At 39.2% G+C, this 72,089-nt stretch overlaps 1 protein-coding gene across 5 annotated transcripts; it reads left to right on the forward strand.

Annotated features, from left to right (window-relative positions):
* The first annotated feature begins 21,691 nt into the window (after positions 1-21,691).
* LOC121315952 (dual specificity protein phosphatase 10-like) lies at positions 21,692-31,305 on the forward strand. Of its 5 annotated transcripts, none has more exons than XM_041250586.1 (4): positions 21,692-21,768; positions 23,079-23,890; positions 30,009-30,368; positions 30,908-31,305. In XM_041250586.1, the coding sequence occupies exons 2-4, from the start codon at positions 23,101-23,103 to the stop codon at positions 31,171-31,173; spliced, it is 1,416 nt and encodes a 471-aa protein (XP_041106520.1). In that variant the 5' UTR covers positions 21,692-21,768; positions 23,079-23,100; the 3' UTR covers positions 31,174-31,305. The 5 variants fall into 5 exon arrangements, with proteins under 5 accessions (XP_041106520.1, XP_041106519.1, XP_041106518.1 ...); XM_041250585.1 differs by having other exon boundaries at positions 21,700-21,768; positions 23,052-23,890; XM_041250584.1 differs by lacking the exon at positions 21,692-21,768 and adding an exon at positions 21,825-21,891.
* Positions 31,306-72,089: the final 40,784 nt, after the last annotated feature.

Here is a 72,089-nt window from a genome sequence, read left to right on the forward strand (position 1 = left end):
GTGTTTAGGGAGATAGCCACATTAGTTGCACGCTATGACCCAGTTCTTAAGGAGCACCTAGATTCAGCACAGAGGAACCCTAAAGGTATTCCAAACTATCTCTCAGCGCAACGACTGAATAAGATGATCATGTGTGTTGCCAGTCAGGTGAGGAATACAATCATTGAGGAAGTGAAACAGGCCATATACTTTTCATTTTGCTTAGATACAACTCCTGATTCTGCCAGGCAAGATCAGTTGTAATACGGTATGTTACTAAAGAACCAGAAATACAGGAGTCCCTTACTCATGTAGTTCACTCAAAAATTACAACTGGTGCTGGTTTGGCAAATTATCTTTTTGTTACTTTGGTGCACCATGGACTCAACATCTGCAGTGTAAGGGGCCAAGGATACAATGGTTGTGCAGCTATGTCAGGTGCATACAGAGGTCTTCGGGCAGGAATCCGCAAGTCATGAGATAAAGCATATTTTGTACACTGCTGTGCACATAGATTACATCTGGTTGTTGCTGACACATACTGCAAGATTACTTGCAGTTGTAACTTTTTTGGAGTCACTTAAACTAGAAGCCCCGCAGGAATCATTTTGGCGGTTTTTGGTTTTAAAATATAATTTTTTCCAGTCATGTAACACATACAGGGCTGCACGTTCATGTACTTTTCTGTCTGTATGTATTAAATATTCTCACAAAGCATGAAACGAGGGAGTGCAGAAATAGTGGAGATATACTGCATTATACCTAAAAGCCCTGGGAGCAGTAACACTAACGGCCACACAGAAAACAATTGTATTTTGATTATACAGAACGGTACTCTATTATTTTTATTTAGCAGTCCGCAATGTGTTTAGCTGATATCAGATTAGTCTCTCTGCCTGAGTGAATGACTGACAGTCTATTGTTTTCAATCAGCCTTTTGAAGGCTGGCTCCTGCTTGCCAGCTGTGCTGCTTTGGTCAGTCGATTAGCATCGGGACTAGTGAAAATAAATACCAGAGACCGTGGAGTTTTACTGTGCAACAAAATATGGAATTGATGTTTTGGATCAGATGGCACTGGAGATGGCTCCCGACGGTGGTCTGTTCAGGTGTTTTACAACGTATTGGATCTAGCAGCCATCAACTCCTGGGTACTTTACAAAGAATTCACAGATAAGAATTTACCAAGGAGAGAATATATTTTACAGTTAGCAGAGGAACTTCGCAAGAAACATTTGGAACAGAGGGAGACTGCTAAACATGTACCCAGAGCTGAAACTGGCAACCCTGTTGAGAACCACAAGAGTTGCCAATGTCAGATTGGCAAGTGCAATAAAAATAAAACTTCGAACAGCTGTGCCCTTTGCAGAAAGGCGGCGTGGATAAGCGGATTATCTTGTGTTGATTGTGAACAGCATTAGACTCAAGGTAAAGGAATACCCTTTTGTCGAAAAAAATAAAAATAAAAATAAATTAGACTTTTTGTATTATAACTTATTGTGCTGTGCGCTTCTGTAAAATGTTTTTTTTTCCTAAGTTTATTTATCTACGTTGTTCAGTTGCTGATAATAAACCTACTGCTGTTGAAAATTCAAAAATCTATTGTTATCATTTCAGTTTTATGAATATGTACCTGTGGAAGGGGTGTGGGTAATTCACTGACCAGGAGACAGACAGGTGTATTTGGGAAACACCACACAGGTGCCCAGTTTTATTTTAGACCGGTTCTTATTTCTCTCCGGCAGAGGGCACTGTTGACCGTGGGCTGCCTATCAACGATGATAGACAGCACCACGGAAATACCACAGCTGGTACACGAACAGCAAATGCACTCGCAGGTGCTCAAAGAAATAATAAATGAAAACAGAAGGCGAAAAGAACAAGGGAAAATAAAACAGTAATAAAACTACAAATAAAAGGTGCTGCACTCGGCAGCGTTATCCCGGTCGCCGCTACCCGCACGACCCGGATCACCGTCCTACTCTCTCGGCTATCTAGCCTGCTCTTTCACAATACGCCGGGGTCTGCCCAAGGGTTCCCCGCTCTCTCTCTCTCTGTCTCGCTGTGGTTCTTTATTTTTCTCCCGGCTGATTCCCGGTCCCGAATCAAAGCTTCCGCACTCTTAGCGCGTCTAAGTGGGCAGACCTGAGGAAACAACAGAGCGTTATTTTATAGGACCAACAATCACCCAAGACCCGCCTCCCAGCCATTCAGAGAGGGGGAAAGTCCACACACCCCCTTTCCCACCTCCCCGTGTCATTGCCATGACTCACAGGCGGCTGTTGGGCAACTGCCGCCCTCTTCCTGCAGCCCGTGAACACGCCAGCAGAGTCAGCACAGATCTCTCCCTGTTACATATCCTTCCCCTCAGAATGACACCACCGGTTCATTCGAAAATCTTACACCCCCATGCCTTCCCGAGAGAAAAAGTCTGCGTTTTGATGCAGCTTTCCTGCTCGGTGGACTACCCTGAAGGCATAGGGCTGCAAGGCCAAGTACCACCGTGTGATTCTGGCGTTGCTATCTTTCATCCGGTGAAGCCATGCTAAGGGGGCATGATCTGTAACCAGGGTGAAGTGTCGCCCCAGGAGGTAGTACCGGAGTGACTCGACTGCCCATTTTACCGCGAGACACTCCTTCTCGATGGTGCTATAATTTTTCTCGCGGGGAAGGAGCTTCCTGCTGATATACAGGACCGGGTGCTCGCTTCCCCGAACCTCCTGAGACAACACTGCCCCGAGACCTGTCTCTGACGCATCCGTCTGCAGGGTGAACCTCTTACCAAAATCCGGGCTGCATAGTACTGGCTTACTACACAGCCTCCGCTTCAAGGCGAGAAAGGCCCTCTGGCACGACTCCGTCCACTGAACCGTATTTGGGGCAGCCTTCCGGGTGAGGTCTGTCAAGGGAGCAGCGAGCGTAGCGAAACTCGGGATGAACTTTCTATAATAGCCCGCTAGTCCCAAGAAAGAGCGCACCTGGGTTTTGGTTGTAGGAACCGGCCAGTCAGCCAAGGCTTTCACCTTAGCAACTAGCGGTCTGATCTGGCCGCCCCCTACTCGATACCCCAAATACTCCGACTCACTCTTCCCAATGGCACACTTCTTTGGGTTAGCAGTGAGCCCCGCCTCCCGCAAGGATTGCAGCACCGCCGCTACCTTACACAGATGACTCGGCCAATCCTCACTGTGGATAACCACGTCATCTATGTAAGCAGCGGCGTACTGCTGATGGGGCCGCAAGATGCGATCCATCATCCGCTGGAAAGTGGCGGGTGCTCCGTGCAACCCAAAGGGCATGGTCCTGAATTGGTATAACCCGAAGGGAGTCGAAAACGCCGTCCTCTCTCTAGATTCCGGAGTCAGGGGTATCTGCCAGTACCCCTTCGTTAAATCCAGTGTCGTCATAAAATGAGCCGTGCCTAGACGCTCCAGCAACTCATCTACTCGGGGCATCGGATAAGCGTCAAATTTCGATTTCTCATTGATTCGTCTGAAATCAATGCAAAATCGAGTTGACCTGTCTGGCTTATCGACTAAAACGATTGGACTGTTCCAGTCACTTTGGGACTCTTCTATTACCCCCAGTCTCAGCATTTCGTCAATTTCCGCTTTTATTACCTGTCTTTTACGCTCAGGTATACGGTACGGCCTCTGGCGAACTAGCACCCCCGGCTCAATATCAATGTGATGATGGGCTACTCGAGTCTGCCCCGGGACTGAAGAGAACACGTCAGGAAACTCCGCCACCAGACCGTGAGCCTGACATTTCTGCGTTGGTGTCAGATTCTCAGCAATCTGTACCGATCCTTTTCTTGCCAACACAGAAAGATCAGGTCCCAGGTCCGTGACGTCATCTGCATGCACCACTAACAACGCCTCTGGTTGTAACCAAGGCTTTAAGAGATTGATATGATAAATGTGTTTCTCTGTCCGTCGCTCCGGCTGGCAGATCTCATAGTCCACCTTCCCAACCTGGCGTGTAACCTCAAAGGGTCCTTGCCACTTAGCCAAGAGTTTTGACTCAGAACTGGGTAATAACAGAAGTACCTTATCCCCCAGCTGAAATGTGCGCAACCAGGCTCCTCGGTTATATTGTGTCTCCTGTCTGTGCTGCGCCTGCTGCAAATTGTCATGCGCCCATTTCCCAACAGACTCAAGACGTTTGCGCAGGTCCAACACATACCGGACGGTATTGGTCGAATTGTCCTGCTGCTCCTCCCACATCTCTCTGACCAGATCGAGCACGCCCCGGGGTCTCCGCCCATACAGCAGCTCGAATGGTGAAAACCCCGTAGAAGCCTGGGGAACCTCTCTGATCGCAAAGAGAAGGGGAGGAATCAGCTGGTCCCAGTAACGCACATCACTACGAATAAACCTGCGCAACATGTTCTTAAGGGTCTTATTAAAGCGTTCCACCAAACCGTCGGTCTGAGGATGAAACACCGAGGTCCTAATGGTCTTAATTCCCAAAAGCTTACATGTTCCGCGGATTAGCCGGGACATAAAATTGGTGCCTTGATCGGTTAGTATCTCTTTGGGAATCCCCACCCGGGAGAAAACCTTCACAAGCTCGTTGGCAACAGACTTAGCGGACATAGATCGGAGGGGAATTGCCTCTGGATAACGCGTAGCGTAATCCAGAATGACAAGTAGGTGGGTGTATCCTGCCGCACTCCTTTCTAGTGGCCCAACTATGTCCATCCCAATACGCTCAAACGGAGCTTCCACTAGGGGCAAAGGCACCAGAGGGGCTCGTGGAACGGCTCTAGGGCTGGCCTTCTGACATTCCCCACAACGCTCACAAAACCGCTTAACATCGCCATCCAGCCCCAGCCAGAAGAACCGTGACACAAGCCTTGCTTTAGTTTTATCCCTTCCCAAATGACCAGACAGGGGAATAGCGTGAGCCAGCTGCAACAAATCCTCCTTAAAGGGCTGAGGAATGAGCAACTGATGACGCACTTCACCGGTCTGGGGTAATTTATCAACACGGTACAGTAGGTCTCGATCAATTTCAAAGTGGGGGTACGTGGCGGCGCGTCTGGGCTCGACCACCCGACCATTAACCACCGCTGCTTGGTCAAAGAGCCTGCCCAGCACGTCGTCACGCCCTTGCTCGAGTCGGAAGTCACGGGAGCGAGCTAAGAAATCAGCTCCCATGGCTTCCAACTCGGGGTCAGGTCGGTCCCGAGCAGAGGCAGCCGAGCCAGACCCCTGCGCTGGCTCCGCGACCTCCCCCCCGGACTCTTCACCAACCGCCCCCACCTGAAACTTCTCCGACTCCCTCCATTGCCAGCCCTCATTCTTAGCGATCCGACGCTCCCGTTTAGTTTTACGGGGTTTAAATCTATGGCAAAACCATTCTGGATCGCGAAAGGGAAAAATCTCTCCAATTACTTCCTCTTTCTTAGCCAATAAAGAAGACGGGGCTGTCAGAGCAGCCAACCAATCTTTAAACTGCTCACAGTCCCGTCCCAGAACTACTGGTACCGGCAATCGAGGACATAATCCTACCTGCACCTGCGTCACCTGCTGGCCAATAGTCATACACACATTTATCTTGGGATAGGAGCGGACATCCCCATGAATACATTTAATATGCACCCGTCCCAATATACGTTTATGCCCCGGTGAGATTAGGCTCTCCTGTACTAGAGACTGACCACACCCTGAGTCCAGGAGAGCCTGGGTTTTTGTACCATCCACTGTCACAGGAATAACAAAACCCGTGTGCTGAAGTGACTGAGGTAATTGAACGTGCCTACCTGGTCGGCTGAGGTCACACTCCATCACGGGGCAGTCCCGGGAGAGGTGGCCCACCTCCCTGCACGTCCAACACCTCGGTGGGCTGGTTTCTCTCCCCGAAGTTTTGGAAAGAGGGGGAAACACTGGAGCCATAAAAGGGGCCCGCCGATAAGGCGTCCGCGCGAGACCCCGGTCCGACACTGCAGCAGCCCGTGGGTATCCCCACCCTGCCCCAGTTCCCGGGCCGGGAGCTCCCGCCGACACCCCCCGACCAAATCCTGGACTACCCCTTCCCCCCAGTCCCTTCGCCCTTTCCGGGGCCAGTTGAGGGGACGATCCAGTAGCCACACTCCTCCCGGGCAGTTTCGCAGGCGTTGGCTCCGCTGCCTGGTACTGCTCGGCAAGTTCGACCGCCCGGTCCAGCGTGTCCGGCGCCTGCCGCTGGACCCACAGCCGAGGTCCCGAGGCTAGACACTCCAGGAAGCGCTCCACCACGATCATTTCCACCACCCTGGCTTTGGTGTTTAGATCAGGATTCAACCAACCCAGGGCGTAATCCTTCAGCCGGTGGGCGATGGTTCGTGGGTGCTCCCCTGCCGCAAATTGCTCCTCCCGGAATTTCTTCCGGTAGCCCTCCGGTGTGGCCCCCACACGATTTAGGATGGCTGCCTTCAGCCGGGGGTAATCCAGCATGTGCTCCGGGGACAGCGTCCTCGCAGCTGCTTGAGCCTCCCCGGTGAGTTGGGGCAACACATAGCTAGCCCACTGGGCTTGGGGCCATCCGGCCGAGATCGCCATAGCCTCGAACACCTCCAAGTAGGCGTCCGGTCGATCCTCGGCCGTCATTTTGGTGGGTCTCTGGATGGAGTGGTCTGGAGCTGCGGGTCTAGCCGCCCCCTGCACTGCCGCGGTGAGCGTCTGGCGCAGGAGGTCCATCATTGCGGCAAACTGAGTCGCATCCATCGCTAGTCTGCTCCTTCTATAGTTGCACTGCTTGGGGCAGTGCCAGTGAATCCCACTCTAACACCACGTGTGGAAGGGGTGTGGGTAATTCACTGACCAGGAGACAGACAGGTGTAGTTGAAAACACCACACAGGTGCCCAGTTTTATTTTAGACCGGTTCTTATTTCTCTCCGGCAGAGGGCACTGTTGACCGTGGGCTGCCTATCAACGATGATAGACAGCACCACGGAAATACCACAGCTGGTACACGAACAGCAAATGCACTCGCAGGTGCTCAAAGAAATAATAATGAAAACAGAAGGCGAAAAGAACAAGGGAAAATAAAACAGTAATAAAACTACAAATAAAAGGTGCTGCACTCGGCAGCGTTATCCCGGTCGCCGCTACCCGCACGACCCGGATCACCGTCCTACTCTGTCGGCTATCTAGCCTGCTCTTTCACAATACGCCGGGGTCTGCCCAAGGGTTCCCCGCTCTCTCTCTCTCTGTCTCGCTGTGAATCTTTATTTTTCTCCCGGCTGATTCCCGGTCCTGAATCAAAGCTTCCGCACTCTTGGCGTGTCTAAGTGGGCAGACCTGAGGAAACAACAGAGCGTTATTTTATAGGACCAACAATCTCCCAAGACCCGCCTCCCAGCCATTCAGAGAGGGGGAAAGTCCACACACACACTTTCCCACCTCCCCGTGTCACTGCCATGACTCACAGGCGGTTGTTGGGCGACTGCCGCCCTCTTCCTGCAGCCCTGTGAACACGCCAGCAGAGTCAGCACAGATCTCTCCCTGTTACAGTACAACAAAAAAAAACCCAACAAACTGTATGTTGTAAATCAGGTCAGGGCTGCCAACCTGTTCAGATTGTTTTCAGTTATTTAATTTGTCTATTCTATGTTACAAAGCTATATATATTAATATATTAATATATATATATATATATATATATATATATATATATATATATAATATATATATATATAGGGGTGCCAGGTCCAACCCTAAAACTGACTTTCGCTATTGACTCCCAGAATATCTAATCATCACATAAAAAATATTGATATTTAGAGGTATATTTTGTTTTAACCTACAATACAAAATAAGGGACATGTTTATCGTATACTGAATACAATGTTATATATCTCGCAACCCTCTATTGTTAGAAAAACATCTAATGGCTACACCGAATGACGGTCAAATGTCAAACTAAAATAAAAATGCGTTATAAAAGAAGTGTGTATACACTACCGGTCAAAAGTTTTAGAACACCCCCATTTTTCCAGTTTTTATTGACATTTATGCAGTTTAATGTCTCAATGTACTCTGAAATTAAAGCATAGAACAAGTAAACAATTGGAGATAAAAAAAGAAATCATGGAATACCTTTTGCAGATATAACAGCCAAACACACTCATGGCATTCTTTCTACAATGGAAATCAAATATTGCTCGGAAAGTTTTCCCAACACTGTTGCAGAAGTTCCCACAAATGTGTTGCACTTGTAGGTTGCTTTGCTTTCACCTTTCTGTCCAGTTCATCCCAAACCAGCTCGATGGGGTTTAAGTCTGAAGACTGTGCTGGCCATTCCATGATTTGAAGCCTACCGTCTTGTTCTTTTCTTCTAAGGTAGTTCTGACATAGCCTGGAGGTATGTTTTGGGTCATTATCTTGCTGTAGGATGAACCCCTGAACAAATTGGCATATACCCAAGGGTATTGCATGGTGCTGCAAAATGCTGTGGTAGCCGTTTTGGTTCAGGGTGCCACTCACTGTGTGCAAGTCGCCGACTCTGGATCCAGCAAAAGAGCCCCAGACCATCACGCTTCCTCTTCCATGTTTGACAGTTGGTGTCACACACCGAGGAACCATCCTTTCGCCTACTCGACGGCGTACAAAAACCCTACGTGATGAACCGAAGATTTCATATTTTGATTCATCTGTCCATAAGACCTTCTTCCATCCAGTCTTCAGTAGTCCACTGGCGGTGCTTCATGGCCCAGGCAAGCCTCGTTTTCTTATTTTGCCATCTTAGCAATGGCTTTCTTAATGCCACTCGACCTGTCAAACCTGCAGCTCGAAGTCTTCTCTTCACAGTTGAAACTGAGACTTGCTTACTTCGACCAGTGTTAAGCTGTGCTTGAAGCTGTTGTCCTGTGAGCCGCCTATCACGCAAGCTGTTGACTCTCAGAAACTTGTCTTCTGATTCTGTTGTGGCTTTGGGTCTGCCAGACCTCTTCCTGTCAGAGTTTCTTCCAGTTTCCAAGTGCCTTTTGATGGTGTAGGAAACTGTACTCAATGACACCTAGGCTTTCTTTGCAATTTCTCTAAAGGAAAGACCTACACTTTTAAGGTCTATAATGGTCTGTCTGTCTTCCTTTGTTAATTGCCTTTTTCTCGCCATTATGATAGCAATATACTACTTCCTGCAGTACAATACTGTCCAAATAATGCTTAAGAGGGTGTAGTAACACAGTCTGTTCCAACACTGCTTTTATACAGACAGAGGGTTTGTAAGTTATCAACAAAAGTTGGGACACCTGTAGGAATTGTTAGCATCAACTTTCAAGGCTTAATTTACTTCCATTGCTGCAGAACAGCTGTAAGTTGTTAACCCATTACTTGTTCCCTGAAAAAGGCCTTTTTGTATAACCGCTTACCTTTGTACCATTTCAGGTTATTCACTGGACTTAAATTTCAATAAAAAATGGAAAAATGGGGGTGTTCTAAAACTTTTGACCAGTAGTATATATGATTACCCAGGTATACAAAATATAAACTTTCAAATGTAAAAATATATAAGTGAATGTACAGTCAGTTACTTACTGTGTGTTGTCCTTAAGAAATATCCAACTAGATCACAGAATTGTAAAAGTCCAAAAAGAAACAAAAACTATGTATATTCAATCTGTCCATTCAAACATGTGTATTTTAAATGTTGTTTGCAAGGAATACAAGTCTGTCCACTTGCTCTGGATCCAGGGCTGCTCGCTTTTTATTTACAATGTTTCCTGCTGTCGAAAAGACACGTTCAGAGAGCACAGATGTGCCTGGCACACACAGGTATTTTTTGGCTAGTTGAGCAAGGTGTGGATATTTCAGGCCTGACTTTTTCCACCATTCGTGTGGATTGCTATCTGTTGAGAGTGATGTCTCCTTGACATAGCCTGCCATCTCCTGCATCAGTTGTATTTCGCAATTCTTTGTTTCTTCTTGCCTACAGGTGTCCCCAAACAGGTCATCCATTGCATTCAGAGCAGTTTTTCTGCTAGCTTTATTTTCAGAACTGCCATGTTCATTTACCAAATCAGTTTCATTTACAAAATGCTGTATCACTTCTGTTTGAATTTCTTCTGTACCTGATGCTTTTCTTGTTCAGATAAATGTATCAATCGGTGAAAGCGTGGGTCAAAGAATGACGTTTTATTCAACAGCATGAATGCTGATTGTCGTTCTTCTTTGTCGTACCTCAAACTCAGATCACTGTAGATTTTGTTTTTCATCTCCTTTATTACAGGAATTTCAGATGCTGCAAAGATTTTAACTTGATTGATCAGGATATGCTGAAGAGGTAAAACAACTGAAGCTGTGGGGTATTTGTCTGTTGATAATGCAGCGGTTGCCGTTTTGAATGGTTTCAGAGTTTCACGGATATTTTCAACAACCATCCATTCGTTAGTTGTTCTGATGCTTGGCAAATCATGTTGTAGGTGCTGTTCCAGCGTGTAACACAGTCATTGATTAAATTGTCGTTTTTTAAGCCGAGCAACTTTTACTTATCCTGCAGAAGACATTTGTCCGTTGGTGACCTATTGAAATGTGCAGCCGAACTTTTAAGTCGGGTAAGTGTTCTTTCGATCGGTCCAGTATTCAGTCCCTTCCGTACAGCACGGTTAATTGTATGAGCCACACACTGGATGTTGATCAAATTGAGATATCTTTCTACTGCGTTGACGTAGTTCGGTGCATTATCAGAAGTGACAGCAATTACTGACTCGCATTTATTAAAATCATCCAGAATTTCTGAAATACACTCTGCAACATTTTCTGCTGTGTGACTTCCTTGAAGCTCTTTGGTTTGCAGAACAAAATCTTGCATTTCCCAAGAATCAGAAATGCAAAGTGATGTTACGGTAACATAAGCATTTGTGGCTAAGGAGGTCCAACCATCTGTAGTTAAAGCAATGTCCTTACAATCATGCAGTATTTGTTTTACATTTGCACAAGTGGTATCATACAGTTTAACTATGTTCTTTGAAATTGTTGTGCAACTCAGAATTTGGTATCTTGACTCCATTTCACTGCAAAATTCCCTGAAACCATCACCCTCGACAATGCTGATGGGTCTCATATCTTTGTAGATGAATTTTACAAGAGATTTCTCAATTGCTTCACTTTGTTGACCCGGTAATGCAGCAGCAGAAGTTTGTTGAAAAAACGTTGTCATTTGTGGCTGTTTAGGACATGAAGGCCTAGCTGTTTCTGATCCCTCCTCCTTACCGTATATTTCGCTGCACTCAAGTGGGTGGTGTTTTTCCAAATGGCTTCTCATGTTCATTGTATTTGAATTATAGGGGAGTTCGCGTTTGCATAATTTACATACAACATTTTTTTTATTTTCAATCTGTCCTCCAATCGTCCAAAATCCGAAATGACGCCAGCATTTGCTTTTCATACTATGTGGTGTAACAATTATTTGCTCAGGAGCACTTCTGCCCATCGTGTTATCACTTTTGTCTTTCATTTATGAAAACGAACCGGAAGATAATTAATCAGTTTTGCACTGCATTTGAACGTTAGTGCCGGGTATTTGTGTTGGTATTTCAAGTAGACATATTGGTGGCGTCCTGTAATTTAAATGCCAATATAGGAAGTTTTGTGCAACATTTAGTTTATAATTCCAGAAATTTAATAAACTTTGCCATTATCGATGATCCAGTTTTATTATCGATGATCGTAATAAGGAGGAAAATCGATAAAAATATTGATTTTCGATTTTATCGTTGCAGCCCTAATATATATATATATATATATATATATATAATATATATATATATATATATATATATATATATATATATATATATGTGGTTGTTGCAGCTGTTTGTGGAGTACTCCAATAAAAAAAAAAAAATTAAAAAATTACAACTGTTTCTCCTTTGGTTATACTACTTACAGTGTTTTGAATACAGCAGTCAGAAAGACGACTGCTGCGATTCTTCTAGGTATGAGTTTATCTCCGGTCCTTCTAGTGTTAACAGCTATACACATTTATGAAATGATACATGACCTGTTTTTCTTGCAGTACAACAGGAAATACAGTATTACATCTGTTTTTCACAAACTAAACACACACACGCACACACCCCTCGGGTCTTTAATATGCAAATAAGTGATGTGTGATTGGTCAGATGCTTAGAGTGTGCTGTTGTTGTAAATGGCAACATGTGTGAACTCGTTAAACAATACAGTTACTTGCTAAGTTTAAAAAGATATTTGACTTGAGTGCATGGAGTCATGGATGAAACTATTTAATGTGAATATAAACTGTTGGGATTTATGAAATATCTAAAGGATTAGCGTTGCTATCCCAGTATTTAAAGAACAGTATTATTCACTAGTTTACACACAAAACACATCCTAATGTAAAACTTGAAATGTAGGTAACTATAGCTCATTTTTCAATTAACTACACATTTAGTTTTTTTTATTGTTTCACAGGTCATGTATATTATGTTATATACATGTACCTTATTTTATCACTTTTTTTTTCCTTTTGAACAACTTTATTCTGCAGCGGGTCATTTTGCTAAAATATTCCATTAATGAAGGTTGCTGAGGTCGCCTCCTTTAATAACGATATAGGTTGTTTTGAGATTATCCTTCTTCAAACAAAAAAAAAAAAAAATGATTTTTTTAAGTGCAATGATTGTTATTTAAGTTTTGGTCAGGAGGCCGGTGTAGAGTGTTTTTTGTATAGGGCAGTTGGCTAAAGAATGTGGGTTTGTAATCGTTCATGTTTTTCCAAATGCAGATATAGACATTTTGATTAGATTTTTGCATGTATTGTGATATGACTTACTTTATACTAATTCAGCAGGTAAGCATTCTACAGGCCTATGCATGCATTTTACTGCTGTTTTAATATTCTTTGTGCTCCAGGGCCCCAAGAAGTCTTAATCCACCTGTGCATGGACATCAGTACAGCAACAAATGATTGAGGACTGCAAATCTGAATTAGAGACTCTAAGATCAGATGAAACATTTCAGGAGTTGTGGACTGAAACTCAACAGCTTGCTTAAAAAAAAAAAAAAAAAAAAAAAAAAGCATTTCGGGAGAAACGGAGAACAAGATAAGTGTCCAAAAGACCACATGGCAAAATAAAACTGTACTTAGCTCAAAGGATACAATTCACATCATGTTTCACAACTCGAAATCTATGCATTGAAAGCATCACTGAGAGGTTTATAAGTGAAGCACTGCCTGTACTAAAACACATAAATAGTCTAACACCTCCTACAGTTGGAAAAATCTGCAAACTGAGGCTTACTATATAGGAGATGCAGATCCACAGATGGCAGAGCATGAATATAAACTTCTCATCCAAAGACTTGAGACAGTCACGTCCGCCTACGACACTGAAAGACATCTATCTCTTTCTGAGCAAGAGTAACATGCTAGATGCAAACAGCCAAATTGCAAAGCTATACCAGCTAGTCCTGATACTTCAAATGACATTTTGCAGTAATGAGAGAAGCTTTTCAACTCTAAAGTTTGTGAAAAATCGTTTAAGAACCACCATGACAACATTGCTTGAATGACCTAATGGTTATTGCCTTCTATAGGTCTCATATAAGGTCATGCAAAAGCCTGAATAATGTATACCAAAGAGATTTATAACAAGAATAAATAAAAATACAAATGTATTTACAACAATGCTAATGCTAAAGATTCTGTAATGGTGTGTGAAAAACCAGGGAGCACTTGCCACATGCAGGACCGTCTTCACTTGTCTTTTTGTGTAAAAAGAACAGCACTCCACAATCACAGGAAGGTTGTTAAACAGGGCAGGCCTGTATGTTTACTTTTAAACACAAAACAAAATAAACAAAACTTAGCTCTTTCCAGGAGTGCTAACTAAACATTTCAGTTCTAAACTACACTGGACAGCTAAGCTGTTTCCCTCTCACAAAAACCCAACATTTATTCAAGTATGTTTCAACCACTATACCTTTTCTCTGGTTCTAGCTGCCTGATAGCCTCTCTCTAATAGAGCCCTGGGTTGGGCTGTACCAGCTATGCATAAGTTAATACATAAAGCCTTCACTAAGTGCTTATTATTTACTAATTAGTTGATAACTAAGCACTGTCCTATTTTCGGTTGCAGCACACAACTAGCAGAACTTAGCTAGTTTGTTACTACGAGCAGAGACTCTGTGCTGATCCCTTTACAGTAACCAACCAGCACTGAGGATGTTGGAGTGCGGATGCTGCTGATGAAAACAATTCCAACATAATAAACCTGAATGTACAACCGACTAATCATAGTGTCTGGCTTTAAACTGTTATTATTAGTAGTATAGGCAACTGATTACAGGTACAGATAATACACATATCATTTAGTTGGGGATGTTTTTTTTTTTTTTTTTTTTTTTTAAAGATTAACTTATTAAAATTATTAAAATAACATCTGCATTTTCAGTCGGGATACTGGAACTGCAGTCTTTTCCCATTCACAAAGGTAACACTGTAATGAAGAGCTTACAACACCCACTCAGTGTTGTATCTTACTATTATTATTATTATTATTATTATTATTATTATTATTATTATTATTATTGAATAATATAGTTACATGTACTGTATATATTTTTCAAATGTATTCAGTTTTCAATGGAAACTCTTTAAAATACTACGTAATCTAAGGCTAATGAATATATCGGCACCTACATTACAATATATAGAAATGTTTACTATAACGAGTTGTTCATTTCAGTAAATGAAATTGCATCCGCATTACCCCTATTATATGAAGCTTATACTATTTCCGTTCTGAGTCTGTGTTGTTACTTGCAGAAATTGTTTATGTGGTTTTTAAATAAAGTGTTGACTGATATCAGATATCTCTGTCTTGTTTGTTTTTTGATTGCTTCTTAAAATCATGTGTATCGAGTCACCTACAAGGTTTTGAACAGCGCAGGGGTCGGAAAGTGGTGGTCCACGGGCCAATGGCGGCCCATTTGAGGTTTGGTGGCAGCCCCTCTGAGTTTCTTTATCAACGTACATTAAAAAAAAAAAAAAAAAAACATTAATTACACACTTGTTTTGTGGAAACGCAACATGCAACAATTTCAAAGATTTTACTGAGTTACAGTTCATATAAGGAAATCAGTCAATTGAAATAAATTCATTAGGCCCTAATCTATGGATTTCATATGACTGGGAATACAGATATGCATCTGTTGGTCACAGATACCTTTAAAAAAAAAAAGATAGGGGCGTGGATCAGAAAACCAGTCAGTGTGACCACCATTTGCCTCATGCAGAGTGACACATCTCCTTCACATAGAGTTGATCAAGCTGTTGATTGTGGCCTATGGAATATTGTCCCACTCCTCTTCAATGGCTGTGCAAAGTTGCTGGATACTGGCGGGAACTGGAACACGCTGTCGGTGAGTTGGTGATGTCTGGTGAGTATGCAGACCATGGAAGAACTGGGACATTTTCAGCTTCCAGGAATTGTGTACAGATCCTTGCGACATGGAGCCGTGCATTATCATGCTGAAACATGAGGTGATGGCGGCGGATGAATAGCACGACAATGAGCCTCAGGCTCTCGTCACGGTATCTCTGTGCATTCAAATTGCCATCGATAAAATGCAATTGTGTTCTTTGTCTGTAGCTTATGCCTGGCCAACCCCTCCACCACCATGGGGCACTCTGTTCACAACGCTGGCATCAGCAAACTGCTCGCCCACATGACGCCATACACGATGTCTGCCATCTGCCTGCTACAGTTGAAACTGGGATTCATCCGTGAAGAGCACACTTCTCCAGCGTGCCAGTGGCCATCAAAGGTGAGCATTTGCCCACTGAAGTTGGTTACGATGCCAAACTGTAATCAGATCAAGACCCTGGTGCCGATGACGAGCACGAAGATGAGCTTCCCTGAGATGGTTTCTGACAGTTTGTGCAGAAATTCTCCGGATGTCCAGGACCAGGTCCTGGGCTGGGTAAACCAAGGCGCGACGCCAACAGCTCCGGTCAACCTACATCACGGTTTAGCGGCAGCAAATTTTGCTGCAACCTCCGTAAAGCCGAAATACCATCTCTTTACTTGTAAGTAAGAGACCTGTGTCGACCAGTCACAACCAATCCGTTTAGGGTTCGTTTTCCCGTGCGTACGTTAACGTGCACAGGAAGAACAGGCAGAAGTAATGGCAAATGTTTGACATCTGTAGACACGGTTGCAGAGGCATTGAGTTGTGTCTGTGTAGATCTGCCGCCTTGGCACTTGCGCAGCCAGCTTCTGTGGTGGTGTTGCTGGAGTGATTTTCTCACACCGCACGCAGTCTGTCAGTGGTTGTTAGGCAACAGTTCCAAGGCACGCAGCAAGCGTCACGTGGAAATACGTAATCAATGCTTATGCAGTAACTGTATGCAAAGTGCTGAGCCAGTGGTGACAGAGGTGAAGTTGGCCAAATTAAATAAATTGTTTGTTTTAATTTAAGAGAAATGTTTTTTTTTGCCCTTGCTGGGAGCAAAATGTTGAATTTAATAACCACATGTAATGTTAAATGGGAATAGATTAAACCTGCATTTGTGTGTTATGGCTGCTTCTGGTGCGAATCCACGTACCTTCAAAATACTATTTGCCCACTTATTTTTAGTTGGAGTTTTTTTTTCTTTGAGAAACACAGAAGTAACAGGCAGTTAGTAAATGCAAATGTTACCCATTTAAATAGTTATTAATCTTCGCTGTTGCAGAGATAAACACTGTTTGAATTCTGCATGGTTTTACATTGTGAATTCTGTGTGGTTTAAGATTGTTGATTGAAAAGTCGATAGCAGCAGCATAGCGGTAATGTCTTTGTTCAAAGATTTCCTTTTTTTAAAAAATAAATACAGTATAATGGTACTCTATGCTTTGCCCAGTGTGTTTCTGTAAGTATGTTGGTATTGTGTAGGTATAACAACCTGACAATTGAGTTATAAATTGTTCCATTTTGTTGGTAGCGGCCCACAAGCGGTCTCTGGTTACGTTGAGGTTGCCGGCCCCTGCTGTAGCGAAATACCTTAAAGCGAGGCAAACTGGGAGAGATGGAGGAAGCGCTTCATTTCTGGAAGATGAGTGTTTTATGTTATTTTCGAGTTCATCAGTGATCTTCAAAATATGCTCACATCTAAATCTAAAATTTGTATGAAGGTCAATATTATCGTAATTGTTAAGGATGTATGCGGTCTCACAAAACACCCTGCCGCCGAAAACTTCAAAAACAATCATCTTTAAACAGAAGTTCACATAGGAACAGTTGCCGTGCCATCTTGGAATGTAATTCTACAAACAGCTTTCACCTACCTGAAGGTATGCATAAAATTTACAACGTAACAGTTCCAACAATGTTTTACATTATAACTATCTTACCTGGTGCAATCCGGTTAAATTTAGTAATGTGTAAAACCAAAGTTAGTAAAGATTTACGCATAGCTGGTGTAACCCAGCCCTGGGCTCTCCTTTTATAGGATGTGGTTGTTTCTAATTAACACCAATTATTCCATTTGGGAACAGCCCCATTCTCACATTTTTTTTTGGCATGGACAGGAATTAACCCCATCCCTGCCAAACCACCACCAAAATGCATTTAAAACACCCACACTATTTACAGGCAGGGCTTTTGCTCTGAAACATGGTTTGTATTGTTTCTTCCTCTTATTGCTATGTAATAAAGAGACCAGATGACCCAAGAACAGAGTGAGAGCGGAGTGGAGCGAGCCAATTGTATATATAACCGATGAATACCTTTCAACAGACAGTGTGGCTCGATACACTGGGTCTGACAGTTGGAAACGTCTCAGTTTTTTCTTCATATCCGACTAGAAGGGAAAGGCCCAGAAAAGCCAGAAGCTTCTTTTTGATACATCCTTCCATACTTTATTTTGACTTTCTGCTGTTCTTTGTCCTTCAAGGTTTGTAAAAACAGATCCCAGGCATCTTTGAGTGATACTGATGTTATTCCAGGCGCAGGACCTGGTGTTTTGCCTTAAGGTGGAGGATTTTTGCTCCAATACATGTCATTGCGGCTGGTTTGAACTGTCTGTTGAGCTTTGTCTTCCTTTTCAGAAGACTCAGATAAATCAGTGTCCTCACTAGCACAAGATTCTGATGTAAATTGAACATCTGAAGTGGAATAACAAACACTAATAATTGCAGCACATGGTGAGAGAATCATTGTGTTTAATGACAAGAAAATCAGAGATGGAAATTATAGTCAAGACAAGCAAGACAACAGTAGAAGTTTAAACAGTAGAATTAGGGTCTGCTGGACCCAATAACTGGACAATTAGGGTAGTAGTAAGAATGTAAGTAAGTTGCTAAATTGTAGAGGAGGGTCATGGCAACGTGGTATCTATAACAAAATTATTGCACTTCAAAAATCATGGTGGGTCTCTAGGAACCAGGGCTGCATCATAGAGTTAAGGCCATTTATACACCAGACATGATGCGATTTTTCACCTGCCGACAAGATACTTTTGCAGTGACATGGCCATACACATCTGAAGCGACACAGACACAAAGAGACAGATTTGAAAACTACCAGATCTATAAAACAATGAAAAATTAGTATTGACAAACCTATGATCAAAACTGGTACATATTTGACAACATGATGTGGATATTATGAGGGTCTTCTCTGACAGTATTTCAACATATATAGCATTAAATCATACATACCAGGCTTCTCCAGTGCCTTCGACATGGACTCCCATGTATTATCTTTCATCTTTATAATTGCGATGATCTTTGTCATAAAGCTCTGGGTACTTTTCAACAGCAAGTATTATTTTTTTCCTCCGTAATATTGATACTGATTCACTCTGGTGGACACAGTGCATTAAAGCTGTATGGTAATTACTCAATTCCCCAGTTGCCATGCAAAGAAATTATAAAAAATAAGATTAAATCCTATTTATTTTGCCTTGCTCCAGTGTCGCCATGGTGTTGCTCCCCATAAAAATTCTAAGTGTTATTAAAATTAACTCTGTAAATCCTTAGCAGGTCATCATTGGCTTCTTGGTGAATGGTACTTTGAAAAAGGAGAAGAAAGGCTATTTTGATCTACTTGTTATTGTACGATTCACTTTAAACACAACAGCTTAATTGTACCAAATGTTATCCAAATAGCAACACCGATTCTTGTTCTATCGTGAGAATATAAAAACAGAGCATTGACTTGGTATTCTGTGACCTTAACCTGTCGGTCAAATATCAAAGGTTTCCAACAGTCCTTGTATATGCTTTACTGTACCTGTGTGACAATAAACTACTTAGTTTGCGAGTGCTGGAGTGTGAAAGGTGGATGGACAGACGAACAGATGGACAGATGGATACTTTACCCAGTATTGTCGATGATCCATGATGCTTTAGCCATATTGTACACACTACAACATTTTGGGGGCAAAATGAACTTCACTGGCTCTCCTTTCAATGAGTTGCCACCATTGAAACACATTTTCATGTTCACTTGCTAGACTGAGTGAATATTTTTAATAGATCTCATTTTGATCCAAAATTGCATTTATTCTGATCCACAATCACTTAAAAGAGTGACAAAGCAAAACTAATTGAGCAAAAGATCTTGTGTATTCATTGTCATTGCATTAGTTGTGGAGACAGAAAGATGAAGAAAGGTGTTGTGCCATCAATGCCTGTAGGCACTGCAAATTGAGAATGAATCCATTCTCAGTCCTTCACAATATTGCTACACTGCATTCCCTCACACACACACACACACACACACACACACACACACACACACACACACACACACACAGCTTCAATTAGGAAAATCTATACTAAAAACAAAAAGACATCTGAAGAAAAACAAAACATTCCCATGGGTGTGGTGGTCACTAGTAAGCTACTTCTGACCAGATTTGGATTGTTATTTGGGTCCCTGTACAGTAATATCATTACAAGATATCTGGATGTATGATGTCATTACAAGATATCTGGATGTATGATGTCATTACAAGATATCTGGATGTATGATGTCATTACAAGATATCTGGATGTATGTTGTTATTTATCCACATTCCCTCACTGGTTTCAAGAAGGGACATTCAATTTTTAAAAAAAAAAAAAAATCGATACTTTAATCTGCTGAATTCTTGGAACTATGCCAGGAATAAATCAGTTCTCTGCATTAGCATTAATAATACTAGCCATAATTACATTACACTGTTTAAGGCAGGCATTCATAAAAATAGAAAGCTCATATGAGTTGTTAATTTATTATATTTTTTGAGACACTCCAAGCAAAGCATGCATCTTCTTAGCTTGGAACACAGGCAGTGCTAGCAAGTTGCACACTTCATAAAAGGGACACTTTCAGATATCAAAAATTCGCACCAGCAATGTTACCTGGCACATTGTGAGAACAGCCAGGGCAATTCAACACATAGTCCAGCAGAACTTTTATATGTAAAAGAACAGAGACTGTCAGACTTAATTGTCACCAAAGCCTATTCTAATCAGAGGTATTTGCTAGAATAATGAATTATTCAAATGTTTAAATGCTTTAAAATAAGTGTAGCTAGTTTGTTGCAAATCAAGAAATGCATTTTTAAAATGTTTCATTTATTAATATGGTTTCTATTCTTCTTACTTGCTTTTATGTCCCTATTAATTGTTTATACAGTACATTTTCCGTACACCAAAATGTACTTCAAACCTCTTGTTAATTATCATATATAGAAGGGGTGTGTGGTATTACTGAATATGTATTATTATTATTATTATTATTATTATTATTATTATTATTATTATTATTATTATAATAATAATAATAATAATAATCTTGAGTCTTGTTAGGATACAGTGGAACAGATATAGTAAAACTGGAACATAACGTCATTGCTTCATGTCAATACTAGCTACTGCCATACACACAAACTATTTTCCTTGTTTAGATATTTCAGTTTTCTCCCCTTGATTTAAAGAATACAAATGCTGCAGTAGTGTAAAATGATACAATGTTTTGAGAACTAGACGCAGGGATGTGTCAAACATACCTTTATTTTCGTGAGGTTTTTTTTTTTTTTGGAGAACATAATGTCCATTGATTTTAAAAAAAAAAAAAAAAAAGAAAGAAAAAAAACCCAGTGTGGACTGGTAAAGTAATACATGTCATGTAGCAGCTGACCAGCAAAAAAAAAAAATAAATAAATAAATAAATAAATAAAAATATATATATATATATATATATATATATATATATATATATATATATATATATATATAATATAAATAAAAAATATTTTATGGAAATACTTTACATTCCAAACGTTAAATATTGATAAACACACTTGCCAGCCTTTCCCACTTGTTCAGGCCCTCTTTCTTTTAACACGTCAGTGTTTTGTCCGGGGGTTAGTTTTTACAAAGCAGAAAAGCACGTTTCACACTGTACAATTACCCAGTACACTTGTATTTAATAGACCAAGCTTGCTATCCCCGCTAGACTTTTCAGCTTATATGTAAATAAAGAGCAGCTGTTTCGCGCTAGCTATGTCGGCATGGAGCCTTTTGATTGGATACCAATGACATCACCCGTGGTCTCTCACATGGGACACAGATCATTGTTCAATAAACTATCCTCAGCAAGCTGATTTTACATCCCACAAACTCCACTCTTTCATTCTTGGTTGGCTTTTATTTTAAGTTTTAATATTAATGAGGGCTCTGATTGGCTTATGTAGTTGTCAATCAGAAAAGGGGACTTCTGTAGGTTGGTTGACCCTCTTGTATATTACATTACGGGGAGCAAAGCAGAAAGTAAAAGAATGTTACAGCTTCCGTCAATGGGGCAAGGTGAGTGAGGTTTGAAACGTATTTAGCAGTTGTGTTAAAAAAAAAAAAAAAAAACCAAAACAACAACAACAAAAAAAAACCAAAAATGGCTACAAACATGAGAGGTGTATGCTTTCAATAAATGTAAGTTCACTTTTTTTTTTAATTTAAATGTACAGTGGGAAACACAAAAGTGCATTTCTTAGTGAGATTACTAGTTCTACACAAATATGTGCGTTCATTACGTGGCTTTACAATGTATTCTCTAGTTGCCTACGGTACCTGTAGGGCTCATGTCGGTTCTTAAGTGATAGTTTACTCAGCAAGGATATCGATTTTTGAGTATATACTAAGACAAAGTGTAAATATCAGAAAGTCATGTTTTCAGCAACATTACAAAGTGAACACACACACACACACACACACACACACACACACACATATATATATATATATATATATATATATATATATATATATATATATATATATATATATATATATATATATATAGTACAGTAATGTTATTCTTGTTGTGCAAGTTATTATTAAGTATGTCTTGAGTCTTGGCTTTGTGGGATGAGGGCTTTTTTTGGCATTTAAAAAACAAAAAAAGAAACTATTTATTCTTTGCACGTTCGTATGCACAGTCTCGAACATCGTAATGTACGTGTTCTTCACGCCTGATTTACCCAAATATTGGTGTATATAATAATCGAGATCGTACACATCTACGTTTATGTTGTGTATTTATTTTAATCAGATGGGTTACTGACATTGAGGTAGACGCTCAAAGGATGCAGTATTTTAGATATGATAGCTATGTAGATTTCTGGCTGTTTTTTTATAACCAATACATAGCCATGCGGCTGCATAGCTGGGACTTGTAGTGTTCATATGATAACTGTTTTGAATATGCTTCCTATTTTAAAAAGTTTATGGATCTGTTTAGAAAATAAATTCATACAGCTGTTGCATTGGTGCCTGCTGTTCAAATTGACAGCCCTCCAAATACATTCTGCTGTGGCTTGTTACGAGTTTACCATCCATTCAAGTCTGCTATCCCTTTAGCTATGCCAATAAGAATACGTATTAAAATAGCACGTTTTTTCTTTATGATGTGAGTGCTGTAATTTTTGTTGCAAGTATTTAAAAATGCAAATACAGTACCTGTTTAGAAAGCCGGGTAAATCATTTTATTTATCATAACCACATGCTATTTGTAATTTGTTGTTGCAGCCCTGTTTCAATTAAAAAAAAAAAAAAAAAAAATAATTGCCACTGAATTCTGTTTTAACTTCTAGATTTGAAACTTGAGTTTTTCTTCATAGATTGACAGCTTTCAGCTTCCCCATGCCTCCATCTCCTCTAGATGACAGAATTGTGGCAGCGCTGCCAAGGCCAGTCAGACCTCAGGAACTCAACCTTTGCTTGGACACGTACTACCTGGATTCTCTCACTGCTACTCGTACAGCTGTTATTAACACAACTGTAGTGGAAATCAGGGCTACTAATCTCATTTTTATGCCCTCATCCAACTGCTCTACGCGCTCATTGTCTTGTGGATGCAGCAGTGCCAGTTGCTGCACTGTGGCAACTTCTGAAAAGGACAGTCAGACCCAAAGCCAAGTCAGCGTGAGTAGCTCAAACTTGACCTCAGGTGTCTGTACTGTTGGTACCACCAACCAAATGGTCAACAGCAATGATGCACTAAGTACACCTAGTGGGAATGGAAGTCCAACTTCTGGCCCTGCTAAACAGCCTTCTGCTGCCCGGATTATCTATCCCAATGAACTGGCTAAGAGGATAACCAAATGTGTCAAAGGTCACCAGCCAGTGCCTGGTCCCGTCATTATTGACTGTAGACCGTTCATGGAGTACAATAAGAGCCACATTCAAGGGGCTGTTCACATCAACTGCTCTGATAAAATCAGCAGGAGAAGGCTCCAGCAAGGAAAAATCACTGTTTTGGACTTGATCTCCTGCAGGGAAGGAAAGGACTCCTTCAAAAGGATTTTTTCCAAAGAAATTGTTGTCTATGATGAGAATACCAATGACCCAACCAGGGTGATGCCATCCCAGCCTCTACATGTAGTGCTGGAGTCACTGAGAAGAGAAGGCAAGGACCCCCTTGTTTTAAAAGGTAAACCTTGTTTTTCACTGGGATTTGTGTAGTAAAAGTAATGCATACAGTTATTAAGTAATCCATACAGAATTTAAGGTTCTTCACAGTTTTTGGGATTGGGTAATTGTAACACAACAATGACAAATGCGTTCAGCACTGCTGTTTCAAAGAGAAAGAATATTATTCAGACCAGACCAAATTATTTCTTAGAATAGTGTAATATTGTACCTGGTGTGAGAGCAAATTACACACAATGTGCCCTTGTTTGCAAAGCCTTTTCTTTTGATACTGTTACTACAGTTAATTAGCAGTCCATATATCAATTTCTGTGCATTTGTTCAGAATACATGTTCTTATCTGAATCTGGAGGTTGAGTTTAAGTAGAAATTGAAAACTAATGCCTTTTAGGGTAATTTCCTTTTTTTCTTGGACATCAGAAACACAATTTAGGAGAGAGTGGACTATGATTTTTCTTTGTTTGGCATTCTCTGTAATATCATCGAACTGTATGATTTATTGCTCCTGTCCATTGCCTGGTTAATGTTTGTAAACAGTGTGTCCTATCTCTGCAGTCTGTGTTGCTACTTTTAATTAGGGTATTTTCTCCATCTTTGGTGCTGAGTGGCAGGCACATTGGAACAGTTTCGTTGGTGCAGTGGCAAGGTGGGAAAATATAATCAGATCTTGTCTGGCCTTGGTGGTAGCATTAAATGACTGTTTTCATGGTCAGTTACTGGCAGATATAATTTGATAATTTTTGCATACACGTTTTTTACCTAATCAGGTTGCTACTAAAATATTATTTAAGGAATAATTAGAGAGTATACTTATTGATTGATCTAACAGACCCTAGCTAATGCTAAGCATAATTATGTCAACATAAATATATTGGTAACTTGAAGATAAAAGGTTGTGTCACAGAAACATCTGTAACAGAAAATTAATTTGTCATCTATTTTCATTTCATTAGCAGAATTTAAATTTAGGTACTATGTGCTCTGCTGGTTATTATAAAGTACTAATTGACTAATTAGGGTGTAAACTTAAAGATGACTTTTAGATGTAGAATTTAAATGTGAATTTCCTCCAATAGCAGTCTGACCCAGTTCACTCAAACAAAATAAAATATTCATTGGATACAGTTTATGGGAAGCTTGGGATACAATGTTGAGTAGTTATTATTGAAGTGTAAATTGAAAGATACAAGACGTTTTCACATAATAATTACATTTTTGGTAGTGACTTCCAACTCAGAATAATTGCATACCATATTAATATCTAACAAGTTAAAACGGGTGGCGTCGTTGTCTTGGAAAGGCAAATAAACAAAGTAATCAAAGAAAACACTTCAGATTAGTAAGCACAAAAAAGTGTTTAGATAAAGCAGAGCAAATACGGAAGCACGGTTTAAATGAAAGACTAAAGGATGTATCACACTCTATTTGTAATCGTTGTGGCTGAACACTAAGGGTATGGTCTGTAAACTGTTTTAGGTTGCATGGCTAACATTTCAAGACGGAATACTTGTTCTGTAATCGTTATTTACAGAATTATAATATCTGTGACGCATAGATTGTTTTAATCCTTTGAAGGTTCCTCAGAAGGGTTCACGCACTGTATGGTTTTTTCTTTTTTTTTTTCTTCCTATTAACAGAAACTGTTTGACAATGTGAGAACTATAAATCACACATTAAATGCAAAATTCGATCTTTTGATTTGTATAATGCATATTACTTAAACAAAAGTTGTTAATAAAATCCGCTACCAAATCGTTATACATTACATACAACTGGAGCAAGGTATAGTATCCGAAGCAGTGGGCTCGTACCTCTAGTGACCGTACTGCTTCAGTAACATATGTAGCGACTGGTATCATGAAGGCATAACCAATCTCTGGGGTCACTTGACAAGCGTAAGTTCATATTAGTATTAGCATTATTAATATTTTAGTAGTAGTAAAATATGACTGATAACCTGCTTGCAAGCAGGCTCAATTACGTGTAAATAAACGTAATTGTATTTTTATTTACATTCTAAAAACATGATTACTGTTCTATATAACACATATTTAAACCAGGTGAGTGTTTTAGTCCATTTATATGGATTACCTGTAAAATAATAGGATTTTCAATCAAATATAAACAAGTAGCTATGGTGACGTCACCAATACATTATGCAAATTAGTACCATCAATAATCCCCCTAAGTGCAAACCCACATTTCCCAGTCCTTCATTAAACTGAGCTGAAAATAACAAGTTTCAATGTGCACATTACTGCTGAGGCAACAGATTGCTAATCACTTTAAGTTATTTTGTTTGCAAGGAATAACAATGTGATCGTCTGCAAAACAAAAAAAAACTTGACGAGTGACATTTCTAAATGACAGTAATAGTTTAAAAAAAAAAAATAAATCAGACCTCTGCCAAGGCTGCTTTGGATGTGTGGGTCGGTGGTTCATATGTAGCATTTGTTCTGTAACATTTACAGATTCTCTAATATTATATCACAGATCCATACTCTTGGAAATGCATTTGATGAAATATGTTTTTTTTTTTTATTATTCTGCAAGAATGCATTGTTTGGCTAAAATGTGGCTATCTAGGTCTGCAGAAGATTACTGTCCTTCAGAAATTCAAACAACTTGGTGGTAATACCCAGTTAGGGCTACATCTAATTAATGAAGGATGGTGCCAGATTGTAGTTTAATGCTTGATTCTACGTATAAATTTTGGTTCTTCCATAAAGTCAATGATATGATATGCAGTAGAACTGTAGAGAAACCTGGTAAGAAAATTAATAAAACAAGGCTTTTTCAGTTGGCTCACTAATATCAGTGGGGTTTTATTAATTAAACAGTAGTGCATCAGTATTTAATTATTTGGTCTTAGCAAAAGGCTACAAATATTTGCATTTATAACAATGAAAGAGATTCATGCTATCATATAATGTACCCAAGGAAAAACAAAACTTCATGCATAATTATGTATCAGATGTTGTAAATTCACCTAGAATTGTTATAGCTTTGCATTTGAGTCTGCAGTTCTGGGTGTGTTGATAGATGCAAAGTAAATGTTGCGGTCTATTTAAACTTTGTTTGCATTAGAAAATAAACCACCTATTTTACAAGCTGTATTTTCAGAGCACATAAATGAAGTCATTGATGCTGACAGACATGTGACTGGCTGAAGCACTAACAAGGAAATGTGGTTCTACACAGACTGTGTTGTTTTGTTGTTAACCCATTTCCACAAAGATAACTTTTTTTAATGTGAATGTTTGGGAGAAATTGAGTCACAGTTCAACTTTTTTCAGCGGGGAATGGTGATTTGGTTAATGTATAAGTTTATGAAATGTATTTAAAAAAATGTTTTGCCCAAAATGTTTTTTCCTAAGAACTAATGAAGTTAAGCACATAATCACTGTGTCATTAACTGGTGTCCACATTATTAGATAATATAATTTACAAACTGGAAAAATGCAAAAGTAATTTGAATTTATATGTCAGTGGCCTAAAAACATTAAGTATAATTTAGATAAAACAGGTAGCTAATCTAGTTCATGAATGAGACCTCATCCCCAGAAGAAAATTTTAAACTCCCGGGGATACAGTAAAGGAAAGGAACTGCTTCAGCTCAGTACAAAAGCTAAATCCAAAATGAATACATAAAAAGATCACAATCCGTATTGTCATTGAAGTAATCAGTTGTTTTTGGATCTGCCACCATCATGGACCAGCCTTGTATAATAACAAACACCAAATGTCTGGTAAAACTGTACTGTTTAGCTTGATTTTTGACATGCATTATTTTAATTTCTAGTAGCCAACCATGTACAAAGTTAATATTATGTAATACCCAGATAAAAAGAGAGATAAATAGTTATGACAAAATTGGTTATTTTGGCCAAGAATAAAAAGACAAGTGAGGAGGTGTTTTCTGTCAAAGAGTTGGAGAGTGGGAGGCACTTGTGCAGGGGCGCCATTTTTAGATTGAGTGGGGGGGGGGGGGGGGGGGGGGGGGTTTGCAGATAAAAATGTAAAAAAAACTCTTTATTACAAGAGCATTTTCTGTGATTATGTCATATATATATATATATATATATATATATATATATATATATATATATATATATATATATATATATATATATTACAAAATTACCAGCACAGGACAAACCTTGTCCATTGAGCTCTGGGCTGCCCATGTGCTGGCTGACCAAGATGAATTATTGCTTGATGATGCTATTGCCAGCGAGCAGGATGTGGCACTCTGGCCACGTTCCACTGCCCCATGTACTGGCTGATTGTAATGAAATGGTTACATTTATGCCGACGTGGTGATGGGGCAGGCATTGTATAACGGCACAGGATATGTCTTCAGAATACCGTTTCAGTGCAGTGTGGTCTCCGCTCCATTTTTAGGTCACAGAATCGACGGCAAGCGCTATTTGCGCTTGCGCTCGCATTTACGCTTTGATCAGAATACAACCTTTGGTGTATATGAACACATATTATCAATCAATTTCTAAAGCAACGTTGATGCTGAAATTGTAATAGAAATGCCTCTCACTATTTGCGTGACTTTTAGATTTTCCTGCAAAATATTTTGCAATTTGTGATTCTGGGAACATGTCTACTATAGATTTTCTGAACTAGTCACAACATGTCAAGGTCTCTGCATATGTAACTTTCTGGATCTCTGTTTTTCCTTTGTCAATGAAAGATGTTATTGAAGCGCTGGTTTTCTGATCATCACTGGCTTTTTGGGTGTTTTTGTGATCTCCTGTGCTCACCACAAACATCATCATACTTGCTGCCATGTCCCACTGTTATAATTAGTTCGGCATAGTTTACAGAAAGTATGTCTTGCTTAGAATTATGTGAGAATATGCTGTGGTCCAAGAAACTTGAAGTGTGTGTGTGTGTGATATTTAAAATAAATAAATAAATAAATCGTTACCGGACGAGGAGGGCTTATCATACGTCCAGTCATTCTAGATGGTCAACTTTGTGCACTTGCCTCAGGCACTGATTGCATGCCTGCCACCGGTCTCCTAAACCCTGCTAGGTACAGATGGGAATTGCACTAACCACAGACAGTACATGCCAAAATTAAAGTTTTGCTGACATAAAGGGGTTCAACAGTAGAGTTTTGAGCAAAATACGGGAGAAGAGCTGTCACGGTAGTTGTCTGGGAGAAGTGACCAAAACACGGGAGAGTCCTGGAAAATAAAGGAGAGTTGACAGGAACACTTGAAGTCATTATAAACTGACTTTGGCAACAACATCACACCCCCTGAGAGATGATAATGTGCAAGATCACAGGAACTTGATGACATAAACCGAAACAAAATCTGTTAACTGATAAGAAGTAGGTACTTTCCAAACTGACTTTTTTTTTTTTTGTCATCAACTGCTAATTTGTTTATATGGAGTGGGTTCCAAAATGGGTTATTGCCTGAGTCTGACTGCGCCATTTGCACCTCCTTTCACAACAGTTACAAGGCTCTCCACCTGCCATGTTACCATGGGGATGCAGTGGAGACACATAATGACATCACTTGGCATGACATCAGATCTTGTGGTGTGAACAATACATGAACTGATACTTTGTTTTCAGCCTCTTTAGTGCAACTGTGTACTTTGGGGGAGGGGGGGGGGGGATAACAGGTGCTTTGGGTCTGCATTTGACTAACTGAAAAAAAAAGAAAAACTGACAACTGAGTAGAGCACATGGAGAACAAGACTATCCTGACACTTCAAGTATTTGTGTCCAATCTACTTTGTTCTTAATTTACTGGATAACACATTTTAAAATACACCTAGTGTCAGTTCCCTAATTTACCTATAAATACGTTTGTTCATTGATTGCAGGTCTTAAAAGTTTTCAAAATAAAGAAATACAAGAACAAAAATGTTAATCTGCATTCGATTATTAAATATGAATAATTGGAATTGGAACCTGGGGCCTAGTTCTGCCTGACTCTTCATTTGGTACCCAAAAGTAGAGGCACCAGAGCAATGGATGGTGTTTTAGGTAGCTGCAATTGCACAAAATTGTATCAATTGACTGTTACACAGGATTTGTTTTACAAAGTTCTGTCTGCTGACTTTTCTATATCTTCTAATTGTTATAGGTGGGCTCAGCAGTTTCAGGCTAAACCATGAAAACCTCTGTGACCACTCCCTCCAGCTCCAAGAGAGCCTGAATTCCGGGGGTGCGTCCGCCACAATACCTCACTCCCTCCCAACTACCCCTGACATAGAGAACGCTGAACTGACCCCCATATTGCCGTTCCTCTATCTTGGAAATGAATACGATGCTCAAGACTTCGAGAAGATGCAGAAGATGAACATCGCATACATTATTAACGTCACCACCCACCTGCCACTTTTCCACTATGAGAAAGGCATTTTCAATTACAAGAGGCTACCTGCCACTGATAGCAACAAACAGAATCTCAGGCAGTACTTTGAGGAGGCCTTTGAATTTATTGGTAAGTGACATTACAAATTTATTGACATTACATTTGTTTTACAGACTTTAAATTTGTACGCTAGCTTTGGCTGAACTCTAAATGTGTGAGGAACAAAAAAAAAAGTTAACTAGGAAGCTGATCTTATTATCAAACTGGAGTACCTTCTTATCAAAAACAAAAACACTTCACTAAGGGTAGTTCTACAGGAATTTCTGCATCAGAAAAAGCCAATTCAGCTTTAAAGTTATATCGTGGCCAAGTCGTTTGTAGATTGTCATGAAAAATTGTTACGGGCAGCAACCTGTAAAAGGGCATATATATAATTTTTAATGAGCAATGTGAATTATTTCAGCTTTTAATCAAACTTTAAAACATAGCTAGTCTGAATGAACCATCACCACAACATCCAGCCACACATGTTTGTACAGTTATCTAGAGTAACTGCTTGGTGATTTGATAGTAAAAACACAGACACACAATTCTGAGCTAATAATGCTTTTTAAAATTTAAAAAAGAGGAATGTAATCGCTTTTTGTTTTGTCTTTTATCTTTTTCAGTGGAAGCCCACCAGAGTGGCAAGGGGCTCCTTATTCATTGTCAAGCTGGTGTGTCTCGTTCCGCCACAATTGTGATCGCGTATTTGATGAAGCACACACGGATGACCATGACGGATGCCTATAAATTTGTTAAAACGAGGAGACCAATTATATCTCCTAACCTTAACTTCATGGGGCAACTTTTGGAGTTTGAAGAAGATCTGAACAATGGCATAACTCCCCGAATCCTCACACCAAAGCTTATTGGGGTAGAGACTGTTGTGTAAAGGGGCCACTTCTCTTATTGATCTGGTTTCAAAGAATCATTGAAAGAAGATTCTGCTATGGCCTTCTTTCATTACTTTAGGGCACGCTATACTTTTGGTGCTTCAGAAAATGATTACAGCAACCGGTACAAACAATATTGAAAAAAGAGCATGTGTTCACTGGATTATAATCCGTGAGGGGGGGGGGGGCCTCCAATTTTTTTTTCGAACTGGCCGCAAAACAGGACTGTAAAATGCATTGAAAAGAAGGTCTGCAGAGTTTTGAGTGAGGCCGTCTGTGCAGGTTCATAGACAGGAAAATCTTCAAACTGAGAAGTCCTGATTTAAAAGAATAAATTAAAATAAACATCGCCATTTATTGAATGGGGGAACCAAGTTGGCGCAAAGAAGGCGGCTAAATAATGCCATAGAACTCTACAGAGATCTTTAAGAAAGACTTGTTTATTTGGTGTGTTTTATGTCCTATTTTTCTATGGGGTAATATTGGGATAACTATTGAGGTCGTGGCCGTTATATGCCCTCAGTGGCTTATTGTGCAATAAATAGAGTGGAAAACAATTGGAGCTGGACCTAAAGTGTAAATGGTGTGTTAATACTGCCAGCTCAGTGATTATTTACAAGAAAAAAAGCAAAAGCCATTTTCTTTCTATTTGTTCTCGTTTTTTTTTTTTTTTTTTTTTTCTGTCAATTTTGGTTAAAGTGCCATTAACCTTGGTGCAAATGTTTATCAGAATGTATATATATATATATATATATATATATATATATATATATATATATATATATATATATATATATATATATATATAATTTATAATATTTTTATACAACCGTGGTGTATAACCAAAATTGTATTATTGTAACATATAATTGCATTATGGCAGTTATTATTTCGTACACATAAAAAAAGAAGTGGAAAACGTATTTGTATGTGTATTTCCAAAAAATGAGTCTTCACAATACATAAAGCATACATTATTTTTGGCTTTCACTCATCTTTCCTTATTGTCTTTAGCCATTTTACTCTGATGGAGAAAATGTCTTTTAGAGCAGAGTAAAGCTTCAATATTCTGCCGATACAGTTTGCTTACAGACATGTCAGACGTCCAAAGAATTATTCTTAATGAAATGCGTTGCTACCAATAGAAATCAAGAAAAAGTTTAGCACAGTTAGAGTCATATTCACAAACCATTTACTATACCACCATGCTATTTATTTTCCGCTAAAAATAAAATATTGATGTTAAAAAGCTTCAAATAAATAGTTAATTTAGGAGCTTCTGCATGCACCATAGTTATTTTATGGCTAGTTCTGCAACACTAGCAGTTTGCAGAGTGGTGAATGCTTTGTGAATAAGACTGTACTGTTTATTTTCCTTTATTTTTTATTTTTTTATCGTCACTTGTGAGCCATTAGTGTAACACCCTTGTGCCTCATAATATAGTCACACCCTCTTTTCAAGATAGGGCTTCAAGTCTTCTCTTATCTTTTAAGAACTGATTCAGTGCATCCAATTACTTTTCTGCAAAATAATACTGTTGCCCTATAAATGTCATTTATTAACTGAATTTTTAAGAGTTTCTATCACTTGTTCTAATAATATACACTTTTTTAAAATTCTATGTATTATTTTTCCACATCTTTTCTATAAAGTTATTTTTAATATTCAAGTATAGTACTTTTTGAAAGTTTGTACCTTGCATATTATTTCTTGGAAGAAGAAAAAATGTCTGGACCGTATGAAACTGATGCAGTTTTTAAGGATGGCACATGTACTGCAGAAACTCAGATCTGTAGTTCATGCCTACAGAGAACACAGTCTTGCTTGTATGCTTGATCTTCTGAGTACTTAATGGAGTCTTTTTTTTTAACCAATCATTAGTTTAACACCATTTTCAGAAGTAAAACTTTGTAGTTGATCTTTTTTCTACATGGACCAGAGAAGCCCATTTATCCTGCCACAGTGCTGTAAATTCACTTTATGTGTTTCAGGTAAGGACCTAACCGGATCCCACACAGCTTCCTACAGGCAGAAGGAAAGGCCAACTGTAGCACAGGAAGTATAGTAGGTCACAATAAAAAAAGATTATAATTTTACCTACAAGTGACAGCCAAATGTGAGCGCCATATTTAAACATCTTCAGTCTTCAGTATGCTGTCATCAGTAATAGAAGATTTTATTTTTTAAAGAAGACCCTCGCATTACAGAATGGATGCAAAGTAGGTACAAATTTCTTCAATTGGCCGTTGGCATATTATCCTATATTTACTGCAGCTTTGCAGCTCTAATTACCTACTGGTGTAGAAGTGGTAAAACTAATAAGCAGAGCAAGTTCTCTGCATAGGAACAGCCCCAAAATAGTTTTTAGTGTTGTTTCTAATTGTGACTGACGAGCAGGCTGCCTCATTAATCCTCCCCTATCAGCAGTATATAACCCGTCTGCACCAGAATAGCCCTGATCTCAGCAGCCCTGCATTTGGCATTGGGTTTGTGTTTTCGACATATTAGGAAAGACAGCCTCTTAGACAACAGGCTTGAAGGGATCTTGATTAGCAGAGGTTTTCTTTATATGGTCGAGAATGTGCAGAACCTCCTAGGTTTTTGTGTCATTTTGTGAAAAAACATAAGCCAGATAAGATGGTTATCAAAAGCGGGGGTTGTGCACCATGCTTTTTGTCTTTGAATAAAGAATGAATGGTTGTCAGATGCCAATACAGTTTAATTGTCTTCTTTCTGAACATTTTCACCAAAAATAGAACACATATGAATTAACTTTTCTCAAGGAATTATATTCACAATAATAAACAATGTTTTTGATTTGTGTGTAATAACTATTTTAGGTGTCTAAAACTATTTAATGATGGGTATTATTCTTAGTACTGTAGATAGTAAGAAAATTGTTAAACAGTCATGCTGCTTGCACTTACAGTAGACTGTAAAATCCAGGGCAACTTTGCTACAGTGTAGACAGTTTCCATATCATTTTCACTAAATGCACAGTTCATGGACTATGCACACTTGATGGCATTCTAAATAATACCATAATGCTACAGTACTTGCCCCTTAAAGAGCAGTGCAGCAGAATGGGACAACATTATATTTTATCAATTGTAAGATGGGGGTTTATTTTACTTTGTCAGGTGTAACTTTACAAGACAGGAGCAAGGGCTGCGTGAAAGAAGAACCTCTGGAATTGAGAATAGGAGAGGTGCTTTGTGACTTAGGAATACAGGCTTGGCTCATGTGGAGCTGCCCTCGTGGAGGTGAGACTGAGCCACTCGGCATCCAAGGCTGGGAAACTATGGTTACTTCACCCAAGGGGAAATTAAGAGAAAGATAGTGGATAGACCGAAGAGAAGTCTCCTCGGCTTACAAGGGTCGCCTACACTTAGGGAGGTTGGCGCAGCCAGGTCTCTCAGGTAGAGTCACACAAGGATACAGGCACCCTGAAAAATAATAAGAAATGCAAAGGAGGGGACTCCAGAGAGAAATTATGAAAAGATAAAAGTAGATCATTAGTAAAGAGTACAGGGTTACCCCTTAACTCACAGAGTGCCACTCTCGTGGAGGTAAGACTAAACTGATCAACCAATACTTTCCCCAAGGGGAACCTAATGCTGAAAGAATGGGAAAACAAAGGAGTTAGGATATATTTTGTCAGGGGTCCCCTTTGGCACATGGAGAACGAGGCCAGTCCATCTAGGCCTCTAAAGCTGGGAAGTGAACTTCACTTACCCCTAAAAGAGGACCCCGGCTCCCCACAACTACGCCACCAATGCAAGAAAATAGAGGTAAAATATCCACATTTTATTGTGTTACAAGATGGAATCAAAATTGATTTAATTAGGAGTTTTTGCCACTGATCAACACAAAAAAGTCCATAATGTCAAGTGAAAAATATAATCTACAAATTGTTCTAAATTAGTTACAGATATAAAACAGAAAATAATTGATTGCATAAGTCTTGATTGCCTTGTGCAGCGTGACACATCTCCTTCGCATAGAGTTGATCAGGCTATTGATTGTAGCCTGTGGAATGTTGTTCAAATCCTCTTCAATGGTTGTACGAAGTTGCTGGATATTGGCGGGAACTGGAACACGCTGTCGTACAGGTCGATCCAGAGCATCCCAAACATGCTCAGTGGGTGACATGTCTGGTGAGTATGCAGGCCATGGAAGAACTGGGACATTTTCAGCTTCCAGGAATTGTGTACAGATCCTTGCGACATGGGGCCGTGCATTATCATGCTGAAACATGAGGTGATGGCGGCGGATGAATGGCACGACAATGGGCCTCAGGATCTCGTCACGTTATCTCTGTGCATTAAAATTGCATCAATAAAATGCAATTGTGTTCGTTGTCCGTAGCTTATCCTGCCTATACTATAACCCCACCGCCACCATGGGGCGCTCTGTTCACAACGTTGACATCAGCAAACCGCTCTCCCACACGACACCACACATGCCGTCTGCCGTCTGCCTGGTACAGTTGAAACCGGGATTCATCTGTAAAGAGCACACTTCTCCAGTGTGCTAGTGGCCATCAAAGGTAAGCGTTTGCCCACTGAAGTCGGTTATGATGCCGAACTGCAGTCAGGTCAAGACCCTGGTGAGGATGACAAGCACATAGATGAGCATCCCTGGGACGATTTCTGACAGTTTGTGGAGAAATTTTTCGGTTGTGCAAACCCACAGTTTCATCATCTGTCCCAGTGGCTGGTTTTAGACGATCCCGCAGATGAAGAAGTTGGATGTGGAGGTCCTGGGCTGGCGTGGTTACACGTGGTCTGCGGTTGTGAGGCCGGTTGGACGTACTGTCAAATTCTCCAACGACGTTGGAGGCTACTTATGGTAGAGAAATGAACATTCAATTCTCTGGCAACAGCTCTGGTGGACATTCATGCTGTTAGCATACCAATTGCACGCTCCCTCAAAACTTGAGACATCTGTGGCATTGTGTTGTGTGACAAAACTGCACATTTTAGCCTTTTATTGTCCCCAGCACAGGGTCACCTGTGTAATGATCATGCTGTTTAATCAGCTTCTTGATATGCCACACCTGTCAAGAGGATGGATTATCTTGGCCATTAGCCATTTTCTATACTTTTGAGGCATAAACAATTAGGAAATAACACTTACTACCCAGGAACCAAAAAAAAAAAAAAAATTGTTACAGGGTGTAATAGGTGCACAGGCGATGATTCCGTGAGTGCTGTGGGGCTCAAACACCAATGGGAGAAAATAAGGTCCTGCACAGTACAAATAAATCACCTGTTCTGTCAAATTATAGAGTGGATGCGTCACAGCAGAACTGTTATTGCAATGTTTAAAAATATAAAATCCATTTATACAAAGTCTCCCATCTTTCTTGAAAAGATCTGCGTTTCCCTTGTTTGTTTTTTGTATTTGTTTTGCTCTCATTAGTATTGATTGTAGATACAGCGTCCGTCAGTTCTGGCAGATTCTACTGTACTTGCTGTAGTGGCTTTCTACCACTGTCTTTAAATTGAGACTTTAGTGAAGAACTCGTGTGTATGTGAGTACATTAATTATTATAGATAGAAATTCATAGCCAGCCAGCATTTTTGTGAACAGCAACAGGAGCTTCATGGTTGGCAAGGTTACCCAGCTGAGAGAAGTTTTTTCCTCTGTCATCCCGTCTGGTGCTGTCAGTGTCAGTTTCTAAGTACACAGTACAGTAGTTGCTTAGTAATGAGGTACAAACAGGTGATTGATCTATCTGTCTGAGAGTTTATGAGTGTGCTTTGTTTAAAAAAAAATGTAAATCTAAGTGTTTTGTTTGTTTGGTTTTTTTTAGCAAAATAAATCTAAGCCTATTTTTAGGGACCCCAACTGTTGTTGTTGATTCCAACTTAGGCACTTCACTTAAGGAATAGCACGTTTCGAAATGCACAGTATTGTTAGTTTCTAACACTGATATTACTGTATTTTGATTAATTTTAAGCAATTTGTGAACTCTCGTCAGTGTGACTCTTGTAATACTAAAAGTCACTGACTTTTCTTTCAAGAGTTTGTTCATGTCTGTATCAATATGACAGTTAATATACCATGTAAAAGCAGAAAACTTGACATGTATTTTTTTTTTAAATTGTCTAAAAGCAATTTTTGTATTCAGAATGATATAATTTGATGTCAAATTTGTGAATGTTTGCTAGTTATGCCTGGTTATTCATTACAGTATTTTTCAGTAGGCCTACTGGGGTTTTAGAAAACAATACGTCATATGTTTGAAGTAGACTGTAATTCCGAGTGCTTTGAAGTTGTGAATTATATAAAATGTTAAAGTCTAACAAACAAACTGAAACAAGTATTCATTAACATTTTAATATCATTAATATTATTTACCATATCTTAACGGCAGTATATGTAGGTGCATATGGTTATATGCTAACTAAGATACGTTTGCTATTGTAGCATTCATTTGATGTGATGGACCCCGCACATAATCATCACCATCTAGGGCCCCACACAACATAAGGCCGGCCCTGCAGCTTGTTAATTGTAAGTTTAAATCTAAATGGATAATTTCCTGTTTAAGGTGAATTGGGGTTTTGGTAGCCTCAGCATTATGGTGCTACACATCTTTTATATAGGAAAATGTGAGACCTAAGAAATTATTGTAATTCATTTTAATGAATTCCTATCAAAAGTATAAACACTGGCAGATCTGCCACCACATTTTAATTTTTAAGGGACCTTAATTTAAAAAAAAAAAAAAAATTAACCAACATAACCAGTTATTCAACCAGTAAACTAATTAGTAACTCTTATTAGTCATGAAGGGAGGGGATACAGATAAGATTAAAAAAAAAAAAAAAAAAAAAAAAAAACTTTCATCAAGCTCATTTGTTTACTGATTGCATTAAATAAAGTGTATTTTTAGGGCAATGGGTGTGTTGCATTAATACAACAAAAGATTACAATAACGTGTTTGCAATTAAAGATCTCATCATTTCAGAATTTCCCTAACAAAAAAAATTCAATACAATGCAACAGTAGATTTTTAAAAATCTTTACATACATCCAAGGTCAAACACAGCTAATGAAGCATGGCCCATATTCAACCTCTGGCTATTATTGGCTCTCTCCAGTACATGGAAGTATCATATATAATGTAACCCAATAGGTCTATCTACTTGGTTTCCTTGGACACTTCCAAAAACAACAGGTGCAAAGTTAAACATCAGCTCCTGTACTGTAACACAGCATTCAGAGCCAAATCTCATGTTTGAAAAATGCAATAACTGTAAAAAATACATAATCTTTTTTGTCACTGAAAGATATATTAAACCGTGACAGACCAAACTGACCGTGAAAATACTAGTCAATAGTGATGCATTCAACCAAACACAAGGTTCCTGTAGTAAGAGCTGCTTGTCAGCTGTTGTAACGCTTTTAAAAGAAACTTAAAAGCTCTGTGAAAGTGTTTTGTGCAAAGCAGTAATATATCCTAGGAGTTAAATATATCCTTTTGGAATTAAAGCAAATACAGTACAGTCCAAAGATTTGAAAAACACCACACATCACCCATATTCTTTGGCATGTACACCTAAATAGGACGCCCATGCACATGTTTAAAACTTGTTTGAATTACAGAACATTATGACGATATGTTTATGTTTCAGACATCTCTTACCACTAAATGTATTCTGACTGGAATACATATACAGCATTACATTACATGCACTATTTATTCAGGGTTGTAGCTGAAAATATGACTTGTCTCACTTCTTTTTTACCTGATCAGCAATATTGTATATCAGTAAATAAGTGAAGGCAAAAACAGATTTTCATTCATTTTTTATACTCAAATGTATGTAGATTGTGGTTTAGGCCCAAATAAAATCGAATCAGCTTCAGTAGAGCTCATGTTAAGTTGAATGTTTTCTGGCAGTGAATGGTCCTGACATAAATTTTCCAAACAGGAATTATACCACTTACGACATGATGACTAAACATACAAATAGTTCATAAAGCTAAATAACTACTGTATTGACCACATTTTGAAAAGCCTCTACTGTGTTGCTTCTGTTTTTGTAGAACAAAAAACATTAAGTAAAGTAAAAATAACCCAGTTCGTCATACCTCAGGGCTCGGGACTTTCCTCACACATATTTATTTTTCTTTACCCACTTAAACATGGGCTTATATCCTACTTTCACACCCCTTTGTAACTCAGAAAGGAAATAATGTGGTACAGTTGGTTAGTTTTAGTATGTAATGTTTAAAGAGTAAATAGCAGGGTTCCAAAAAATACAGTGTTACATTTCCCCACTTGTTGCTACAACTGTTTAAAAGACATAATAGTCTTTTTTTTCTTTTCATTGTTGACATTCTGAAAACTTTTTACACTTTGAAAGTCTGTTTCAAAGTTCTTTTCAAATGTCCATTTATAAGGGTTGTACTCAATGCTCCAGATAAGATTTTAGGTCTGGGAGTAACACAGACAGTAAAATGTACTTTCAGGGGTAAAATGTAACATTATCTTGAAGTCACGAGTCAGCTTGATAAATACTGCACAATCTTTAATGGTAATGGGGTAGTGTGGCAAAGTGCCCACCCTTGTGTGTATTTTGTGTTGTATGTTGTGTGTTAATCTTGGTGTGTAGTCATTGGTACACGGGATATAAACGGGTCTGTGCAACACAAGTGTTTAAAATGTATATTTGTATTTAGGCATGAGGATTGCACAGCACTTCATGTGCAAGTAAAAAGTAATAATATGTGAGCACGGGGAATTGCACTTTATTAATTCACGTGCAGCTGCATAAAAGCAGCATGTTTTCACTCACTCGGGGTTGTGTGTTCGGTGAGTGGAAAATGGGATTGGAGACGGAGGTAATAATAATAATAATAATAGTAGTTAAAAATATCAGCTCACCGTGTTTGTTTAGTGTTAGTCCATTTTGTTTGTCTCTTTAATTTGGCAAATGTGTTGTGTCCTGTGTTTTTGTTTGTCTTGCAACCTTTTATTTTCTGTCCGTCTGTTCATTATTAAATGCTGAGCAAGACCATTCGCTCAGCTTCACCAAACTCCACCTCTCTTTGTTTATTTCGTGGTTCCTGTTTCTGGTCTGATGTCCCCCACTCCAGCCGTCTTTATGACAGGTAGACATTAAAAAGAGCATTCTATCTTAATTGCAATGTTACTTTGAACTACTGTACAACCATACATGTGTTCTATAAGGTTCTTTATCTGTGCAGCACTTTCTTTTAAGTGTCACATTGACTCTGCAAATTAATTTACTTATATTTTAACATTAAATTCTTAAACTCAGTGAACATGTTCAATATAAAGCCATACAGATAAATCAAATAAGGAAATGCATTAACAAGTTATTAAACAGTTTGTTTACTATTATAGGCATTTTTTTTCTGCGGTTGCTTCTGACGATGGTCCCAGTTAGATTAGTAGCTGGACTGTGGTGTTTACTCGTCACTTATGTAGCTTCGAATTTTTTATTATTCTTACTGTGATTGGCTGCAAAGACAACAGGGCCAGCCAGAGATTGGATAATGTTTGTTGGGTTGGTTTTTGTTGTGTACAGTTTCCTAGTAAGTGAAGACATTGTATTCTAGGATTTGTAGGTGTTAGTGGAAGTTTTAGGTGAGACGAGATAGGAAGGCAGACAAGCTGTGCAGCAAAATTGCTATTTGTATTTTTAAGCATTACATTTAAATTTAGTGTGTAGTTCTGATTTTTTTATTCATAAAAACTGTAGGTACGCAGCTTATCTGGACCGCTGGTTATACTTTCTTTCATCAGATCTGTAATTTTCACAGGCATATCTGTTTTTCCGTTGAGCTCTTCTGCGATTATCACAATATTACAATATATTTAAACCATTATGAAATAGAAATGGTGGTCTATCCTTGTCTTAAATGGAACAGTGACTAAAGCTCATTTTGCCAAACCAGTACAGAGTAATCTTTCTTAGCTTTCTTTAGCACAGAATGTTAAAAGGCATGAAACAGGGCCTGCCCAGGGTATTCCCCTCAGCTAAGAGTTTTGTGTCCTGTTTCCACGCCTCAAGACAGTGTGTGTGTGTTAAGTGCATATAAACACTGTTAAAATATTCTAGTTACAGTTCCTAGCAGGGCAATGGACTTTAGGAGTTAATATAACATTATCCCAGCATGCACTGTATTTGTAACACAGTCACGTTTTAGTGTGTTAATTTTATATTTCGTTTGCTTTGTGTGTTTTACTTAATCCCCCCACCGACACACCCGGTAGGTTTAAAAGGCAGGTATCCCTAGTTAGTTTCAAGCTGCATTTTCTGTTTAAGGTTAGTTGTTTGGGCCATACACAGAGTGTTTTTTTTTTTTTTTTGTATGTGTTGTAAATGATTTATTAAGCCTCCTGCCTAAGACTGCATGTTCTGTTTAATGTGCTGGTTCCTGTGCCGACAGCATGCCTGTGTGTGTTGGTGACTGTTACTGCATCTGTACTACAAGCCCTCACAAGCGTGTTGGGTCTTGCTGATCTTGATTTGACTAATGCCCTGTGGTGGAAAGAGCAAGTGGTACAACAAAGGGGAAGGAGGGAAGGGAAAGCCAACTGAACTGTGCAGACGGCATTTCTATTCCTGTGCTGCAAGCCTTCACAAGCGCGAGGGGTCTTGCTGATCTCGCTCTAACTCATGCCGGCGGTGGAAAGAGCAAGCAGTATATCTAAGGAAAATGAGAAGAGAAGGATGATTGGCCTGAACTCGTTCAGGATGGTGGACAGGCGGGCAGGAACCCAAGCACGTAGATAGCAGGCTTTTTGTTTTATGTCTGTTTTATTCGTTACCTTTATTTCTTGTAATTGGTTTTATTTATTTTAACTACTTACCTTGTCTTTTAACGTTTGTGTTGTAATTGTTCTATTGGGGGATCTATACTATACCCTAATTCTAGCGCCCTCTAGCACCCCTGCCTGTAGTGGGGGGTACTAATACTGCACATCAATATCTGCACTCAGAATTGGTGATACAATTGGACAAGTTGTGTAGGCTAAAAGTGTAGTGTAGCTGGGGCGCCTGTAAGAATAAGTGGGATTGGGCAGCGGTCAGTTAACTCTTATAGTTGCTAGCCCTGTTTATACAGGGTGCTTCAGGGCCTATAAGAAATTGTAAAAGAATAATACTCCCATTGGTTTTTAGTGTTTTTATTATTTTGTATTTTGATTTAAACTTCCATTGTGCCCTTGTTTCCCACTGAACAATAAAATAAAAACAAAGATTGTTTATATGTGTTGTCTCCCCCTTGCCTAATAATTCCAGTGCCAAATAAAAAGGAACCTAAAATAAATGTTAATTTAATCTGAAGGTGGTGCCTTCTGTGGCGTTGTATGGCTACAACTTAATATTTTTAATTAAAATTTTGCCTTCCTACATATTTTATGTTTACAACCTGGCAAATATGGAGCCCATCGTAGTGGAAGACATAGCGCTTCTTAGCATGAACGTTATGGCTTTGATTTATCAAAATCTGATCATTTCGTTTTGAACTCTGAAGTTCTCCTTGACCGATTTTATCGTTCCAGGTGTCAATGAGCCTTGATTTTGGCATCTAATCATGTCGCTCCAGGATTCACCTCAGAAATTGTATACAGTACAGCAGTATAGAGTCATTCTCAACTCCTTCTGATGCATGTTCTGAGTATTGTAGTTGCAATGTCCACGTGCCAAACATATCAGCAAGCATTTTAGGATTTTGGAGGATACACAAAAACTAGTTTGGTGTTACAGTGTCAACACTTCTGACAAACCGCACTACCTGTTGCAAACTAATTTATAACCAGACCTGAGACTACCCCCTAAAGGCAACTGATATGGTTTAAAGGCATAGTGTTGGTAGGGCCATAGAACAAATGAAAGCCAGTATTCACAGTGAAACGGCCTGTGTTACTATGAACACTGTGAGGAAATTGAAATCAGTGGCAGTGCTGCTGGCAAACCCATTAGGCAGATGTCCTTTTAATACAACTTCTGAAAGACAATGCATTAATGGTCAATCTGCATTCCTCCCTCACTGCATCTGGACTGCTTTAAATGTGAATGACAATCACATTCCGAATGCATATTGATCATGCATTATTTAATGGATTGATATTATAAGATTATTTTGAAAATCCATTGGAAAAAATGAATGTATGTCACTGGGCTTAATTTACTACCAGGCAGAATGCTTTCTGTCAATCAGAACTGAACATCTGTTGCTTGTGCTCTAGTTCCAGCTCTAATTTAGATAAACAAGTGTCTGCTTATAGCAACAAGCATCTTTTTAAAAAGCATGCAGTTATTAATATGCATGTGAAATACCTACCAGGAGCTACAGTCACATGATAGCAAACCATTACAAGCCAAATAAGAGAAAAAAAATTATATGGCTATGTGGAAGGGTGGTGGGTAATTCACTGACACAGGAGACAGACAGGTGAATTTGGCAACACTGCACAGGTGCCCAGTTTTATTTCCACCGCAGATGGCGCTGTGGGTCCGTGGTCTGATTTACCAACAATGGTAAACAGAATCACGGGCATACCAAGCGATGGTACACAATACCGGCGCCCTTGCAGGTGCTTCGAAACAATAATTCAAAACAGAAGGCACAAAGAAACAGGGAAAATAAAACAGTAACAAAACTACAAAGAAAAGGTGCTGAACTTTGCAGCGATATCCCGGTCGCCGCTGTCCGTGCGACCCGGATCACCGTCCTACGCTGCCGGCTAACTAGCCTGCTCCGATACACTACTCAGGGGTCTGCCCAACGGTTCCCCGCCCTCAATGTCTTGCTCTGAACCTCCGTTTCTTTCTCTCCCACTGGTTCTCAGTCGTGGACCAGTGCTTCCGCACTCTCGGTGCATTTAACAGGGCAGACCTGAGGAAACAGCAAAGTTATTCTATAGGACCAACAATCTCCCAAGACTCGCCTCTCAGCCATTCAGAGAGGGGGAAAGTCCACACACCCACTTTCCCACCTCCCCGTGTCACTGCCATGACTCACAGGCGGTTGTTGGGCGACTGCCGCCCTCTTCCTGCAGCCCGTGAACATGCCAGCAGAGTCAGCACAGATCTCTCCCTGCTACAGGCTATCATAGGGAAACAAGGATTACCATGTGTGTACAGTAGTATTACTGCACCCCTAAGTATAACCGGGATGTATTGTATATAATAGTTATTTACATACTTCTAAACAAATGCATTATAAACACTATTACAAATATATTATTTATAGATGTAATAGCAAAATACTTTGAACTACACTACCACCCAATACTACTTGTCCAAGCACTTGCCATAGAGGTTATGTACTGAATCCTCATTGTGTACCCAGAGGGCATTAAATGTCACTTTATCTTTGTTTGTTTTTTTAATTACATTTAATTCTGTCTGTTTTTCTTTGCAGAAGGAGCAGATAAATACAAAGCATCTACAGTAGGATTCCTTAGCAACAGGTAGATTGTTGTGCACTGCATTATGGGTGGATCTTAATAGAGCAGAGCTGAAAGTCAAGGACCTGGCAACATCAAAGAGAAACCAGTTTAGGGATTGGATGGAAACTTATCCACAGTTTTACTTGTGGAGATAGAGGCACAATTGCAATTTCAATGTCATCATAGATGTATGTAGTTAAGAGACAAATCTTTAGGTTTCCATATTTTGACTACAGTTTATGCCACGTTCTCATTTTTTGGGCTGTGATGTTTGTATTAAAATGTTACTGTCCATAGTTAGAACCAGATTTTGTGAATAGCAGGACATTAAATTATGTATTTACTGAAATACACAGTATGTTTGCTATGAAATGAAAAACATGTTCCTACTAAAATTGGACTGGATTTGACACAAATGCCCTAGGGTTTCACTTTCCAATCAGAAGAATTGAATATGAACAGACTACTTCTGTTCCCTTTGTCAAGCCAATCATTTCTTTTCACTTACCAAACCTATTGAACCCTGGACTAGAGGTCCATTCTGGCGAGTCTTTGTCAAGTCTTATCAGGCATTTTTCCAAATACACTTTAAAAAGTAAGAAAGGTGAAGATATTTAAAAGGTCGCCAGATCCCACTGAAATGCTTTGAGGTAGAAACAGGAATATGTTGGAGAAACTTCAGTCTAAAGCAAGAAATAGTTTAAACATTTGGAATAAACTCTGCGTGACTTGTGACGGGGTACCCCACCCCTTTGTGTATTTTGTGTTTTATCGTATTATTGTAGTGGTGCATGGAGTGTAGGTTATGTAGCACAGGTGATTTAAAATGTATATCTGTATTTAGACACGACGACGGCACAATCACTTCATGTGCAGATTAAAGCGGGTATTTGTATGGGGGCACGGGGAGTGCACAATTAGTTCACGTGCAGACTGTGCCAAGATTCAAGGAATGATTGATTAGCAATCGAGTCTCGGCACAGCTGCATAAAACAGTGAGTGTTTCACGCACACAGGGTTGTGTGTGCAGTGAAGAGGTACGGGAGAGAGAGGAGAGAGAGGAGAGAAAACCACACAAAAGATAATTGCTACTCGTGCTGAAATATCTCAGCCCTCTCCATTTTCTTCCAGATGGCAATTTTGATATACTGTTGCATGTGCATGTTGTATATTGCACTGGGACAGCACTTTGCTTATAAATTAATACATGTCTTGAATGCCTACAGTAGGAGAATAGTGCATATGCAATTCTGCACTGTTCTCCTACTGAATGCGTTAAACAAGTAATTTGAGAAAAGACTGCGTATAATTTACTATTTTTCTGAGTTTTGTTCAGTTCGGTTTTGATTTTGGTGTCTGTCCAAATTTCTATCACAGCTTTGTAGTTTCTCACACTGCCATGTAGTTTAGGATTAACAGATTTCCAGAGTGAAAAGCTGGGATTTTTTTTTTCCTTCAATTTACTGACGCCATAGCAACTCTGAAGCCATTAAAATAACAGTATATAGAAGGTGGCCAAACCGCAGCTCTTTTGCAGTTCAATGTGTCTCCGGTGAAATGTTGGGTGACGCATGCTTTGCAGCTCAAATGAACTAAAGAAAGAATAATAAACAAAAATAGAGAAAGTAAAAATAAACACAACGTTTATTATTTGTGTTCCCTGTATTCATTCATGTTAATTATTCTTTTTCTTCTCTCGTTCTCTCTGTCCTGTTTCTTTGAGTCTACGTGTTCACTCAAGGATATTTCGTCACTTGTTGACTTTCGACACTGCACGCTGGCGCATGCGTATTTTAAAGCTGGATGTACAGTTGAAAGTAAATTTCATAAGTGCTTGTTTGTTTCGTGGAGACAATGATATTGAGCAAACCCTCCATGAGTAATAAATTAATGTATGAAGCCTGTGTCTCATCTGCAACAAATCGTGCACACTGTAGCCTGTACAAGGTGCCAAACGCTTGTGCTAAACGTCCTTATCGAGATGAATGAATCTTTTTATAAAATAGTTTTGGTGGTAGACTAGAGAATGCATGTTTTAAATGTTATATTGAAGGTCTAAAATTAATATTGTATTTACATCTCATCATGAGCAGAGACTGTGCATTTGTCATCTACAAAGCTCAACAGTATTTAATACACGCAGCAGTCATACCAAAAAAAAAAAAAAAAAAAAAAAAAAAACAGCTTTCAGATCTTATAGGGAAGAGCTTGCCAAAAATAATTCTCACAAAATGTGTGTTTTTATGTGCTGTTTTTGGTGAAATCAGGTCAGTTATTGTATTTTGCTTCATAATAACTGAATATACTTTATTTAAAGTGCATAATACACACAGTAAAAACAGAAATAATGGAACAACATCACAGTGTTCTTGTGTATTTTGCTGCCATCAAGAGATAGTCTAACAACTACTGTACTGCACAACAATGCTAGTATTTAAAATGCCTTCCTATCGCAAACATTTCACATTTTACAGTATGGCTCTGGACCATATGGAAATTTTGGTATGCGGCTCGGAGGGTCAGGAAGTTTGACCACCCCTGGTACATCACAACATATCACAAAATATCACAACAACTCTATTTCATGTATATTGTCATCTAGTCAAAACATCAGAAATTAAAAAAAAACATCAGATGAAACATGTGATATACACATAATAAGAATGATTAAACAAATAATCCATAACATTGTTGGGAAGGACAACCTCGGCCATGTCATTAAGACGACAGCATCACTACAGAACCTGCCAAGGTGGCTGCAAAAAAAGACTGGTCCCCAGGACAGTGACTGAGGTCCAGAGCCTTTTGGGCCTGGCATCGTACTATAGGCGTTATTAAGGACTTTGCCTGGATTGCCAGACCCTTGCACCGCCTAACAGAGAAAGGGGGCTGAATCACCTGGGACTTACACTTTGCTGCCACCGTGCCCTTGCAGACGACCAGGTCTGGGTGTTTTTCGGTCCCCAGAAGACTTTTATTCTGGACACAGATGCGAGAAATGTGGGGATCAGGGTGGTATTGGCTCAGCAAGTCATGACATACTACAGCCGGGCACTGAGCAAGCTTGAACGGACGTACTGTATGACCCACTGTGAGCTCCTGGCTGGGATTTATACGAACATACCTTTAGTGCCGGCAAAATTGAGCTCTCACAGAAATGTGTATATTAATATGTTGTGTATTGATAATTTATTAATCAAACTGTGCTTTGGCAAAAATAAGTTTAATTTATCTATTTAACTGCACGGTAAAAGATCCTCAACAGCCAATCAGTGTAGAGCATCCAAACATTCCGTTTTATAAATGAAGATTATAGCTGGAGATTTGTAGCTCCGACTGTGCTGGTACCTCATGGATGTAATTTCAAAGATTATTCACATAAATCAATTTCAAATAAAACAATCCATTTGCCCACAGTACAAATGCATTCAATACAACTCATAAGCAAAAAAATTAAATAAAAATAAGAACACACTTTACAAATATATTCCAAAAGCATGTAATTTTTTTTTTTAAATGCTGAATTTTTACAATCCATAGATTACATCTGTCAGCAGAGTAATCATGTGACCTTAACAACACTAACCTATTGCCAGAGCACTCACTCTGGGTCCCGCCTCCAGACAAACAATCTGCTGGTTCTGCAATCAATGTAAAAAAAAATTCACACAACAGCAAAAAAAAAAAAAAAAAAAAAAAAAGCAAAAAATTCTGAAATTCACTGGGATAGTTATCACTGACATAAACCCAACAGGATGTTACGTTGTTTTCTTTCAAATTCAGTTCCTGGGAAGAATAGTCACCTCATTTATTATTATTGAGGTGTACTTGCCGCTGTGTGTTATTGTTTTCTGTAAAACCTTGATATCCTGTCAGCTAAGAAAAGGCTTAATGCAAAGCTTGTTTTATCGTTGTCTTTATCATGCCGGCCAGAGACCTGCGCTTACAACTGCCTTGTCATATTTCACGCTTTCACATTTCATGTTTCACTTGATATTGCCAGCGCAATATCAGTTGTAATCCTAACCTACACCTCCCCAACTTCAACCTTAATGCAGGCAGTCCCCTTGATAGGGGACGGGAGGGCATGGCATCGTCATGGTGCACCCTGCTGACCTGGCATCGCCAGATCAGTTCCTCTTTCATAGAGTGGTGGCTTCTTCTTCTCCCCTTAACAGATGGGACCAAATAGTTCATAATCACTACTTCACCATACCCATAGAATCAGTCATGATCCCGACATTGAATGCATTTTGGTTCAGAAAATTAACAAGATTCTTAATGCTGGGGTTATGCAAATACTCATATTCTCCCTTTTCCTTTAACATGCTTTTTGTCTGTAGGTATTAAATGAACCCTATTTCAAATGTTACTATTACAAAAAAACGGACAATTCAATGATAATTATTTCATATTGGATGATTTAAAAGCCATTTGGATGCAAATTTTCCATCCACCTGGGTCGCTGAAATTTGTTGCAAAAAAATGTGCCCCCTTGTGCACCAAATCTATGATAACAAACAACCATCTTTGCAAGAGTGTTTCAAATGTCAGGACACAGGTGTTTTAAATGTGTAGTGCTGTATTTATATCTACTACCATTTACATAATGAAACAAAAAGCTCATGAATAATTGAGTATCAACAGCACAGCTGCATGTTTTCATAACTGTTTCATTAAGTTTAAAATGTGTGGTAGAATTAGGTTGAATGGCTATGGTACTGCGAATAAAGTATGCTAGTGAAATTATGCATATTTTAATGAGTTCTTTATTATTGGTTCTGTGACAAAAAAAAAAAACAAAAAACAAATGAAGCTGGAAAAAGCAATGTGCCTGTTGTAAAATGAATATACTAAAACGATCCTGGAGGATTAGCCCCCATATAACAATGTGGCTAATTTTAGGGGTGACTGGTAACAATGGGGGAGTTTCCATGTGTGGTTATTTACATGTAAAGTGACGATGCGTGTGCAGCTTGAGAGGATCAGGGTTGTGCCCGAAAATAACGGCCACAGAGAGGGATAGGGTAAATCTCATTTACTTGTGAGCATGACGTAAAAGACGGGAAAACCACACACATTGACACATGGAAACCTGCATTTCATGTGAAAATGTTAATGAGCTTGTTCTATGTCCTTAACACTAGAACAACCGCATATATAGGCATACCTAGAACAACCATGACTGGTCAATTTGAGTGGCGTATTAAAAACAATATAAATATTATATTGAAAGGACCAACAATGGAATATAAGTCATAGTTTTATTCAGGAACGTCATATAAAGCATCTACACAACCAAAACATTGTAAATAAAGTGACAATTGAACAGAAATGTGTTTATATACAGACATATTACATGACGAGCATCCTTAAAAAATGGTAAAAAAAATTAAATAAACAAATATTTGAAAATAAATTTGTGTATATACAGGTGTATCATATACATACAAAACTGTACATTTTTTTTTTAAGAAATGAATTTATATTGCCTACATAACAATGTGCATATATATACACAACTGAAGTTATGCGTTTATACACAGGCATACTATAACCAAAAGACACGAATAAATAAACATTTAAACAAAATGGACTTCAGCCAAATGTGTGTATAGACAGTTAAATAATGTACATACAAAACTGTACAACTGAAGCATTGTAAATAAGAATCACTTTTTTAAAAAATAAATTGGTTTATATTGCCTACATAACAAAGCGCTGGCATCACCAGATCAGTTTCTCTTTCAGAGGGCGGTGACTTCTTCTTCTCCCCTTAACAGACGGAACCAGCGGCATTCTATTCTTCTTCTTTAGCGATCCATTTGCAATGTGTATTGGGGTAACACTGAATTGTTTCTAAAAACGTGTGACTTATAGTAATCAGTTCAGACAGACTGGCCCACTGAGAGGGTGTGAAGGACGGGAAAATTTCCCCCAGGCTCAATGCCCTGAGGTGGCCCTGGTGAAGGGGTAATTTGGGTTTTTTTTATATATAAATATATAAAATGTTTTTTCAACAAGTAGCCCTACAAAACACCTTTGTGTTCCCACCACCATATTAAAAAACAAAAAAATAATGCTTGTGTATGCAGCGACAGTGCAGGCGCTGTCAATCCACTTTCACGCATTGATTTGAACATTCGCATTTCATATTTTACTACAACAAAAAGCTGAAAAAAAGGCATAGCAATTGTAGTTTTATTTTTTTTTAAGACAATCAGAATTTTTAAAAATTTAAAAGAACCTTAAAATTGCACAATATATACCACAGTATAAATGATTCTATTATTAAGATCTACAAGTTGCTCAAAACAACGTGGTGCAGCAGTTTGTTAGAACAATTGTGTTTTCTTCAGCAGGTGGTAAACCCAATTAGAGAATGATCACTTATATTGCTTAAAATACAAATGTGTTTACTAATACAGGATATTAGTTAAGAGCCGAGACGTGCGTTATTAAGTAAGCTTCCAATCAATGACTATTACACATGTAGAATTTGAAACAAAAAAATGATTTTTTATCATATTGTTACATGTATTATTACATATATGTACTAAAAGTCAGGAAAGCACAGCTCCTTATCTTAAACACATCCAAAGCAATTTAAATTTAAATTTCAAAACAGTTAAAATGGCCGCCTTGGTAGTTCTAGTGTTAAAACCATCTCCAGTTTTCAGCCATGGTGAGCTGCAATAGCTGGCTAACTCTCATAATTCAGGCCCTGATTTTTGGCTGGATCGTGGAGGCATCTAGTTTGGGGTGTTCATTGGATCCATAACTGGTACAGGTGCCTAGGCTAAATTAATCCACCTGGTTTTCTTTGTGCTATTTGAATGCACAAGTAGCATAATTTAAGCTATATAGACCTGCAATCCACCTAGGAAAGGGTGATATACATTTAATTAATCTTTCTTAAACCTATTTATAAAGAATTCAGTGGGTCAGTATGTATAAGCAAGTATGCTAATATTCTTGATATGGCTATGTGGTGTTTACTTTCCTTGTTTATGAAACAGCACTCAGATAATAAGGTCATGGAAAGAAATGTGAACTCTTCCCATTGATAGCGATAACCTCACACTGTTAATGCCATACCATTTTGCAGATAATTCTGTTTTGTTTGTATAGTGATTCAGTGTTTTGTTATTATGCCTCAGGTAATTCTAAAGTAAATCTATTTTAAAAAAAAGCAGTGATGGGTTGCAAAATAAAAATATAAAAATATTTCCAGTGAATAACCATGAGAGTAATAATTTAGCCACCAACAAACAAATCACCTGGGAAATTGGTTATTTTTTTCCATCTAAACATAATCAGTAAGTCATATAAACCAAAGGCAGGGGGTTGTGTCAATTATATGCATGTTTATCTAGGTTTCTATATATAATCTAAGCAAACTGACGGTCCCTGTCAGCAGCATTTGAGGAAGCTCACATCGCCACTGTACCATTGTGTTGATTTAGCCCTAGGAGCAATTGTCTCGCACAGTAACACAGTTTTAATTATTGAAGACTGAATATCCCCATAGTGGGGTCATTTGCCCTTCATATAATGGTAACAGGAAAAATAACAAGCTTACTATTTAAGGTTGGTGTGACAGGGTGAAGAACTTTTAGTTATGAAGTTCGGCCACCCGATAGGCGGAGGCGATAAAGCCATTCACTTCTTTCCCTTACCAAGATGGAACAGACCAGTGTCTATGGCCAGTTTAAGGTGGCCATCTTGATACAATCAGCCACACAGCTGCTTCCAACCTCCCTTCTTAAGGTGATGCATCCTGTCAACTAGTGATAGGTGTATCACTGATTGGGGAGGCGGAGATTGAAGTAGATAGTTACTGTGATGGTTGTTGTGGTTGGGGAACCATAGGGGGAGGGCAGCTGCAGTCAGAGGACCCGAGGGAAAAAATAGTAATTCTGTTTGTTTCTTCAGGGTCATGGACCTTGCAACTGTAACCTGTGACCATAAGGCAGCACTATTGGAAGGGAACCCCTGTGGCCAGATTCCAAACCCCTTTTAAACTGGGAATAAAAACAGATGAAGACTGCACCATCTCCTTTTTTTTTAGATCTTTTTGTTTTGTGTTTGTATTTTATTATTTTTTGGATGCTGTAAATAAACAAACAATAATTTTGTTTTGGGTTCTGACTGGTCCAATTCCCTGTCCTGTCCACAGTTGTTTTTTTAGTAAGTCTCCTTATAGATGCTTTCCTAAATATTATCATGGGACTGTTGCCTTCTTACTCTCTACAGAAGAATCCATTAAAACTGTTATTTTCTTTCGCTGCTGGGTAGTTCTGAGATGATTTGTTTTTCATCATGAAATGTATAAGAATCCACTAAAGACAAATTGAAACAGTACCATGGGGTCTGTTGCAGTGAGAATGTTATGAATGCTTTGATTCAACTTTCATGTTTCTGGTTATGAAACTGTAAGGCGATAGTTCTGGGAATGCAGACTTGCAACTATATTTAAAAGGGAAGAAACAGTCTGTTTCAGGGGGTAGGGGAACTTGTGTCATTTAGAAACCTACTTCCTAGTCTAACATTGGACAGGTAATAATCAACAGTAACACTATGTAACACAATTTTTGTTCCTGGGTAGTAAGTGTTATTTCCTAATTGCTTATGCCTCAAAAGTATAGAAAATGGCTATTATTCCCCCAAAAATTTGCTTTGTGACCAGGACAGTGATATTTCAAAATATCACTATTTCCAGTGGGAAAACGGGCAAATGTGTGTCTTTTCATTCACATAAAGTCAGAAAAAAACAACATATGAATCCAAATTAACATGTGTTTATACTAAAGTAATACAAAAATGACTACAAAAGATTTAGAATTAAGTAGTTTTTTGAGATTTATGATTATACTATAAAGAGGCTCCATCATCATCAGCGACGGCGACACCCTCCCAGACGCCAGGGCCCAAGTGAACGCAGCGTAGATGAAGTGGCGCTAGGTCACCTGCGTTCTCTGTGATCGCCGGATGCCAATTCGACTCAAGGCCAAAGTTCACAAGACCGCTGTCCGCCCTGTCTCCCTGTATGGATCAGAATGCTAGCCAGCAACTTCCAGGCACAAGCAGGCCCTCCATGTCATGGAAATGAGGATGATCCGGTTGTGTCTCGGCCTAACAAGATTTGACCACGTACTCAATGACGATGTCTGTTGACGCATGGGAGTGGCACTGTGATGAGTCAAAGGGGTTTCGGTCTGCAATTCAGCCTCCCAACAGTTGAAGACATCAAACCAACTCAGGACTTCCCTTACAAGGTCTTGTGACCATGACAAAAGTCATCTTTTTGAGGGGCGGCACCTTGGTGAGGGGCGGAAGAACGAGTAGGTAAATTCCAGCCACTGGAGTCAAGTGAAATTAAGGATACCTGTCAGTTTGGGATTGGTGATCCACTGACTACCGGGGTGGGGTGTGCATACTAAAGGGAACATGCTACTGTGTTCGGGGTTGGTCCTAAGGAATAGAGGCGGGGGAAAAAAGGCTGGAGGGAAGTACGTGGGAGTTTGGACTGTGTCACGAACGGAGGCTTTACTAACTTGGCTCTTTTCTATTTTTATTCCTTTTTGTTTTATTTTTGGATTTAAGCAGAACACGAAGAGGACTAAGAGGCTTCCGTTCCTTTATTTTTGATTACTCCAGCACTCCCTCCCTCACATCCTTCTTTATTATTTTTCTTTTTTCCGTGTAAATAAAATAAAATAAATAAATAAAAATAAAATTTTAATTTTTACATGTAAATCACTGTCTGGAAAATCCATTTTTACTCACACGCCTCACATGCACCAATAACAAAGATGCGAGAAGGAAGTCTGCGATGATATGGACATGTGATGAGAAGTGGCGAGCATATGGTGGCACGGACAGCGATGCGACTGAGCCCGCAGGGTTGACGGCCGCGAGGGCAGCCCAAGAAGCGGTGGATGGATCAGATCACTGAAGACATGCGGAAAGTGAACATTGCCCCGGAAGACACCTATGACCGCGCCAAATGGAGACAGGCGTGCTGACAAGCGGACCCTGCCGATTAGGGTTTAACGCTAGGATGAAGAAGCAATCAGGTCAGGCGCGTCTGGTCCAATTTATTTTCACACATGCTGTTTGTTTTACATGCGCTATTTGATTTTGTTTTTCAGAGTAAAACATATTTAAAAGGCACTGCATGACAAAAGGACATCAGTACTGCATCTTCAGCCAAGCCCCTCCCCTTGTTTGCTGAATTTATCACATACCTCTTCATAGTAATGCATACTGATAAATCCTCTCCTGATCACTCATTTTATCACCAAACTCAATAATGCGATCCAAGTCATTATTTTATTACTATAACATCTCAAAAAGCTCTGCAAATGTCCGTGATATTGTTTGAGTGCTGGATGCGGAAGCAGCTATCTCCTTTGTTTGTGTCCATGTTATCTCTGTGGTGCAGGGGCTATCTGTATTGCTTAGATCCACCTTTTTTTTTTTTTTGGCTTCATTCGGCTCCTATCGGTTTCACTCAGTCTTTGAAAGGTTTTCTCTGCTCTTTCCAAAAAAAAAAAAAAAGCACTAGAGACCTGTGCTTTACGTCTTGTTGATGATGTTAGACATGGGCCAACATCAGACTGGAAAGGGATGTCGGACCTGAACACTTTTCTACAGATTAAAAAGACAACCAGTGTTACTTTTATGAACAATTGAAACAAGACTTTAACTGAACTGATATTTTGTGTATTTGAAAACAACAACTACAAACGTTGGAACCATTTCAATATTGATTTATTTTACAAGTTTTAAGTAGCTAAAATTACATCTCAATATTAAATGCAATTGAAACTGATTCCTAACTGAATTTGTTGAATTATAACAGTCTTCATTATAACCAACAAAACAGATGCAGCTTTACATTGTCACTGAACATAATGGGCTATGAATCCTGCATCCGCTTGTAGGTGACCACACAGAAGCCTGCATGCAAATGTACGTAACCATACGGAATCCTGCATCTTTATGAACATATTTTTATAACTTAGCCTCATATTTATTTTCTATTATGTGCATAGTTCTTTTGATATATTTGATAAATAGAATAATGAAATGGTGAATATAATTTTATAAGAAATATGATAAATGTTGAGGACTAAAACCCTATATTTATATTTAATTATTAATCACACAATGGAGACCTCGTCCTTGATATTGAGAAATGAATATTAACTAATGTTTGTATATTACCAACATAGTGGGGGTGTTGCCTACGATATTGAGGAATTCATGTTATATCTTCCTAAATATGCAAAAAAACTGATCAAACTTTATTATTAACCCTTTCAAAGGTACACAAGGAATTGAGCGGTTGTTCAAACAGTTTCTTTTTTACATACATTTGAGAGGGACTCAAGTATCACAAGGAAACTGCAGTTTGGATGACCAGATCCAACCTGTCAGCACATTTTAAATCGTGTTTCATGGACCTCATTGCAAAAATAAAAAAACAGTTAGCATAAATATTTTTAGGTGGGACACATATGTCCATTATATTTTAAAGCAGGGGTGTCCAATCCTGGTTCTGGAGAGCTGGTGTCCCTCCTGGTTTTTGTTCCAACTGTCCTAAATTACTTAATTGGACCAATTATTAAAAATTATTGTTCTAATTAAGTAATTTTGGGCACAGTTGGAACAAGGACCAGGATAGGACACCCCTGCATTAAATGGTTAAATAGCAAGTAGACATATGAGAATGGAAGAGTTTAGTGTAGCAACAAGTAAGGAAAGCATGTAGGTAGCAGACATTAGGCTCCACATTGAGCACCAGGGTATTTAATTGAGGCTCTCGAAAAGCCACTACAATCATAATGTGTAAATTGTTACATCTCTGCTTCATACAGTATAGTGGGAAAAACAGAAAAAAAAAAAAAAACTATTTAAGTCAGCATTGCAAGTGCATGTAATCTGAGTTACCCTACAGCAGGATTTATAGTACTAAATTGAAGAAATAACCTGTTAACTCCTCGTAGAATCATAGCCTGTCACATAACGTAAACACAATGTTCTTACTTTTATGCGTTCCATTAAGGACCTTTAGGACAGAGGAGTACACTAGTCTACCACTTGATTAGGGTGTACTCAGAATGCAGAATTGACATTTCAGAAAAAAATGGAATTTATTATTATTATTATTATTATTATTATTATTATTATTATTATTATTATTATTATTATTATTATTATTAATAATCATTTGGAAGTATATGTAACTGAATAATCCTAATTTAAACCCTCCCTTGATCCCTCATCCCTTCTCCTTTTCCTCTCTAAAACCCTCGAGCGAGCGAAGTTGCCAGCTGTTTTCCTGTCAAAACATTCAACCACCTCCAATCCGGTTTTCTCCTGGCATGCTCCACTAAAACTGTTCTTGTCTCCGTCACTATCTCTCTACTCTTGGCCCGTGCTGCTTTCCTCTCCTCTGTCCTAATTCTTCTCAACCTTTGCTGCCTTTGACACAGTCGACCACTCTATTCTCCTTTCCTCCCTCACTGACCTGGGCGATGCTCTTGCCTGGTTCTCCTCCTACCTCACTGATAGCACATAAAAGGTGTCCTGGTGTGGCTCAGCCTCTGCCTCTTTCTCTCTTTCAACAGGTGCCCCCCAAGGCTCAGTCTGGGACCCCTCTTGTTTTCTTTCTACACCCGCTCCCTGGGTCCCCTCATCTCTTTCCATGGCTTTTTGTATCATTTCTATGCTGATGATGTCCAGATCTTCCTCTCCTTTGCCCCCTCTTGACCATCTTGACCTCTCCAAATCCGACATTTTTTTCTCCCCCCTCTTCCTCCCTACTGCTGATCTCTCTATCTCTATTCCTGTTGAATCCATCACCCTCTCTCCCTCCTCATCCACCAAGAATCTCAGTATCACCGACTACTTCACAAGTTCCTAGTTCAGGCCCTGGTACTGTCCCACCTTGACTACTGCAACTCCCTCCTGGCCGGCATCCCTGCCTCTGCTGGCCGCCTTGTTTCTCCCATGCTAAACCACTGCTCAGCTTCCTCCACTAGCTCCCTGTTGCTGCTCGCATCCAATTCAAAGCTCTTGTACTCGCCTATCACTGTCTCGACCTTTCTGCTCCCTCCTATCTTCAGACAATCATTTCTCCCAACACCCCCTCTCTCCCCCTCCGCCACTGGCAGATTAGCTGTACCCTCCCTCCGCCCCCCCGCTTCTAGATCCCACTCTTTTTCCACCCTCGTCGCTCAGTGGTAGAACAACCTACCTACGGATATCACGACTGCTCAGTCTCTGACCACCTTCTGCGCCTCTTCAAGACACACCTGTTCAGACAGCATCAGTAAACCTCACGACTCTTGACTATACTGGACTATATGGTACTGAATTGTACCAGTACTTGCATCATCTTGTACCTGCACTGAACCGCTCCATACTTTGCCGTATTCTACTACTGCTCTTAATTGTAACCAAAAAGAAATCACAAATTCTAAATACAGTACTAGTAAGAGCCTACTACTGGAAATGATCGTCCCTCACTTGCCTGGGCTTTTGCAGTAACAATTACAAAAGGACATAGTGAATAAATAAAGAACATCACAGAGAAGACAACAGCACTAAAAATACAGTTTAGAGTACGATTTCTTTGGTTTAATTAAATAAAAATAAGTGGCTTATGGAACGTGGATTGGTACTTACTACACACAAACCACAGGAAGGTTATGGTTTGTTTATTGAAAAATATATTAACATATGTCAACAATTAAAGATCCTTTATTCTTGACTATCTTAAATGTGCTTCTGGACATTGTCGTCCATCCTCGCATAGCAATGCTTAGTGATAATTCTTGCAGGCAGTGCAAATGCTCTTTCATAAACTAAAGTTAACAGGAAAAGTTGGCTGTACACCGCCACCGCACTCCTCCCTCGGCAAACAGAGATTTTTTTAAATGTAGGATAGTACCAGATATAAAAAAATATACTATATATGTATATATATATATATATATATATATATATATATATATATCTATATATATATATATATATATATATATATATATATATTTATAAATTTTTAACGTACACACCCTGGGATGACATATATAGCGAATTTCACAAACAGTCAAAAAATACCTTAAATAATTTTAACTTAACCCCCTAAGTAACTCAGGAACCAATGGTTTTGTTAAATTGATTTAATAAAAATGGGAAGAAAAATGCTGATCAGTGCATTAAGGCTGAGGGTAAGTAGCACACAATACCAAGGTTTGTGAAACATCTGTGAGATTCTAATTTGCATGATTTTGCTATTTTATTTTAAGAAAAAATCTAAGCCCCTATCTGAGCCCTGCAGAATAAGCACATGAAAATATTTGCTGGCATCCAATGTTATTGTTAAGAACAGACAGAAAGGACAGTACACCTTTCAGGAGTACATTTTGTCATGATGCAGGCTGACATAAGAGTGTGCCTTAAATATTAATGATGTTCAGTTTTAGCTTTCATCTGTGAGGCAGCGCTTGCAAATTAATGTGGGTATGCAGTCTGACTGTTAACAGCTATGATTTGTCAGAACACTAGAAGATAACAGCAAGCTCTATTTTTGAGGCTTCATCTTGAGTCAAGTCTGCCCTCTTGTGTGAAGCCTTGGAATTGCAATACAAAAAGCAAAACAATCATGACATCATTTTGAAAAAGCATTTGGTTTTATTTCAAATACTATGTTATTGTATAACTGTGTCACTTAACAACAAACTTTCCCCAAAATAAACATGTTCTGCTTATTGAATACTGCCATTTTTAAAATGTTTATTAGCTTACTAAAGTGACTGCTTTTAAACTCTGACCTACAGTAAGTGGTGCAAAACAGGCACATTCACAAGTCTTTCCAAACTATCTCCAGAAACCGAGGTTTGGATTATGTTAAATTAATTTAGAGATATTAACTAAACAGTTTAGATTTCTAATCTCAAAATGAATGTTCACATTCAAATGGTGTTTTTTAAAGTTGTACTGATATAGAAACCTTACAGAACTGTGAAGTTTACTTTTTATAATACCCTATCACATTAGAACAGTTCTTGCAATGTAATTTATAATGTCAGGTCTTGCTTGATTTCACTACCGTTTTACTAAGCTTTGTAAATTACAGTGAATTATTCAGAATTTTAAAGTCCCAAAACCATGCATCCAGAAAACAAAGACCAGTTTATTACCTTCTCAGAGGCCTTCCTAATTGTGGCACTAGCAGAAACTTTTATAATTCTGTGAGGTCCTTTAATACTGGTGCTTGACACTGTACTGTTTGCAGAATGAATAATGATAACATTCTGAAGGTCTTGTTTGAGTGTTAATTATCCACTAGCTCAATGGTAAAGGAAAATGATACATTTATAATAATAAATAGCTTTTGTCATCGCTTTCCTCTCGCAGAATGAAGAATTGGTATATACAGTGCCTTGCAAAAGTATTCAGGCCCTTCCTATGGTATCCCATTTTGTGAAATTACAAAATGATGCATATACATTTTTTTAAACGTAATATTTTATTTAAAACTTGAATGCTCAAACTGAAGACTTCTAAGATAAGATAAGTTACAGTAAATGTCAGCAAAAACTAATGAGAAAAAACTGAAATATGTTGATTGCATAAGTATTCAGACCCGTCAACTCAATATTTGGTTGAAGCACCTTTGGCAGCAATTACATCTGCAAGTCTTTTTGGGTAAGTCTGTATCAACTTTGTACACTGGCTTGGTGCAATTTGTGCCCATTCTTCTTGGCAGATTTGCTCAAGCTCTCTCAAATTGCTTGGGGATTGCTTATGGACAGCAGTTTTCAAGTCTTTCCACAGATTCTCAATAGGATTCAAGTCAGGACTTTGACTGGGCCACTCAAGGACATTCACTTTCTTATTCTTAAGCCACTTCAGAGTAGCTTTGGCCTTATGCTTTGGATGATTGTCCTGCTGAAAGGTAAATTTCCACCCCAGTTTGAATTCTTTAGCAGACTGAAACAGATTTTCCTCTAGTATTTGCCTGTACTTTGTTCCATCCATTTTTCCTTCAATCCTAACAAGCATTCCAGTCTCTGCTGAGGAGAAACATCCCCATAGCAACTGTAGGGGTGATGTTGACTGGGAGATGTGCTGTGTTGGGTCTACGCCAAACGTAATGCTTGGAATTTAGACCAAAAGGTCCCAATTTGGTCTTGTCTGACCACAACACCTTTTGCCACATTTTTGCAGGATCGCTCAGGTGCTTTGTTGCAAAATCCATGCAGGCTTTGAGATGGCTTATTTTTAGTAATGGCTTCTTTCTTGCTACCCTGCCATACAGGCTACTTTTGTTAAGTGTTCTAGATATTGTTGACTGATGCACATTTTCTCCACCATCTCAGCCTTTCAACTCTGTAGCTCTTTCAAAGTTGTTGTTGGGCTCACAGTGGCATTGTTTTGAGGGATGGAGGGATGTCCTGAACTAGGCAGTGTCTGAGTGGAACAATGCACCTTCCATTTCTTGATGATTGAGTAGACTGTGCTCACAGGGATATTCAGAGACTTCGATATTTTTTGTACCCTACTCCTGATCTGTGCTTTTCAATTACTTTATCCCTGACTTGCTCTGAAAGCTCCATGGTCTTCATGGTTAAGCCTTTGCTTGAAATTCACTGCCACAGCAAAGGGTTTGAATACTTATGCAATCATGACTTTTCCATTTTTATTTCATATTAACTATCTATTTACTTTTTTATTTTTGTTTTGAATGTGTGGAGTAGATTGTGTATATAACACATATGAATTCCTACATGGCAAGGCACTGTAGTTGTTTACAATGCCATTATGCAGCTACCAACTACCATCTTATCCTAAAGATTTTTTAATGACGTGTAGCAGTATTTATCAATGCAGGTCGCTGTCATTTGTGAATGCTGCAGTCCGTAAGGTACAAGGAATTTGAAACATATAAAAAAAAAAAAAAACTTTCAGTTACTTTGCACTGTGGCTCTGGGCCCATCTTCAGTAAGTATATTGGTGTCTTTGCACAGTTATAACCACATAATTGATAATTATGCAACACAAAGTTTTACATAATAGTGTGTTAATGTTTTGTTTTGTAAACTTGCTTGATAGTGGCTTTGATTTGAAATATGATGATGTTCATTTGCCACCTTTTTGGATTTCATTTGTCTCTTTTCAGTCCAACATTTCCTTTCTCCCCTTATTAAAGTGTAATTTTCATGTTCTACACTTAAACTACCAGAAATCACATTTTTTAGTATCAGCAGTTTGCATGTAATTTCTTAGGCACCAGCAGGTAGTGCTTAATAGTGTTCAGAAGCGTTTCCAGCTTGCCAATTACTCAAAGTAAATGCTACGATTCTCAGAATAGGGGCGCTACAGTACGGTGTTTGTAGATACTGAAAATGCTGCATATATGCCACTGCACTTGTGGAAATTGTAAGAAATAATGTTTATATCAAATAAAATCATAGTACTAGATTTTAACTTGTGTATCGGCATTGAATATTAGTTGATCAGTAATATCTGAATCAGACGGAATTGCCAGGGATTCTAGACCTTTTTTAAAAAACTTGTCATGGAGGGTGTTATTGCAACTTTAAGTTATTGAAGATAAGCAATGTGAATGAGCTGAGGTCTGCAGTTCATATTTGTTTTATGATTCAGTCAAGAAAATAAGTACGGCTGTGTAACATGTCTTTATATATTAAACTTTTTTTTTTGGCATAGAATTGTACATCTGGCTTTCTCACAGCAATATAAAATTCTCAGAGGAGTCCGTTCAGGTGCTGAGCATGGTATTTGTTTATATCGCGATATATTGTATTTCTTTGAATTTTAGGAAGTCAGAAAACGCTGAAAGCTAAGTTTTTATGTTTGCAGCATCTTTGTTTTGTAATTATATATATATGTGTGTGTTGTGAAGATTTCTTTCCCTTTTCACGTTCGTTGCCCCTTTAAGATAGACCCAGGACACAGAAATTGAACCGATTTAGCGTCGACACACACCTTTAATAAACATAAAACAAAACAGAAATAAACACCTAACTCCGTTTTGGAGCTCTCACTATACACCAGCAGATCCCTGGCTAACACGCAGGAAGGCTAAACCATTTACCTGACCCAAACACAAACTCACACGGTCTTCACACAGCACTTCACTTTGTAACGACTGCTCACACACACAGTCAGGCTCTTCACTCAGCAGCAGCATCCTTGAGCAGACTGGCTGCCTCCCTTAAATACCCTGCACCTGGTTCCAATTTACAATTAACACCAGGTGCAGGGGATTATCTAAACAATAAAACAATTAAACAATTAGCCCATTCACCCAAAAGTGCATTCCCACATGTTTCTAGCAGGGAAGGATTTTAACCCCCTCCCTGCTACCTTACAATATATATATATATATATATATATATATATATATATATATATATATATATATATATATATATATATATATATATATATATATATTATCATTTTCAGTGTTTCAACGTCAAGTCAGTCTAGACCTTCGACAAAAACAGTCGGTACAAATAAAAACAAACAAACTCCTCTCCTTCGTGTAAGTCACAGTATAAAATTTCCTCAAACATATTTTGATAACGGGACAGGACCAGGTATTCAACCTATGATATTTCTACCATTAGTTATACTTATTTCGATTTGGTTTAAATTGTAAATATCACATGCCAGAATTTCTAAGGACTGATTCATAAAAAAATAAAATTAAAATAAAAATTATATATATATATATCACCAATACTTGTTTGCCATATTCTAAAATGGCTTCTGTGTGAGAATGTTTTGTTTCAAAACAGGGTGGTTTGGCACCAACATTTTGCAGAACTAATAAAAAGCTCTGTATATGTGGTGTCACTGCCAGTAGCTTTGGCTCAGGAAAAATATTAAGTTGCTACTGCTAAAACTAAAATAGTGTACACACCCAACGAAATGCAACATTTGCAAAACCTTTCATTTTCAGTTTTTACAGATATATGAACAACCAAAATTAGTCAGAATTACATTCATAATGATTTTTTAAATAATTCTAAATGCAATATGTATTTGTGACCTTGAAGATAGATAATGCATTAACTACATTTAATTACAGTTGGATATGCAGTTATCTAGTTATATGTAAAATAAAAAAAAGCATGACATCTTAAAACAATCTTTACAAATACATTTAAGGTTCTATAATTAAAGACTTAATGTTACTATGAGCCATAATTGATAATATAACAGAACTTAAAAGACATATTAAAGACTGCAAGACTTATTTATCTTTCGTTCTGATTAGGAATTGACTTACTAATCAAGTAACATCTTTTATAGTTCTCTATTCAGCCCCAAAGCAACTGTTAATAGCTTAGTCCCAGGAAAAGCGATACTGTAGTCTGAGTCTTTGTATCATGTTGTCAGTTGTCTAGGTTGGCAGTGCATTTTGTGGCGCAGTTGGAAGTGTGAGCAGATTTACTCGACTACATTAATTAAGTAATCATACAATACTGCAGCTCATATTACTGAGGAATTTCCATATTGCAGCATCTGATACTCCCCATTCACAGCTTTGCTACCACTAATATGAGAACTTGGCAGAGACGGATGTAATTCAATATTAAACAAGGTTCTTATGAAGCAGATGTCATGAACCGACATGGAGTTTAAATTGCCAAGGGAATGCTTTTTATTAGCGCTCATTAGCGAGGATAACTCAGCGCAAGAGTGCAGAAGATTCATTAACCAACAACGGACCCTCGAAAGTATGTTGATTAAACAGCAATGAGTGTGACAGCACATTCTGCAGCTAACCTTCTCTGCAGTTGATCTTTGTAAAGAAGGTCAGGAATGAAGTGTAAGGCGGTTTAGATTGAGTCAGCTGGCTGTAATAAAATGGTCAAATAGTAAATGCATCAAATTTGTGGTCAGTCAACTAGAGAGTGAAAGGACTACAGATTGTCGATATATATCTAAAAAAAAATAAAATAAATAAAAATAAAAACCTTTGTCAGTCACATAAACTAATGCTAAAAAATTAAATAAACTACAGGAATATTAAACAGATTTACAATAAAGGGTATTTTCAGTAACTCCAGAAGGTTATAAAGAAGAAACTGCTGTTATCCTCTGACACTGTAGCTCTGAGGTTGCTGGATGGTGAATCCACAGTGTGTAAAGAAGTGGTCGGCTGACACCACACACTTCGGAGGACAGCGTGTGTTCATCTTCGCCGCTCCCGAGTCAGCGCAGGGTTGGTAGCAGTGAGCTGAGCCTAAATAATAATTGGGCATTTCAAATTGGGAGAAAAATAACAAATAATTGGCAACAATTATATATATATATATATATATATATATATATATATATATATATATATATATATATATATATATATATATATATATATCAGATGGACATGTAATTTCATTATATAGTAATCACATTTAGTGGTTACTGGTACTGTTAAAAACTATTCATTATTCTTAATTACTAAAAAATGACTTGCAAACTTGCCTTTCCAACAGATACTGGTATGAACATTATCGTCAACTGAACAATTGCAGTTCTAAACTATGGAGATGCAGTGTATTGGTAAATGCAGACTATAGCTGTGTTTTGACTGAATTCAGTAAAATACGGCCTCGCTGCTCTCTTAATATTGTTTGTACTGCTTTGTTTGCTTTTCTTTGAAGCGTTTTATCTTTAGTTGTAAAACACAGCAGACATTTTTTATTGGCATTCAACTTTTCTAAAATGTATTTGTCTTAACTCAAACATAGGTAACAGGAGACAAAATTCAGATTTTGTAGATTTGGGAGAGCAGAACTAAATTATGACTCCTGTGGGTGCTTTACTACAAGTATAGGTTAAAAGACCACTAAAAATAAGAAGCATAGCCTCATCTGATTTTCCAGTGCAATTTAAAATAAATTATAAAAACAGCTGCTGTGATACAAATGTGAAAAGCAGTCTGGAAAAATGAAAACTTTTAACACGACCACTAGGTGTCGCCTTATTATCAACAACACCACTGTTTGTTCCCCATAATTTATTAACTGATTTTGACACTAAAAACATTTTCACACCTTTTATACTTGGCGTTTGTTGTTCTTTTTAAATCTGGGATAAATACAGATTTTCTTGCAGAGGGCAGCATGTTTTCCTCAAGGACTTCTCTGTACTTTGCTCTATTCATTTTCCCTCCTATCCTGACAAGTGCCCCAGTCCCTGCCAAGAAATATCCCCATAACATTATGCTGCCTCTACCATGCTTCAAATTAGAGACAGTGTTCATTGGGTGATGTGTTGTATTGGGTTTAGGCCAAAAAGTTTAATTATTGTTTCGTCAGACCAAAATACTTTTTGCCACATGGCTACAGAATCTTCTGAGTGTTTTTTTGCATACTTCAAACGGGATTCAAGGTTGGCTTTCTTGAGTAATGGCTTCCTTCTTGCCACCCTGCTATACAGGCCAGATTTGTGGAGTGCTTGGGATATTGTTGTCACATGCACGCTTTGACTAGTCTTGGCCATAAAAGCCTGTAGCTCTTGCAAAGTTGCCATTAGCCTCTTGGTAGCCTCTCTGATCAATCTCCTTGCTCGATCATCCAGTTTGGAGTGACGGCCTGATCTAGGCAGGGTCTTGGTGGTGCCATACACCTTCCACTTCTTAATAATCGTCTCGACCGTGCTCCATGGGATATTTAAGGCCTTTGATATTTTTTATACCCATCCCCTGATCTGTGCCTTTCAACAACTTTGCTTTGAAATGCACTACCCAGCAGAGAGAACCTACATGAACTGTTGAATTGTATCTTGAAATCATGTGGGTCACTACAATTTAACAGTGATTTTCAAGTGTGATTTTGAAGGCGATTGGTTATACCTGAGCTATTTTAGGATTGCTATTACAAGGGAGGGGGGCACTTGTCCAACCAAGCTGTTTCAGTTTTTATGTTTAATAAATTTTCTACAAATTTCTAGAATTTTTTTTTCATTTGGAAGTTGTGGGGTAAGATTTTTAGATAAATGATATGTGTGTATGTATGTATATATATATATATATATATATATATATATATATATGCATTTTTTAATTCAAGGCTATAAGGCAACAAAAGGTGAAAATTTTGAAAGGGGTGTAGACTTTCTATAGGCACTGTATATGGCTGGTTTCACAACCCTGATTAGCACTAATCTTCGAATACCCAATGTTAGGTAAGGAAGCCCATGACTAGTGCTAATTGGGGTCCATAAAACTGCCCGCTAATATATCGGTATTGCTTATAAACAGCATATCTATTGCATAAAAAATATAAATTACATTGTATGACCTTTGAATTTATTTTTTTCTGAGTATTTATTTGACACTGATATAATAACTGTTTTAAAAAAATATTACTATACATGAGCTATGATTTTAATGGTGTTAATATGTATATAGTTTTCTGAAAAAGTGAGAATTAAAACCATGAGCTGACTCATAAATAGACTTAAAAAGCAGTCTGAAGCAACGGCACCAGTGCCTTTTGAAAGGGGTTTTCAGGAGTAAATATAAAAATTATTTTGGGAATGCACTTTTATTTTGAACAAATATCTCATGAAGTAAAACTGTAAAATAAATAACCAGAAGCCATAAAGAAGCATAATATTACACTTATTCATTTTGTAAATAAATAAAAACCGCAAACTTTACCAGAACTTACTTTTATTGGCACTGTAGTTTTAAACAACATTGAGGAGGTGAATGTTTTCCCCTGATAAGAGTCTGTGACAAAAGTACAATGAATCTTGGTTGTAAATCTCCCTCCCGACCTGTGAGGGCGCTAAGCAGCGAGGACAGAGTTCTTTGGACGGGCTGGCATGACAGTTCTTTCCCCGGGTCAGGAAGTCGGTCAGTATGGAAGAAAGCGAAACTCAGTTGCAAGAAAGTATTGACCCAGAAGGGAAACAATATAGCAGCCACAGATTGTAAAGGCAGCTGCATTCATTTACCAATCTGTTCCCTCACATTGATTTGTAGTGTGTAAGAGAAGGACAGTAAACAGTATATGTAAACTGAAATCGTGAGTGTTGTGTTTTTGTTTGTTTGTAATTGTCTCGTCTTGTCTTGTACTTTACCGACAGTTAACACAGTTCCGGAGCTGTCGCCAGGGGCCAGCACGAAACTAAACAACACTACACCTTTGTCACAAATATAAACCTGTATCACCCACCACGAGCACTACTGCACACACCCAGGACTGGTGACAGCTCATATTATTGTGGAACGGATATGTGTTTATTATTTGGGACTGTCTGCTCTTGTTACATACCCCACCGTGCTGTACACATTGATGTGTACTGCCAGGGAACTATTGTTTGGTCGCCAGACCTGGAAATAAAATAAAGCATTTCTAAAAACTGGATTACAATTATGTCTGCTTCTTTCACGCACTGCATCACCCCTGCACCTGTCTACAATGAACCACTAATATGAACTTCCTAATATCTTTATTGAGCCAAGTTATCAGCGAGAACTGCCAGAGACTACCTTTACATCAAGGATAGTTTCCGTGTTTTCAGGGTATTGGCGCAGCAAAAGTAAATCAGCCAAAAGCACCACTTCACTTTTAATTTGTAGTTCATAACACTCTTAGGTGAAATGTAGACAAAAAAAAAAAATTGATACCTGTCATCTCCTTTTTCTCCCATTTTTTGCAGATTTTTGCAAACCCCAGGCACTTTTATCCACGCATATCGAGTTAGAAGGAGACTGATCAGAGAGGCTACTAAGAGGCCAATGGCAACTTTACAAGAGCTACAGGCTTTTATGGCCAAGACTGGTCAAAGCGTGCATGTCACAATAATATCCCAAGCACTCCACAAATCTGGCCTGTATGGCAGGGTGGCAAGAAGGAAGCCATTACTCAAGAAAGCCCACCTTGAATCCCGTTTGAAGTATGCAAAAAAACACTCAGAAGATTCTGCAGCCATGTGGCAAAAAGTTTTTTGGTCTGACGAAACTATAATTGAACTTTTTGGCCTAAATTCAAAGCATTAGGTTTGGCGTAAATCCAACACAGCGCATCACCCAAAGAACACCATCCCTACTGTGAAGCATGGTGGTGGCAGCATCATGTTATGGGGATATTTTTCATCGGCAGGGTCTGGGGCACTTGTCAGGATAGAAGGGAAAATGAATGGAGCAAAGTACAGAGAAGTCCTTGAGGAAAACTTGCTGCCCTCTGCAAGAAAGCTGAAACTGCGACAGAAGTTCACCTTTCAGCATGCTAATGACCCAAAGCACACAGCCAAAGCTACACTGGGGTGCTTAAGAAACAAAAAAGTAAATGTCTTTGAGTCACCCAGTCAGAGGCCCGACCTAAATCCAATCGAAAATTTGTGCATGACTTGAAGATTGCTGTCCATCAACGTTCCCCAAGGAACTTGACAGAGCTTGAACAGTTTTGTAAAGAAGAATGGTCAAATATTGTCAAATCTAGGTGTGCAAAGTTGGTAGAGACCTATCCCAACAGACTCACCGCTGTAATTGCTGCGAAAGGTGCTTCCACCAAATGAAGACTTATCCAATTATGATCTTTCAGTTTTGTATTTTTAATATACAATTTTTTTCTCCATAAAAAATACTTTTTCCCTTAACAGTGGTGTATACATAAGTAGATAATCCTCTTTTAAATGCATGAAACTGAGGCACTGACACAGCAATATGTAAAAAAAGGTCAAAGGGGTGTAGACTTTCTATAGGCACTACACATACACACACACACACACACACACACACGCACACACAGAGAGAGAGAGAGAGAGAGAGAGAGAGAGAGAGAGAGAGAGAGAGAGAGAGAGAGAGAGAGAGTAAATAGAAGGCTGTGTAATTAAATAAATGAAATAAGAACAATGGAAAAAGCTGGGGATAGCACATGGTTCTTTGAAAGTAATTTGCTACAGTGTAAAAATAAGAATGTACTAATATGTAGAACAATAGGTTGCGGATGCAACCACGGTTCCCTGAAAGAAAAAATAACCATCAAGGACGGGATATCACCCCCAGGCGGTAGGATTTAGCTGAGCTTATGTCAAAGCTGCCAATATCCTGGTGCATGCACTGACGTCTAAGCCCGCCCCCTTGTCGACTTAGAATACCCAGTGTATGCAGTATCACTTTTTCCTTTGCTTCATGCAGCGAAGGCTTCCGAAGCAACCTTGCTGCTTAATGGTTATTTTCTCCTTCAGAGTACCGGGGTTGCATCCGCAACCTATTGTTCCCTTTTAATTTGAAAATAACCATCAAGTATGGGAACAGTGAACCCAAGCCGTGGCGAGGAACAAAGCGCGGCAGCAGAAAAGCCTTACATCATAATACAACTGACTAGGCATCCCATCTATGCATGTGCGGAGCAACGCCTCAGCGTCTATGCTTAAAATGACACCTGTCTGAAGGTGGAACTGCTGTCACCATATGAATACTGATCGCTCTACATGTCCGCATCGTGCAGCGTGCCGTCTAACAGATGCTTCAAATGATGGAGCAAAGGAACCCGGTACACTTGACCTGTAGAACCTTGTAAATGTATGCAGTGTAACTCACTTGGCCCAGGAAGTCGCCTTCCCCCTAGTGGAATGTGCCTTCAACTGCCCTGGAGGTGGAAGGTCTGCTGATTCATATGCTAACTTAATAGCATCCACTATCCAATGGGAAAGATGTTGCTTTGATAACGCCTGACCCAAGGACCTAGAACCATGACATACAAACAACTGTTGTGTCTGTCTCACGCCTCGTGTACGGTCAATATAGCACCATAATGCCTACACTGGACAGAGCGTGTGTAACTATTCTTCCTCTAGGGAAGAGAAAGTGGGAGGATGGAATGCCATCAACTCCACTGACTGGTTCACATGTGCCAGGGAGATAACCTTCGGCAAGAAAGCCGGAATAGGACGCATGGAGACTCTAGACCCATCTCCTGCAAAACAAGTACAAGATGGATGCACTGATAGTGCATGTAACTCACTCACCGGTTTTACTGAGACCACAGCTAGCAAATACATGGTTTTCAAAGACACAAGCTTCAGATCCACATTGTGGAGAGACTTGAATGGGACCTTGGTAAGGGCTTCTAGCACCACGTCAAGGCTCCACAACGATAAGCTGGTCCTCCTTGGAGGTCGCAAGCGCCTTGCACCCCTTAGGAACTGAGATGCCAAAAAATGGCATCCTGGTGATAAACCGTCAATATGTACATTGCAAGACGATATGGCGGCTAAATACACCTTCAGTGTAGAGGGAGATTTCCCTTCATCTAAAAGTTTCTGAAGAAACTGTATTATCACTGCCATAGGGCACGATATTGGGTCATAGCCCTCACCCAGACACCAATCTTGAAACAATTGCCACTTATACGTATATTGGGACCTAGTAGATGTCTGACAGGTGTTCCCTTTCAGGGGCCAAACCCATAGCTGCATCAGCTCAGGACTCGGATGCTCAGCCCTCCTTGGGCTTGGGAGAAGAGGCCTGCTCGCAGAGGGAATTCCCTTGGTGACCATGCAAGAGCTGCACCAGGTTCGAAAACCATATTCTCCAAGGCCACCGAGGGGAGATCAGAATCACTGGCAGAGAGCATTGATATCGGTGGAAAGGCACACAGGCACCCTGGCGGCCACTTGTGGGCCAGTGCGTCGACTCCTAGGGAGCTATCAAGGTCCTTCACCGAGAACCAGAGCAGGCAGTGCGTGGATACTCGTGATGCAAAGAGCTCTGCCTGTGCTCTGCCGAACCACTCCCAAATGCGCTCTACTACCTATGGGTGATGGCGCCATTCGCCGGCAAGGGGACCTCTTCTGGATAGGAGATCCTTTGCGTGATTGACTCGGCCCTGCAAATAGACCGCTCAAAAGGAGTTTAATCGAGTTTGTGCCCACATCAAAAACCATACTACCATCTGGTGAAGGCTGTGGGAACGCAATCCGCCTTGGCGGTTGATAAACGCCACTGACGTGGTGTTGTGTGACCGCACTAACACGTGCTTGCCTTGAAGTACTGACAAAAAATGCCATAGGACGAGGTCCACTGCTCTGAGCTACAGAGCATTGATGTAGGCTGACCTCCAAGGTCCTGTCCACACTCCATGGCTCGCTTTCCCATTCAAGATCACTCCCCAACCCTCATTGGGGGCGTCTGGGAAGATCACTTCCCTCCCCAGAAGATGGGACCCAAGTGCACACCCTGGCGGATATTGGATGGAACCTTTCACCAACGCAGGGCTCTCCAGCAAGTTTGGGAAACCTCCAAATTGCAATGTCTGTCTCGCTGCGGATGCAGCTGGAAGGCATTGAACCAGGCTTGAAGGGGTCTCTGCTGAAGTGCCCAATGGAAGGGCTTGAGAGGCAGCAGCCATCAACCCTAGCATGCACTGACATGACGTCATGTTCACTGTTTT

The sequence above is a fragment of the Polyodon spathula genome, chromosome 5, assembly GCF_017654505.1.
Source record: "Polyodon spathula isolate WHYD16114869_AA chromosome 5, ASM1765450v1, whole genome shotgun sequence".
NCBI classification, from domain to species: domain Eukaryota; kingdom Metazoa; phylum Chordata; class Actinopteri; order Acipenseriformes; family Polyodontidae; genus Polyodon; species Polyodon spathula.

Excerpts from the sequence above, each read along its gene's own strand:
- LOC121315952 (XM_041250586.1), top strand. The coding sequence starts at position 23,101 with ATGCCTCCATCTCCTCTAGATGACAGAATTGTGGCAGCGCTGCCAAGG. Across the intron at positions 23,891-30,008 it reads GGACCCCCTTGTTTTAAAAG|GTGGGCTCAGCAGTTTCAGG; the intron begins GTAAACCTTGTT and ends TAATTGTTATAG. Across the intron at positions 30,369-30,907 it reads GGAGGCCTTTGAATTTATTG|TGGAAGCCCACCAGAGTGGC; the intron begins GTAAGTGACATT and ends TATCTTTTTCAG.